The sequence below is a fragment of the Ruditapes philippinarum genome, unplaced genomic scaffold (assembly GCF_026571515.1).
Source record: "Ruditapes philippinarum isolate M1 unplaced genomic scaffold, ASM2657151v2 ctg821_1_1_1_1, whole genome shotgun sequence".
NCBI classification, from domain to species: Eukaryota; Metazoa; Mollusca; class Bivalvia; order Venerida; family Veneridae; genus Ruditapes; species Ruditapes philippinarum.
Genome location: NW_026852645.1, coordinates 167,078 through 228,025, shown reverse-complemented (window position 1 = coordinate 228,025; position 60,948 = coordinate 167,078). Strand labels below are relative to the sequence as shown.

Below are 60,948 nucleotides of genomic sequence, written 5' to 3'. Positions count from 1 at the left end.
TTGTTTCATGCATATTTTATTACATTGCACGGTTTTCACGTGTTTTGTACCAGTGTGTAGGTATATATTCGATGTTTTACTATTGATTCTCACTCGAGGCAGTATTTGACAGCTTTTATAACACGTTCTTTAGAGTTATAGTTATTCCCTCTTCCCGCCCTCCCAGTTTCTAAGAAAGGATGCTATTTAGTGGTTTTCTTTTTGTCGAGACAGAGTATCGTTATAAATAGTTATGTTTTCATTTATCATTATTAATATAGTTTCAGTATTTTTCAGGTTTATCGTTGGACGAATATGCATACTGTATGGCTTTCCGAATTCAGCCATACAAGATACTATCCACAGGATCCAATGGAACTGTTGTATACCTGAAGAGATTTTAACACGATCCAAACTACATGCATTTATTTGTTGAAAGTTGTCAAATACAATGCCTAAATCCTATTCTGTTGTTTTGGTTTCTTTCTAGTAAGATTATAATATGGGATAAGTGAACAATTGTTTTACTCACGACACAGAGTGAGTAAATAGATATTCCCCATTTCCACGCTACCTTACTATAAATTTATACATGCGTTTCTCATAATTATTATATATAATATCAGTGTAAACTTCATCTGCTTTCCTATTGACATAAAAGCATATAAAACATAGAAGAAGCTTTTTGAAGCTGGAGTCATTGAAGTACTTTGATTTTCAATGTCAAATTATGTCCCTTGTTAAAGCTCTCCTTAAAGAAGGTTTTCAATTCCCAATGGAGAAACCGATAAACAAAAATGAAAGGTCCAAAATATAGTTAAATACATATTTGTTGGACATTTTTAACCAAAAGTATGCAATATTTCATAGCTTTTAAGTCAGGTAAACTTTGTTTATTGATATCTTGAATGTTCACTGTGATTCATGGCTAAAAAATTCTAGTTTACTGAAGTCATGCAAATCCTCAAAAACAGTATGTTATGAATAACAAGACTTTATCGGATACTCAAGAAGAATGTGATCTAGGAGTTATTTTTGAAAAAGATCTTAAATTTAGCAAACATATTTCTACAAAGATTAATAAGGCGAATAGTATTTTAGGCCTTATTAACCGGTCTTTTGAATTTTTAGATGAATACACCTTTGTGAAATTGTATACAGCTTTGATTCGTCCTCATGTTGAATTTGCAAATGTTGTGTCGAATCCATATTTAATAAAAGAAATATCAAGTCTAGAAAAACTTCAGCAAAGAGCAACAAAACTAGTTTCATCATTAAAAGATCTGACATACATGTATATTGACCGTCTTAAAAAGCTTAAACTGCCAAGTCTAATACACCGTAGATTAAGAGGGTACATGATTCAGACGTTCAAAATAGTTAAAGGCTAAGATGACTGTAGTTTTGAAAATTTGTTTAGTTGTTCGGCATCAACAAGGGGACATACTTTAAAACTAGAAATGCCTCGTAGTAGAACAACTCATTGCCTACATCAGTTTTCAAGACGTGTAATATAAACATGGAATAATTTGCAAAAAAAATGTGGTAGACTCAAAAGTGTTTATGAATTTAAAATAAAGCTAGACCAACACTGGACCGGAGACACTCCATATAAAGTTTAAAATGTTTATTGAAAAATTATGCTGTTTTAATTGCAGGGCTCATCCTGGGGGGAAATTTTAGGGAGAAGTGACTTCCTCGCGAAAATTAGGGAGAATGGAAACAACCCAATGTGTATGCATTAACATGCATGGCTATACATCCTTTAATTGTAATATAAACACAATTAACATCACATATAATATTTCTCCAGTGTATTAATTAATAGTAGATTAATTAATAGTAGTATTAATTAATAGTAGATTAATTAATAGTAGATCTGGCAATGGCATCTAAATGTTTTTGAGCTGCAAATATGAATAAAAAAAAATTATTTCTGATATCTAGTGTTCATATATTTTCATGTAGATTTGTTGATAATAATGTGTAAGAAAAGATATGATGATAAAATCAATTTTATATTTTTTACTTTCCTCACTGAAGTCACATTGGATATTGATTAATAATATCTGTTCTATTCTGTTCTGGTAACAGAAATTTCTTTCAAATTCCTAACTGTTGTAATGTCACAGTTATATGCATATAATTATGCTTATAAAACAATTTTCAAACATCAAAGAATATGTAAAATATGTACTGCAAACATTTGTGCACATTATATTTGATCACTAAAATTACATACATACATTTCTTATTGAAAAATTGACTGAGAAATTGTAGAAAATTAATTTCTAATTACCTCCCTTTATTTTCATGAAATGTTAAATTCGGTAATATCTTTATAAAAAATGCTTTTTAAAATTTACAATATTGATAAATCTTAATCTGAGCGTCATATTTACGACATTAAAACAAATATATACTGGGATCCTACATATTACCGGACAAAATATGATGTTTTTTTCGCTGTAACTTTTATTTAAAATAATAAAAAAGAATAAAATTTTACCCAAATAATTGTGGGTTCTAAATATACGTAAACATTCCTTTATCAAACATAAAATTTAACATTTGACCGTAGAAACGTGTCTTTAAAGTAGGGCATTAAAAGAGGAAAAAAATCGTGTAGACAACTCAATTTACCGGACATTGTGTTTCAAAATTTTTTTAAAGTCTTAAATTGAAATTAAGCAAGGAAACTACGACTATTTAATGGCAATGTTAAGATACTGGAAAAAAAACAGTATGTCACTAAAATAGACACAGCAGGCTCCATGCTTGTTACGAAGAGGCCAATATAGGGGTGTAATTGAAATAAACACTTTTAACTCAATTAACGTATTGATTCTTCATGATCCTTAAAAGTATGACACATTTTGATATTCAAATGGAATTCTGTTTTTTTTTCATACAGTTTCCTTTTGATCACCATGTAGCATGTTGCAAAAACCATAAAGTCTATTTTTTGTACATTTCATGTAGAGTTTTCTCCCATGGGCATAACCCGTTTCCTTATATGTTTTTAAATTTGCATTTCTTTGTAAAAGACAACAACAAGATATTGTTTGACCGAAATTTAAAATTACTTTTTATCCATAAAATATGTAACGATTGTCTCCTGAGTTAACTTTGAGAAGAATTAAAAGTAAAATCTATCTAAAATAATTTAAATAACCCATTAAGGGGCCTCAATATTCGGGAATGCGAAGAACACATTATTCCCCCGCATGACCAGGTCATGGAATAACTAGTAAACTAAAGGGTATATTAGTAAATAAAAAACTGAATCAACAATATTTGCCTGAGAGTGGTTTTGTTGTTATTTACTTTGCAGTAGAAAGTGTGTGTACGATTCAGACCGGATGAATTTTTAATTGAAGCAAAAAATAAAGCCTTATTTGACTAGAATAGATTTTGTCCGGTAAACTGATTGTCCGGTAAACATGTAGGATCCCAGTATATTGAAACAAAAAGAACACTTCTTTCCTGACAAATTGTTGTTATATACGTTACATGATATACGACCAATATGTAGTGTAGCCGGGATGTCGTGCCCACGTGCGTAAACTGTGTCAAATTTGGCATTTAATGCCAAACACCCCCACTGTCTACAACATACCAATCGCAAGATTTTTGCAAATTGGCTTTCTTAAATTTTCGCGTAGGTGTAACTATCAGAATCAGTAACTTTCTTAAGTTGCTCGGTTTCGGCATTTCGCCTTGTAGCCATGACGTGAGCGACATAACAATTTTACAGTAAAAATTGATGTTAACAGACTGAAATCATTCAAAACTATGATTAAGTTTTTAATCCGGTCGCTGATCATTAATGAAATTGATTATTTTTAATTGACTAACAGTTTTGTGATAGCCGTGAAAAATCCATTGCACATCGCCTTTACTCGGGTTAAAAACCCGCCATCGAAGTGCATCGCGTATATCAATTAGGGAATATTGCACGTGTTTAGATAATCGGGGGAAAAAACAATCTATAATTATCGCCAAATCCCGTATTAAACTCGCAAAACTATCACACAATTATACCGTTTCGGGCCAATGCTCTCATTATTTACTGTTTAGAGTAGGCGGTCTATCGCTTTGCTTACAGGTAGAAGGGTAGTATAAAGCGACGCTCTGATTGGATAATCATAATTAGCGGTCGTCATATGGGCGGATACAATCTCTGCTCTTTACATCGCTAAGTAATTACTATTTGGGAATTAAGATTTTATCGGCGATGTTGACTTCTCTTTGATCAATCGGGAGAGCGAAATTGGAATATACACGGCGAAGTTTTCGCCTGAATCGCCCTTCCGGATGAGCCCAATTATTGTATAGCAGAGTGAACAGAAGTAGATAAAAGTATATATAATTAAACATAGAAGTGGTGAGAGCAATAAGAAGAAGTACTGAAAGATTGTCAAAAGAAGAGGGGCTTAAAAAGGGCTTGGCCCTTCCATCAGAGCCCAGATTCATCCTACAGGTATCCTACAGGTAAACCTGGGTTATGTCCCAGCTGAAACAGTACAACAGTCCTATAAATAAATTTATCAGACTATGAGAATCATGCTTTAATGTGGAATTTGTTGAAGTTTTTCTAGACTTGATATGTCTTTTATTAAATATGGATTCCACACAACATTTGCAAATTCAACATAAGGACGAATCAAAGCTGTACAATTTCACAAAGGTGTATTCATCTTAAAGTTAAAGGAATAAGAATGGATGGATTGATGTCTGTCTAATATAAATATTCATCATTTAAAAAGAGGAACCATGACAGTTTTCCTATTGACATCAACCCTATAAGAGAGAAATTCGTGTTTAAAGACACTATTTTTTACTTGAGAAATAAGTTCATGGGCGCCGCCATTTTGGCGTTCTGTCATTCTCGCGAGACAGACGAGACCGAGATTGTGACGTGTTATACCCACTTCCGGTATAGGTGTACACGCTGGTACAACTGAAATATATCTTGATGAAGAACTTATTAATTTTATTGCGTACATTATATATTATTTATGAAAACATCATATGGAACTGAATTGCTTTAATTAATTAATTGAAGACGCCGGGACATTAATTATCATTTGTTCGATATTCAAGCTTGCTGATGATCCCACCACATGATTTAAGCAATGACTGCTTAATTTTCAAAGATAAACCATAAATTTACTTTTATGCGATTTTCCGCCATTGACGCTAAAAATGAGAAAGGCGCAGGAAATCGGCAGCCAGACTTATATCGTATGAAAACAAAACTGTCCGTAAAGTTATTTAGGCACCCAGTCAAAACTGGTACCAACAGCAACAGGTTGCCCATTCCCCTATAATTACGCATATTCTCGGGTTTATCCAGTTCCCTAAAGCTTTTTTCCACGTTATCTACTTACCAAATTCCTTTCCCCGACAGATACGCATTTTTACTACCGTAAATTTAATCCAATAAAACAAAAAATCTTAAATCTACTTAATATTTAAAATGATTATTGGTAACTGAAAAAAATGTGTTGCTATTTTATGACGTGCTGTAATTTACTACAGTATAATTTGACAGGTGTGGAACCGAATTCCCCCTAAGGTCATTCAGTTCACTGATGAAGCGTAAAAAAATAGATGTCTATTTCGTCATTAGAATATTTGACAAGGGTGATTAACCAATCAGGGCAACATTGTGCATGATCAAAGGAGCAATAAAAATCGTCAGTACACAGTGTGACAGGAGCATTTGGTGCAAATAAGGAACAATTAAAATGGACAATGCGCAGTATTAGACATAAGTAGTAAGAACCAGCAATTGTGTGAATAAATTATCATTTTTATTATGCAAATTAGATTTTTGAGCAGCCAATAAAAATGATTTGCCTGCAGTTAATATTAGGCTACGATTACGATGCGCAGCATCATACGTTGACAGACATGTTAACAATTTACTTTTCAAAAGAGTTGCTTATATTTTTGAAATGTGTACATCAATTATAACATATGTTCACACCTTTAAATTTGAAAGTCAGAATCAAACTGCAAAAAATTAATTATATGTACTATTAAGAACACGTTTTAGTAGGGTTTTTATAATGGAAGTGGCTAGCGTACGGGCCCGTACGGCTAGCCAAAAGTTTTAGCCGTACGTGAGTCACGTACAACTAGCAAGGACACGCTGTATTGGCTAGCCGTACGGCACTTTTCAAAATTTTATGGAAGTCGAAAATGCATATGTTATTTTATGACTTTAAGCCAGGATTTTAACCAAGAAACAGCATTAATTGTCTTTGGATGTTAACTTTTTAGAGATTAATCGCCTTGATCGCTATATATATCGATCTTTGTCATCGCAAGATGTCGAGAAAAAATAGCCTTTGCTTGCATTTACACCAATTGAAATAGTTTACAAATTTTTGATAATAATCCTTTTTTGTTTCATTAAGTTTAATTTTCGACACCTTTTATATGAAAAAAAAACAACAAACACTGAAAATGATTGTTGTTAGGCTCTTGATAATTGCGACAATTACCGACGGTACTGTATCAAGGAAAGTTTGCATGTTCCGTGAAAGGCATTCTAAAATTCTATTGTCAGTCCCTGGATAGGTTTTAATTAAGGCTAATTAATTGATTGACTGTGCTTTTATGTTCGATATTTATCTACTGTTTTAAAAATTATGTAATTATTTTTGTATTTCACCGTTTTTTTTTTTTCATTCAATGTTCTTTTTATTTATTTATTCCACTCCGATAATTTTTTATTCGATCCATGTGCTTAAAATTAACAAAAATGATTTAATAATTCCTACAAATAAAACAACAAATGATAAGCATGAAAATCAACAATTTTATAACGTTCGACTTACATATAATTTTGAAAATTGCCGTACGGCTAGACCTGTGCGTCCTGGCTAGTCGTTCGTGACTCACGTATGGCTAGAACTTTTGGCTAGCCGTACGTTTCTTTATCTTTTATTATTTTTTTTTTTTTTATTGTTACGTATTTTGAACCATAAAAAATCTCCTCTACACCTCCTGTGAAAATTAAATTGTCTGATCAATACTTTATTATATTAATAATTCCTTACGATTCAACTAGATTTATCATGAATCTAAAGATGTGGGGAAATGACATCACGCGCACCTGTTTTTATACGGCCAATACACAAACATGGCCGCGCTTACCGATTTGTAGAAATCGGTGATTTAACGATTTAAATTTTGTTATCATTCGTTTAATATTATTATTTGGCGGCAGAAAATTTGCAGACTTATTATTTATAGTATTCTTTTTCTGAAATCAATTTTTTATTCTAACCTTGTCTTTCCCTTTAAAACTCAAAGGACCTGTTAATAAGACCTAAAATACTATTTGCCTTGTTAATCTTTGTAGAAATATGTTTGCTAAATTTAAGATCTTTTTCAAACATAACTCCTAGATCACATTCTTCTTGAGTATCCAATAAAGTCTTGTTATTCATTACATACTGTTTTTGTGGATTTGCATGACCATAAGGCATTTATAATGCATCACCTTACATTTATCAACATTAAAGTTCATTTCCCATTTTTCTTCTACTTTCAAGTTCCTTTTTCAGTTTAATGCTCTTCAATCTCTCTTCCTTCGTTTGGTCTGGCGTTAAAAACACCTTAAGTACTCCACCCATGCGCATATTCATGATTCCTCTTCTCCCTTAAATATCTTGTTCCACTTAGAAGTTTGTGTTTATCATCTACAGATTCAATGTGAACTTTACTTTTTAACGGTACGTTGCCTTGGCACCAGGTTTTTCCAATCTCACAAAGCTATCAATTTTCACATTTGAACACTGAGCAATTCTAAATATATCCCTAAGACTTTGTTCATCAATTTCCTTTTTTCCAGATTCAGGCACATTATGAACTATAATATATTACATTTCCTTTGTTCTCTTTCCTTGAACTCAACTATAGCATTTTCTACCTTTAATTCAACAATTTTCTCAATATCATCTTTCAAAGCATTAACTTTCTTCTCACAATCAAGTAATTTGATATTTTGTTTACTAAGGGTTGATTCAAATTCAGTTAGTCTTGGTATAACCCGTGTGCAGCCATCACAATTGAAAGGCAAATTTTTTACAGGTTCATGTCTTAACGCCTCATACAATTTATTGGAAATGTGGCTACATTCCAGACAGAACCAAAAGTTACATATTTGACAATTCATTGATTTGTGCGATTTCTTAAATATGGCTTCACACTGCGCACAGCTTTTACTGTTTGGTGATTGGGATACCATTTCACACTAGAAACCTCTTAATATGATAAACAAACGTTTTATCAGTCAAAAACACATGGATCTTTTACACCAAATTCACCACCAGAAAGGATTTAACAAGATAAAAATTATGCTTTCTCTCTCTAGATTTTCCCTCCATCTTAACCGGAACCGGAAGTTTTCCCCACTGACAATTCACCCCAAAACTACCCCCCCCCCCATTTTGTGACCCTTTGCCTCACTTTAGGGACAATCCACCACAGCTTAGTGATTATTCGCGCCATTTTATTATAATCATTTTTTATTCATTTTAATTGAAAAACATATATATTATCATTTGGGATAATTTCTTATTTTTATTATTTTGATCATAACATTTGCTTTGAAGAAAGATATTAAGTACGAAAAATATTTAGTAATCTCATTTGTATATTTTTATTAACTTTCAGAGAAAAGATTATAAATTAGATTGATGTTGGCAACCCAACAGTTAAAATGTCAAATTTCGTTCTTACAGATAGATTACAAAGAACATTTTACTTTACAAGTAATTCAAATATACCAAAAACATACATTTTAATCTTATTATTTCTTACTTTCAGTAATTTAAATTATGTCTTAAATGATTATTAGGAAGTGAGGCGAATCTTCACTAAAGTGGGGCAAGTCATTATGGGGGGGACAGTCAGTTGGGCAAATCAATATCAATTCCAAATAATATATGAGGTGATTAGCCCAATGTTCAGATGAAAATCCTAATAGATATCATATCTGTTATGATAAACAACAAAATATAACAATAATTGATAACTTTCTTATGAAAGTAAATTCTTTTATTCATTAGTATTCTATGCTCTTGAAATTTATGGTTTCATTGTAAACTAGCATGACGTTCTACAGTGTTTGCACTAAAAATAGAACTAGGCCATCTATTTGGACTTTGTGTTTATAAAAAAAGTGTTTGTATAATTTCTCAAATGTAAACAGAATACAAAAACACAAAATTTTATGAACATTTCTTTAAATTTGTTTAATTTATACATTGTAGCCTAAATTTACCTATACATAATACTGTGCCCGTTTAAAGCAGCCAAAATGCAGACATTCTATCGGCTAAACTTACTCCCCTTTTGTCTGCTGCTAAAGGGTCATGTGACCATGCAAGAATTTTAAAGAACCTTAAAATTGTAGATGATAGAATAATAAAATGAAAGTTAAATGATTTTCAGTTTTATAGTTTTATTTAGAAAGATATTCTGTGAATCATTATATTTGTGCCAAGCATTGGTCAAAGCTGAGTGTTGATTAGACCACTATATATAAAGCTCTTTCAGTATATTTCATTGTCTATAATAATAATAATAATGAACTATTAATAATTATTAAACCTGCTGTTCTACATCTTTTGTTTTTGTCACTTTCTGGAATCATGATGTTGTTAAATGCAGATAGCCATTTGGTTAAAATATGTAATTATTAGTATGAAATATGTAATGATAGCAAACAAAAATCAATAGAAATGTATCATTTTCATGTTCCTATATTATACATATATTATATGTATATTTAATTTAAAAAAAAAAAAGTTGAATGAGGTCTAAGAGATTTTAGTATGAACATTTATATGATGAATAATAAGATTTTGTTCAAGAAACTATTTAAAAGCTGCTAAATAAAATCTATGTCATATCTGATAATATCAGATCATTTATCTTGAACTTGCCATTAAAATCCATACATTCTAATTGTTCATTGTTGTATTCTCATATGATACTAAATAGTAATAATGGAAGATCTGTTATATCCTGAATTATTAATATAGTATAATACTATATTATAACAGATCTTCCATTATTGACCTATACACCTTTACTGTAAATACTGTGTACATAAAATTTTCAAGCAATTGTTGCATTTTTGTTGTTGTTCGAATTGACTTAATGCTGAATATACTGAATACATGTAAATGTAAGTTGAACTTGAAGAAAGGCTTTGAAAATAGTTTCTTAGCAACCATACTTGAGAAATATAAAAAATATTTTCAAAACTGTTACAATAAATGTTACTTTTCATAAATATTCTTAAAAAGTAGACTGAATCAAACACTGGTGCTACTTTAAAGTCATTTAAAGTTGATAATACTAATTTAAGTAAGATACATATATACTTAAGTGATAAAATGCCCATACATGTATGCATTACAAACACAAGTTGTCTCATTAACCATAATTCTATGGTGGCACTGAATACCAAGAGCCTATAATCCAAAGGAAACTTTTTCTAGGACAATTCAGAAGGAATCTATAACTTAAGCACTCTATATTTATGACAATACCATGAAGCTTTGGAGGACAGCATGTGCCATGTTATAGTGACTGTGTTTTAAATGCATAGAAAGAGGTCAAGAATTATGTATGTGATTAAATATTGATAAAAGGAATATGTTTTATCTAATGCATATTTTCTCCTAACATTTACAGGAAAGTAATACAGAATGTCATCATTGTCTGGTGAAATAGATGATGAGTCGGTGTGCTCACCTACATTGTTCACCCCACCTCCGGTCGCACCTCTACCACCTCCACCACCATTCTCAAGGAGTGCGGTTCATTCTAACTCTAATGGTATACCAACAGATGTTTCATTTTCCAGTTTTAACAATGATCCAGAGAGTGATGGTCAAAGGGCATATAGATATGCTTGTAGTGCAATTCCGTAAGTCATTTACCTGTTTTTCTATACATATAGTACACCATAATTATGGGAAATAAAAGTAATTTTTGTCATAATAACAGTTTTTCATCATATAAATTAACCTGAATTTAAATAATTATGATGTTGATTTCAGACCAAGTACCTGAAACCTATTTTGTAAAAGTCAGTATACATAAAACAATTACTTGTATAAGAATATTTGTCATGAGCATGTAATATTTCAAGCACTTAGGGCTTGCATGACAAGCCTTTACCACAACTGCCCAACTACCATTGGGCTTATCTGTGCAGAATAACAGGACACTAACCTGTCTGTTAACCCGTATTTTATTTGTGACATCTCAGAACTTGATTTCATATACATACTTTATGTAGTTCAAACTTCAAACGTGGTTATACTGTTTTGAATATCTAAAGCAAAACTTCAGAAGTGGATCTATTTAAACAATATACAAAATGTATTTATGTTGTATTTTTGCAGAGATAGTTTAGAAAACTATGTATGTGTTTCATACCAAAGAAAAGTCGAGCCAGTGATACAGTCAGGTCCACAGTAAGTCATTTTGAATTACTATAGAATAATAGCATTGTTTTATAAATAAGTATATATATGATTTATTGTTTATATAAGCAATATTGACCTGAAACATTTGAATATTAAATGACCTTTTGTAAGTAATTATTGGATTCCAAAGTAAATCATAGAGATTTTAATGTATGGTACAATATACATGTACATGTATATGTAAACATCAAATTGTCTTGCTAGCTTTAGTTGAAAGGTGTTAGTCTTTCAGTTTCAAATTGAATGTTGTAGGTTCAAATATTGATGAAACATGATTTTCTTTGACTTATTTTTGATACCATGTGTATTTGAGGAACTTGACCACTGTAGGTTTTTATGCCCCCACAAAGTGGGGGGCATATAGCGTTGCACTTGTCCGTCCGGCCGTACATCCCGAAATGTTGTGAACGCAACTCCTCTTAAACCGGATGGCAGATTTTGCTTAAACTTCCAGGGATGAACAACCTTAATGTGTAGATGGCAGTAAAGGAATGAATTTTTGCTGCGACCAAATTTAACACAATTATGGCCCTTTGTTGATTTTTTCACTTTATACCATATAGAAATTTTGTGAATGCAACTCCTCTTAAACCGGATGGCGGATTTTGCTTAAACTTCCAGGGATGAACAACCTTAATGTGTAGATGGAAGTAAAGGAAAGAATTTTTGCTGCGACCAAATTTAACAGATTTATGGCCCTTTGTTGATTTTTCACAATATACCATATATATGTTGTCAGTGGGGGCATCCATGTCCTTTGGACACAGTTCTAGTTTTTATTACTAATCACTCCTTGTATGACTTATGACTTTACATAACTATTGAAAATTGTTTGTTGACAAATCAAATTTGAAGCTACACATATGCAGTTTTATCCTACTGATCACTAAGAGTTTTAGCCATGATCAAGGATTGAAGTACATGTATGGAGAACTATATTACCCGATAGCATTAAAAACCAATGTGTTAATCATAATAAATTACAGAAACTAACCCAAAACTTCCTGAAAATTAATCAATATCAGGTCAATATTGCCAAATAATACTCTATATTGTCGGAAATACATGTTGTTTTGAAATGAGATTTTAATCATAAGTGATACAGCTATTATAAAAATCCAGGATATGGTCACCATTTGTGATAACTTGAAAATAATACTTTCTATCTTATGATATTTATATGTAGTTTTCTATCAGTTAATAGTCCTATATGTATCTTAGTTAGAATAATGAAATTTAACATTTGTAAAAAAAGATTATAATATCATAATATTACTAAATTTGTTACAACAGGTGTGGTCTGGTTGCCTTAGCTATGGCAAATTCCATATTAAATAAAGATGTAACATTGGAACAATTGTCAGAGGCCAGTCAAAGTCAGGGATTCTCCAAACAAGGAGAAATATTCTCATGTAAGTTGTTTATGTTTTGTTATCGTTTTTTAGCTCACCTGTCACAAATTGATGGTGAGCTTTTGTGATCGCTTTTCGTCTGGCGTCCAGCCATAAACTTTTACTTAAAATGACATATTCTCATAAACCTCTAAGCTAATTTCATCCAAACTTCACAGGAATGTTTCTTTGGTGGTCACCTTTAAAAATTGTTCAAAGAATTTAATTCCATGCAACACTTGCCATGGCATCCAAAAGAAAACACTTAAAATATCTTCTTTTAAGAAACTCAATGAGCTAGAGCTTAGATATTTGGCATGAAACATCTTCTTATGAGTGTCTACCAAGTTTTGTTATCCCCCGCCGATGGAATCGGGAGGGGGATATAGTTTTGGCGTTGTCCGTCCGTCCATCCGTCCGTCCGAATTTCGTTTCCGGAGTAGTTCTTTGCAACTACTGGCTGGAATTCAACGAAACTTTATGGGAATCATCAATATCAAGAGGAGATGCGCATATCGTCGGCTTGTTCCGGTCAGATCCTTTAACTAAGAGTTATGGCCCTTGATAAGTTATGTAGTATGCATATAGAGTAAAAATTGTTTCCGGAGTAGTTCTCTGCAACTAGTGGCTGGAATTCAACGAAACTTTATGGGAATCATCAATATCAAGAGGAGATGCGCATGTCGTCGGCTTGTTCCGGTCAGTCACTTTAACTCAGAGTTATGGCCCTTGATTAGTTATGTAGTATGCATATAGAGTAAAAATCGTCACACTACTTCTCTGCAACTACTGGCTGGAATTCAACGACAATTTATGGGAACCTTCAATACCAAGAGGAGATGCGCATATCGTCGGCTTGTTCCGGTCAGACACTTTAACTCAAAGTTATGGCCCTTGATTAGTTATGCAGTATCCATATAGAAAAATATTTGTTTCCTCGCTACTTTTCTGCTACTACTGGCTGGAATTCAATGAAACTTTATGGGATACTAAGAGGAGATGTGCATATAGTCACCTTGTTCCAGTCAGATACTTATAACTCAGATTTATGGCCCTTGATTAGTTATATAGTATGCATACATCTCATTGGCATTTCCAGATTTTACTATTTAACACAAAGTTATGGCTCTGTTATTGCCCTGAATATTTATCAAGTTCAAAGAATATAACTGTTTATGCCATGATTAATATATAAATAAAGCCTTATGTCTTCAGTTGTTGATATAAATTCAACGAATTTGCTTGTTCAAATAAAAGCCCTTGGGTCAAAATTGGCCCCGCCCTAGGGGGTCATTGAATTTCCTTATATGTATATAGTAAAAACCATAAAAAAAGCATCTTCTTTTCAAAAACTTAAATAGCTAGAGCTTAGATATTAAACATGAAACATCTTCTAGTGAATGTCTACCAAGTTTGTTTAAATAACAGCCCTGGGGTCAAAATTAGCCCGGCCAAGGGGGGCAAGTCCCCCAGGAAAAGCAGGGACTTTGCTTTTGGGTTTTTAAACCTCCTGGCAAAGCCCCCGCTCTGCAGAGATATTAAGATGATAAAATTTGGGCTAAAAAGCCCAACACTGCAACTTGGACATATCCGTGGCCATTTTGTGCTGAAACAGAACACTAACCTGGCAGTGTAGGGACATTGCCTGACAATGACCAACCCAGTTACCTGATTTACTTATTATGAAAAGAGAAAATTTGCTCTATTGGGTTTGATCAATTGATATAACTTATTTTTCATGACAAGTAACATAAATTTTCTAATGTTGTTCATTCTCTTCTGATATTTTAAACTTTTTTAGCTCACTATTTTGGGGGCGTCCGTGGCCAAGTGGTTAAGGTCGTTGACTTCAAACCACTTGCCCCTCACTGCTGTGGGTTCGAATCCTGACAGGGACTTTGGATTCTTTGATGTGAGAAAGCTATCCAGCTAGCTTACGGAATGTCTGTGGTTCTACTCAGGTGCCCGTTCTTGGTAATGGTCATTTGCCTCTCACCACTTATTCAGAAATCATATGAGCCGCGCCATGACAAAACCAACATAGTGCGTTTGGGACCAGCATGGATCCAGACCAGCCAGCGCATCCGCACAGTCTGATCAGGACAAACTCTATAACAAGTAGAGAAACTGATAGCAAACAGCATGGATCCTGATCAGACTTATCGGATGCGCAGACTGGTCTGGATCCATGCTGGTCGCAAAGGCACTATGTTGGTTTTGCTGTGACGCGGCTCATGTGTTATTTGTAATCAGTCACTTGGAGTGAAATTGGTAATTACTGGTTAAGTTTTCAGGAAAGCTTTTAGGTGGACTATTTGTGGGGATATGACCAAAAATGTGTTGAAAATGATATAAAAACAGCTAAACAATTTCACATAAATCGGGATAAAGTACTGTTAATGATAATACCATAGAAAAATGTACTAGTATCACTACTGACTACTGTGCCTACATGTGAAATGAATTTCATCTATTATGATCGTTCAAAACGTAAATCAGAAATTTTTCCTGTTACTGTAAACATAATTCTAATAATATGATGATAACTATATTTCAGCATTAAATTTAGAAAAGCTAGCATCAGATGCCTATGGATGTAAATCAAGTGTTTTAGATATCAGGGATGTAGGTGGCAAGTGGGAGTTCCTAAACTGTCTTGCTCGAGGAGATATTCTCATTGTTCCTTATGATCCGGATAAAAATTTTGTGCCAGTTCTAAAAAAGGGCCATAAGGCTCATTGGGCTCTAGTCACAGGTATGTTAATTCATGTTAGTATTTTTTATTTCAGGGATATTTTACAATGAAAATGAGCAGTGAGCTTGATTTTGGCAAATTCCTTTTTCTTTTTTGTGGTAACTGTTACCCAGGCAGCCAGTGCAGACCAAGATCAGCCGGTGATCCTTGCCATCTGATCATAGTCAACACTATTGACTATTCAGTTTATACTTATTTTGTAATTTTCCCTAAAATAATATGACAATCAGACATATTGATTTATTCTTAAAATAGCATGTAAACATAACATGTTTATTATGCCATATCTATATGTATGATAATTACACATTATTTTCAATGGCTCACTATTCAATAATTGTATAATATAACACCTTAAGATAATATATTCCTGTCATGTTTCTTTTATTGTATGTTCTGTATATTCACTGTTCCATCAATTATGATCAGTGTCATCTTAGCCTAATTACACATTGAGTCCAATGATCCAAGCATAAAATGTTTCTTCTTCTGATGTTAAACATAATATCCATGTGTAGTCTTAATGCTGATGTATTGTTTTGATAATCTATACATGTATACTATGTAACTAATGCAGCAGCATGGAAAGTTGAGAAAATTGTCACATGTCGTTCACCTACAACCCGCCACCCATCAAGCCCCAGTTCCATCTCATGATCATCATCTGGGATATCCAAGTCAACAAAATGCTGGGATATTGACTGATTAATTTTGAATGTATCATATTCGTATATACAGTCTGACTCTTGTACCATTTGAAAATAGTTATAAGCATCTTTGAAAAGTGGTAAGATAGAAAATATATGTAAATAAAATTTTCCACAATCTGAGAAGGAAGGAGGTTCTTCAAGGTGGAGTATTTTTTCAATCACTTGTAAGAAGCACAAATCAATATCGTCATAGTTATTTTTGCATTCATAGTGATGATATATCATCATAACTTTTATGAAGTAAGAGGGAAAGTCTAAATGATATCCACTCTTAGTTTTGAAATCATCACTTTTGTCATCACCATGCCCATTTACGATATATTTAAGAATCCTGTATATTTTTACATGATTTGCTGACAAAATATTTTTCACAAAATGAACTTCAGTTTCTGTGAAAGAGAAACTCCAATCTACAATGTCTATATGTGTATATGTTACACTTTTTGTTTTTAATACATGCTTAAGAAATGGTTTGAGATCAATCCATTCAGGATTACATGGTACTATCTTTATTGCTGGAACAAGGTCTACATGTATAATGGTTTCACTCCCACCCTCATTTGTGTAAAGAAACTGTAATTTTGTAGCAGGACCATGTTGCTTCAATACTTGATCAAATCTCAGATTTCTTCTACATTTGTGGTGATTTTTAGGTCTTTCATTGTGCTGTAAAACTTGCGCATATTTTTGTGTTAAATGTCTGAAAATGTCCAGAAAATTGTATGTTAGTGTCTTTGACGGAATTGTCTTCAAACAGTATAGATAAATTATAAAGTCAAACTCATTGGGATATTTATTTTTTGTTTCTTCATAGAAACTTCCCACTTTTACTATAGAACTTCTCACAAAAGGAATATTTCCATATAAAAGCTTATCAACATCTCTGTCCATTTTAATAGGGAAATAAACCTCTTTTAATGAATAAACATCTTGCTGTGGACCATGATCCAAACAAAATTTCTCCTCATGTAAAATGTCGACAATCTTTTGAACACAAAACTCTATCCCATTCTGTATAAATTCTACTTCCTCTTCATCTATTGTAAAAACACATTCATTTTTGAAAACATCATTTAAGAACAGTTTAAGGTTGTTTCTACAGTTCTTTGACAAGATATTTCCCATTGTAAAAATTAAAACTTCTTATTAACACTGAAATGAATAAAGGTAAAAAAGTATCCTCTCTCAAATTTCATCACATGAAGTCCTGTTCAATAAAGCTAAAAGCTTAAAGATTTTTAATGGAAATCTATACAGTATGGATTTTACTGTCCAAAGATTTACTAGTTAAAATGTAGAAAAATAATATTCTTTATGCTTTTTCTATTCAACAGAAGTCGTCATATTTATGGAATTTTCTAGATCCTGTTTGACTGCTCCAAGTTTGAACATCAACATTTTTTTTGTGAATTCTGCTATCCGCCAGTTAATGCCATTTGACTGCTTCACCAACATTTCACTTTCTGTGAAAATTATGATTTCTTAAATGACACTAGTTTTTACAAAAAATATTTTTGCTCTAATCCTTCAATTTTCTTCTCATACTGTCCTCAAAATATATCATTTTCCAATTGATGTACCTGTAAATTTCTTGTGTACATCATAGTTATTAAATTTAGTGTCCATGAAACTGAATGATTTTGAAGAAATTAAGCTTTTATCTTACTCAATATTAAAATGTACATGTAGACGTAACAAACTGTCCTATTTTATCTTGAAACTTGATAAATATTAAGATTTTTTATTGTGTTAACCATTGTGAGTTTATTAAAAAGCTGTGTCAATATTTATATATGACACATTATCCTGGCGTCACACCTTGGTTAAGTTTTTCGTACCACCCCACTTTATTTCAGAAGTATTACAAGTATGGCTTTGAAACTTACCATACTTGTTCACCATCATAACCTCCATCTACAGACAAGAGTACATAACTCTGTCAAGGTTTTTGACAGAATTATGGCCCTTTTTTGACTTAGAAAGTGTATTGAGCTTGGTTAAGTTTTTTGTACCACCTCACTTTATTTCAAAACCATTGGAGGTATTGCTTTGAAACTGACCATACTTGTTTACCATCACGACCTGCATCAACAGACAAGAGGACATAACTCTGTCAAGGTTTTTGACAGAATTATGCCCCTTTTTGACTTAGAAAATACATTGAATATGGGTAAAATCCACTTATTGCCTTAACCCTTTGAGATATTGCTTTGAAACTTTTAATGCTATTTCACATCATTACCCCCATCTGTACGCAAGAGAAGGTAACTCTGTCAAGGATTTGTTTTAAAAATTAAGGCCTTTTATCGACTTAGAATCTTGGTTAAGTTTTTAGTACCAGTCCACTTTTTGACTGAACTGTTTGAGATATTAATTTGAAAGTTGGAATACTTGTTTACAATCATGATTCCCAAACATGTCCAGGAGAAGGTAATTCTGTCAAAGATTTTATTTGAATTATGGCCCTTAACTGTCAATGTTTTGTATTATAGGCAAGCACTAAAAAACTTAAAAAATCTAAAAAAATTCATTCCTATCCACTTGTTCACTTTACCATAAATTATGTCATATAAACATTGCTGTAATATTCAAGGGTATCAAACAACTAGTTATTTTTCTCTTTTTGTACTTGAAATTAAAATCAGTAGTATATGCATATTTCACATTTTATCTCGCCTATTTGATTGGTGGACAAGTGACCAGCTACGGACAGAACACATAGGCTCAACTCAGTTTTTTTTTCTTTCTTACCAGCCCTCTTTTGACTTAAACATTTCAAACTTTGCTGCAGTGTTCAAGGGTATCACACAATTCAGTAAAATAATTCTTCACTAAATATCTTAATGCTCATGGCCATTGTTCACTTTAAAAATACAGAGATTCTTGTATTGCCTTTTACTGCCAAAACTTTTTTTATTGGCAAGCAATAAAAAAGTCGAGCGCGCTGTCTTACGGACAGCTCTTGTTGTTAATTATTTTATTTTTGTTAAGTTTAAACATTATTCAAGAAAGCCTAATTGTGCAAAAAGTTTGAAGCTTGGTTGAAACTTTTTGAACCACTATCCAGTTTTGTTTGCTCAGTAATTTAAAGCTTCTTTAATCAACACTCTTCATTTTTCATGGTAGATGAGCCCAATTGTACAGTTAGTCAATTTTTCAAAACCATTCAACAAACAGTGAAAACTTTTGATGTTTATTGACTTTATTCATTCAAGTGACATTTGACTTTAAGACTTTGGGAGACGTGTATAACATTTCTATGCAAACATCATCATGTTAGATTATTACAAATTTTTCTACCAAAAAAAAAAAAAGATTAAGAAAATTATGAAATGTTTAAAGCAAATTTTAACCTGCAAAATTTGTGTACCGGTAATGAACTTGCTTTGCTATAAATTATAAACAGACCTTTGTAAAAGATTTGTTTTAAGATTTTTATCATTAAGATAATAAAATTAAACAGCTTGAAGTATAATCTGATTGTTCTGCAAGGATATGCCAGCTTAAATGTAGCTTGATTCTGGTAGCAAAGTCATGACATTAATGTCAATAACACTGTGAAATGAACATGAACAAAAATATTGACATTTCCATTCTTTCTTTTTGCAGGTTTCTTTGCAGCAATGAATGACACATCAGTGCTAAACAAATTTAGAGATGATTCAATAAAGAAAGATCCAGAATTTTCTAATTTGTATCACTGCGATACAGCACCTTTACCTTCCACAACACATCGGGTTCTTCCGGCTGAGCCAAATGTCACTCCACGGGCATTGTCAGCAAACGTTCCAGCACGGCCTGGAGGTGCCATTCCTAACCGAGCTATTTCAGCGCGAACTCTTCCAGCGGAACCAGGTCATCCTCCAGCGGTAGAGAGTACAAAGTTAACCCATGATGTTGGCAATCTGTCTCATGATAAAGTGACTAAGGCAGGTGCTTGTAGAAACCCTCTAGAGGCCGCCTCCTATATACTGGTGTATGCCAAACAAGGGAAAAGTAAGCATACTGGAATTTGGAATGCAAAAACTCTTGTAGAAAGTTGTTGTAACTTGATAGAGATAGATCCAGGGCGGTTTGAGGATGGTGAAAGTTACATGTTCCCAGAGAAAGGAATTGAAGAGGAGCTGTGTGGGAAAGTGGTAGTACTGCATGTAAAGAAATGAAAATATCAGCATGAATACATTCAGGTCTATAACACTAGAGCTGCCTATTCTTTACAGCATTATATACAATGTAGCTATCAAATTGTGACATCTGTTGAAGTCAGTATATCACCTAAATCAGTAAATTTACTAGTAGCAGTGACATAAAATTGTGATGGTTTCAAAGCAGTACTAAGATAACTTTTTTCTCAGTGCTATTATTGTTTCCTAAAGCCCTCTGGTTAGGTTAATAAATTTTTTTAAAGGTTTAGAACGAATGTAGCAAGGCATTTAATGTGTTGGGCTTGATTTGTTACTCATTTAAGTTGCTTGTATTTAGAATTTGTACTGAAGTATCAAAATAAGAAGATTTTATTGAATACAAATTTAGCTTGAATATATTAATTTAGGACTATGTGATGTAGAAAAAACTATAGTTCAGACTTTCATGTTGAAATTAACTTAGCAAACTGAATTGAAGTTTTCAGAAAAGTTTGAATTTCTAATTACGGAATCAGTTCCAAATCTTCTAGAAATGTGGAGCATATTTTTAGAGTAAATTTTAAGAAAATATTAAAGGGTAGAAATACATTTGTTGTTTCATAATTAAGGCCGATCTGTTAATTTAATTAGTGTTTCTAGCTAGGTGCTGATGTGTACCAGATACAATGCAGTAGATTACAATATATCAACCATCTATAAGTAGCCATTTTAATAAGTAATAGATGTAGTTCCAATCTCAACAATCTAATATAATTGCTTACATTCATGGTAAAAGTCAAGAACAGTATAGCATGTATAAGACCTCTGTTTTCGAGCCTTAATTTCAATGTTATTTTTGCAATTATTTCTGATTTCAAGGAAATATTTGATTTATTTTATTCTTGATAAGTAAGTCATTATTGTCTAGGCAGAATACTTGTATGTATATTTTTGTGGTGGTAATTTGGTTGTATATACATTTACATTACATACAAAGTACAATAAAATGCTTTGACAGATTTGTCAGTAAGAAGTGACAATATAAAATAGGTAGATTTGTGACAAATAAATTGTTTGTTGGTTATTACCTTTGGGAAATGTAGGATTTATTATTGATTCGCTTTATTTATTTGTTCATTTACTTGATCTTAATTGCTTTTTTAAATAGACAAATTTTGAATCAATGATATTCTTTTTTTCTTCTATTTTTACAAATTGATTTTTTTTTGTGAAATTTGTTTGTCAGAACTAATCATGTAAATTTTGTCAGAACTAATTATGTAAATGTGCTCTCTTTTTTCTGTGTATTAATTTTTGTGACAATAACACATTGTAAATGGTTCAAAAAGTTGTGTGAAACTCACACTTAAAACAATGGTGCTTGGTAAATTATATTCATAAACATATTTATAATGATTAAAAAAAATGTTCAATATTTTTAGATATATGTAAATATGTTATGTGTGAAGATACAGAAGTTGTTTTCTATTTATGTTTTGTGCTATATATGTAATTTCAAGCTTTTACACAGTATTTTTGTGTGTTGATATTAAACAGAGGATGACTTGATACATTGTACAAGAATATTGGCTTTGAATTAAAGATTTGTTTTTTTTTATAGCAACAAGATTTTTTTTACAAAAGTTATATTTTTCAGCAAAGATGTTTGATTTCTTGCTCACAGAAACCCCACAAATATTTATATTTTTTAATATCTTAATTAATAGTTTTGCACCATAATTTTAGTGATACTTAAGGATCAGTATAAAACTACATATCAAATGTTTAATATTTCTTGGCAATCTGTGAGATGGCATGTTATCAGTTGATCTAAGATTTAAGTTACGCTCTTTTGATGTCAAAGTGCTTTAGTCAAAGCACCAGCTGTACTTCTACTACTCTGTACTGACGGGACTGTCACAATCTGACTTAAGTTTAGATCTACTTATTTCTTACATGTAGATCTGATAACCATTGTATATGTGTCACTTGCATTGTGATTCGAATTTCCAGAGAAAGCTGTTTTTAGCCATGCAATCAAACCATTCTTTACAGATAAGCATTGGTGGAAGTATCAAAATAACATTGTCCGTGAAAGTAAAACAAATTGTTGAAATCAAATCTATCTTTCTTTCATTGATTGTTAATGATGTCATATTTTCAAAACATTTTCCATATTTAGAAATACTGTATGTGTATTTAAATTCGCGGAAGCAAATTTTCGCGGAAAGGTCCACTTTGGGGGTCTATACAAATATTCGCGCTATTTTGAATTCGCGGAGGTGACTGCCGAAAATCATAAATTCGCGTAGACCACTCAGGTTAAAAAAAGAAAATTACTGAAATCATCATTGGAGTTCACAGTTATTTTCAATACCAGGTGTCAAACAATACTCTATTGTACAGAAAAAAAGACATTATCTAGCGGACAGATTATAGCAAACAAAAGAATGCCCGTTAACGTGCATAATTTTTCACAGTTTGCGTCATATACGTCTTGACATCTGATCAGATCATGTTTTGGTTTTTCTGAACAAACAATTAAAAAACACAAACATAAAGTAAACTATTTTATATGATGAATAACTTGGAAAAAACAAAACACAATTACTCAGTAAAGATTCAAATTAAAAGTGTGAAAGCATATCACACACTGATATAAATTGTTCTATAGAAGCGCGAAAATATGACTATTAAGAAATTATTGGTGTAGATCGAATGTCACCGCGAAGATCGCGAAAATTTGAAGCCTGCGAATATTTCTACACATACAGTATTGCATATTATATGTACATTGTCTCATTAATTATTAAAATAGAATTTTTCATTTTATTATACTCCCAGAAATTTTGACAGAGCTTGTAGTAACTGTTGGCAATTTGTTCATATTCATACATTCACATTTGTTAGCATGTTAACTCATAGAATGAAATTTTAATGGTGCATTATTATTTTCCATTGACTTTTACCCTAGAATGGGAATTCAGGTAGATTTTGTCAGGGTCACTGATGCTAAAAATAGATTTCCTCACTATTTTGCATAATTAGGACACAGTTTTAGCTTTGTATTGTTGAGCATACATCAATGATTCTAATATTCATATTGCAAATTATTCAGGGAAGAAAAATGCTTGCCAGAATAAGTTCACCTATGATTATTGGAATTAAAGTCCCCAGATACAAGGTGAAATTAGATAAAATGAAAAAGGAATATGCAAAATTATGGCTGAATTGGTGTTTTTGTTGTTGTTTTTTTTTGTTTAAAGAGAACCGCAATTAAAAAGATTACAAGATAAATCTCTATGTTGAAAGTGTACTAAGTAATGTTTTACTTTATGTTATAAGCATTTTCTTTGCATTTGCACTCAGATTAACCTTTATATCTTTTCATTACAATAAATTTTCAGGAAAAGCATGCAAAAGCTTGAATGTAGCTAATGTTCTGTATTTATATTGTATTTCTTTAAACACATTTGTATATCAATATTTGTGATGTGATAAATGTACACATATAACATTTGTTACCCTGAGGCACTTTATTTATTTATTTTACATTTTGGCTTTTGATCTTTTGTATGTTGTAGACAATCAATCTACTGCTGTATTTATTTTTAATATTTAATTGAATTGTTACACTCACTAAGTTTCAATTTAAATGTCAAAATGTATTTATTTATACTTGTTTGCTTGATATTTATATGGTATTATAGGGTTACTAACATTACCCCTAAGTTGCGTCCTCTATTATCACTGGTACAGGCATTGTATTGTAGAATATGGCCGTCACCTTTAAAATTTTCTGTCCAAGGTTGCAGAACTTTTTTAACAGTATTACTAGCATTTAAAGGAATATGTTCATCCTTTAGAAATTTTAACATAATTAAGATCCATTTAAAAAAGAATGTGGCTTACTTATCACATCTTGACATATTTATCCAGTGCTGTCAATTAAGTTTAAAGTAGCAAGTTGAAGGTTTGAGATTTTAATTTTTTTAGCTTGACTATCCGAAGAACTGTCGTTAAGTTTTTACGAGCAAGTTGGTGTCTCCAAAACTACTGAAAGGATTGGGTTGAAACTTCACACACTTATATGACTGCATACTACAAGTTCACTTTCCAAAGCCCATAACTCTAAGATGGAGTTTGACAGAATTATGGCCCTTTTTGATTGTAGAAAATTCTACATTATCTTGGTCGTTGTTTTACGGTCAAGTCTGCAGAAATCAGTAATTTTGCAGGCTTCTTGATGCTTACAGAGAAGACTGTTTGTTCTACATTATTGTTAGTTCAATTATAGTGTAAAATGACAGTATGTTTTGAAGGCCAATATGTGTAATCATGGAATTAAGAAAATGATTAAGACTTAATGAAACAACACACCATTGCAATTCAAGGATGTAACAATGACCACTTTTGTCTTTTCATTCTTATTTGTGAACTTAACTTTTTCATATATGTTAGATTTGACATCATTTTTGTTGTGCCAAGATTTTATAGGCAACACAAGAAGTGTTATCTGCAATCATGTTTGACTATGGGCTATTTGTAGAAATGTCAACTAAGGGTGTTTATAGTTATTCTTGACTACAGTTTGCATTGAGATTGACTTAGTTTTTTATAGACCAAAGTCTTTTTAGATAGGTTAGACTAGGTTCTTTATAGACAGAGCTATTGGTAGACTTTTTTGACTCTGGTCTACTTAGTTTTTTATAGACCAAAGTCTTTTTAGATAGGTTAAACTAGGTTCTTTACAGACAGGGCTATTGGTAGACATTTTTGACTCTGGTCTTTATAGTTTCCGTTTGCAATGACCTTGATAATCATTGCTGTCTGTTGACATATTAAACTATGGTCTTTATAGACATAGATTTATATGGTCTACACATACATGGACATCTGTGGCCTTTATAGACATAGATAACTTTGGTCATTATTAGCATAATAGATGATTATGGTCTTTATAGACATGTAGAACTGTGGCCATAATACATATTGAGGACAATGGTCTTAAAGACATGGGACAATTATAATCTTTATAGACATGGACAGCTATGGTCATTATAGACATAGGACAACTATGCTCTGTATAGACATGGACAACTGTGGCCAAAATACATATTGAGGATGATGGTCTTAAAGACATGGACAATTATGGTCATTGTAGACATGGACATCAGTGGTCTTTATAGACATGGACAACTGTGGTCATTATAAGCATATATGACTATGGTCTTTATAGACATAGACAGCTTTGGTAAACTGTGATCTGTCTTTATAGACATTGAATATTAAGCCTTTCTATATAAGGACTTCTATGGTATACAGTTCAATTTGTAGACATTACACGTTAAAGGATGATTTTTGGTAAACCGTCTTAATAGACTGATCTGATAGTGGTCTTCATGAGCATGGCTGGCTATAAAATACATATATCTATGCCCCCACATTATTATTATTGGGAGAAAGATAGATCAATATATATGTTACACAACCTGCATTCATAGACAATGTACTAGTAATATTATTATTTTGAACATTTATCACCTACTCTTGATTAGTGCAATAATCATGTCACCTTGATTATCAGACCACCCCAAACTTCAGCACCTTAATTTAATATACAGTATGTATTTTTGTTGTTTTTCTTACCAGGTTATTCCCCACTTTTTTTGTATCCTGTTTTTGCATTTGTATAGATTTTTTTTAATTTTTGCGATTTTATAGACAGATATTTTCTTATAAATTTGAAAAGTGCTGTATATGTGAAATTGATGTTGACTTTGTTCCTCTGATAATCTCATTATCTGCCTTGGTATATTAAGTGTTAATTTAGACATGGTAAAAACACAACTGACTTGGTAAAAACACAAGAGACATGGTAAAAACATAGTATGTCACTGTGATACTGGAATACCACAAATTCTCCTATCCCTGCTTGTTTTTTAAAGTGCTCTAGTTATATGAAGTCAGTTGCTCTAATTACCATGTAAATTTAGTATCAGTTTATGCAATAAATACTAATATCAAATATGACCGAGGATGCAAATTTAACTCAAATTATTTATACAACCTATTGTGATATAATAGGATGTTACATATTTTACAAATTTACTATTGATATACTCAATAAATATAATCAAAATAGAGCTGTAGAGTTAAAAGAATGTGCACGCGTTTCTCTAAAAGCATAATATGAGAAGATTGAATGTTTTAATATTCTCTTTAATTTTGTGTAGCTATTGAGATCCACCTAAAACTGATGTTTTTTTTCAGCCTTACATGGAACTACAAGTACTTGAAACAAATTATTTTCAATGTTCTATATGGGTTATATACTATTATAAGACTGTAGTATATTGCCCTTATAGAACATTGAAAATAGTTTGTTTCAAGGACCTGAGCATGGAACAATAGCTCTTGTATATTCAATGCAGGTTGATTTTCTAAGCTTACTCCTTGACTACCTCTATATATTATTATTAATGAATACAGTCAAACCTGTGATCAAAGGCCACCCAAACAAGATACAAAACATACACATTAAAGACCAGTGGTTTTTATTAAGAGGTTACTTGGTTCTATTAAGTCAATGAAGGTTTGTTAGAAGGAGTGACCTTTACCCACAGGGTGGTTCTTATTCGGGATGATCTTTTATACAGGTTTGACTGTAAGAAAATATTTTAGTTTCTCTTTTTGAAATAGATTATTTATACATATACATGCAATTTTTTTCTCTACTTTTTATATGGCTTACTTTGTTATCATTATCAATATGATTAGACTGTAGAATTATAATATGATTATAAGATACTTTCACTTTATTTATCTTGATTAGATCTTCCTAAAATAGAAAAAAAAAAAACAACAAAAACAAGTGCTATGTAAGTGTTAATTGCAGCTTAATTGAACTTTACATGGAAATTATATACATTATTACTTGTACAGAGAAAAATTGATTTATTTTTAAGATACAATGACTTGCTATCTACAGTTTTTTACATGTAACCAGATTTCGTTTCTTAATAAATTTCCAGCTGTGTATTTTATAACAGTCCATTATTCATTTAGAAACAAGATACTTCTCGCTTAAAATTTAGAGGGTTAGTTAAGTTGTCTACAAGATCAATGCTTAACCTTTTGACAAAACATGTTTTGAGGATTGTTGATTCCTTTTTTGTTTTGTTTCTTTTGTAACTTACATACATGGATTTATGTTTTATGTTATAAGTGTTAAAGTAATTATATAAGACAAGTAAAATAAAGGCTTACAATCTACTTGAGTTTAGTTATAGCTAGTCCCTCTAGTTTCTTTATTTTTAACTCTGCACAGAAATAATATTTCATGAATTAAAGTCACTATGAAGACTTGGATTAAAGCAAAACAAATCTATTATCTATTGTTATGGTCAGACTAGTAATCTATTAGGATGTCTAGCTGTGTGGATTCAAACCCTGTCAGGTGCAAGTTGTTTCAGTAAGCAAGAAACTATACACTTATTGCTCAGTACTGGTTGGTACCTGGCCTCAAGATTATAAAACTTTCTGTCTCAAATCTCATGATTATCAATTATCAAAACAAATCTATTATTGTTATGGTCAGACAAGTAATCTAAAGGTCTCTAGATGTGTGGGCCGAAATCCCATTGGGGGCAAGCTGTTGTTTCCTAGCAAAAACCTTAATACTTATTGCTCAGTACTGATTGGTACCAGGAATAGACTCAATATGTGTGTCAATATGTATAAGCATATAGCTTCATACACGAACTAAAATAAATTCTGTATGAACTAAAAATAATTGAAATGTTGAAATTTCCTCATGAGGAATAATGGAAAACAATTCCAAATTTTCTGGTAACTACCACTTTGGAACATTTATGTCCAAAATACTTAAACATTTTACATAAAGATTTTACCTAAAGATATCCTTTGAAGAATTGCTGGAGACATTTGTAGCATTCTTCAATATATGAGTCACAAGAAAATTCTAAACAATGTAGAATTTCAACTTTACAGTTTTACTGGTGGACGAAGACCTCAGGTGTCCTTCCTTCTCTATTTTTAAAGTAAAATATAGAATGTTCTATATTGATCCTAATAATGATACAATGAAAGAAGCATAATAATTTGAAAGAAATTCAAAAAGAAACAATAGGGAAAATTAAGGTAAAAAGCATAACACTATTAAAGGAACTCCACTGGAACTCCACTGAGGTCCAATAGCCTAATATAATAAATTTGAAATTCTTTCTGAAATCAACTGGCATATTTAAATTTGAAACCAAGCAATGAATGATAAATACATACACACAGCATTAAATTTGTTAAAAAAAATTGTCCCCTTTCTCCCATGAATGTAATTTACTCCTTAAGTCCTGTTAAAATACCTCTATGAAATAAAGCATTTCAAATCAGAATGGGGAAAAAGGAATACATGTAACTACTAATCAAAGCAAGTCCTAAAAGTTCTTGTTAAGTATTTCATAAAATATGACCAGAAACATCTAAATAACACTTAGATTTTGAAGTATTACAATTTATATGTAATGAAGAGGAGAGGGATAGATATATTTGAATCAGCTTGTCTATCTGTTTAATTTTGTTTCTTTGTTTGATTTAACGGCGCACCAACACAGTATACATCATATGGTGCCCAAACAGGAAAGATGATTTTGGCTAACCTCTGGTGTTACAAACTTCAAAGCAACACAAGGGATCTGCTGGAATTATGATGCATATACTCCAGTAATTCGGACCCATTAGCACACCTCGTATGATCATGCAGGGATAAACAGTGGCTGCAATTCTTTTGCCTAAACCATTAAGTACAGTGTAAGAACCATAATTCCCTTTTGTGTAATTTTGGAGTTATTACCATTTGTAAATTTTCATAATGTCCAGCATCTGATGAAACTTTAATATACAGGAAGATCAGTCAGAGTCAAAATAGTAGGCGTTAATACATTCTCTTCAGATCTTAATTGGTTACTACATCAACCATATCACCACAAAAGCAACACACTTCCTTCGCTTCAAACTGACAATAAACAGGCGAAAACACCTATATGTATTTCCCAAACTGGAATACTGATCCACATTTAACATTTACTACATGTGTGCAGAAGATACAGTATTCCAGTTTGGGATACTATAACAGTACACGTATTCCAGTTTGGGGATACTAAAACAGTATTTCAGTTTGGGGTTACTATTGTTAGTTGCTACGTTGTTTTAACGATTTCTAGCTAAAAAAAAAAACAGTCGGGCATTCTTCATGTTTTGGAAACAATGAGATTTCCCTTCAGTGTTTCTCAGTAAGCCCGACCAGGAATTTAGGCTCCTCAGGAGAAAACGGCCTGCACAATAACGTATTCAGCATATATTCCTCAACTTCCCACTGCTCACTGTAACGTTAAAAAAAACTTATTCTATTAAATCAGAGAGAACAAGCAATTGCAGTGAAAATAACCGCGTAACCCAAATTAGAAACTCGGAAATCCAGTGTTGGATTGTACCTTTGTATGTCGATTACCTTGGACTCGATTATTATGTTCACCTTCAATATCTTAAACATTTTGAATAGGCAGTAGGTTTATAATGAGAATGCCGTCTTGAATTCAAAGCATACTTACTATTGAAAGTAATGTTACCTGCAATTTTGTGATAAACCAATTTAATTCCATTACATTTAAATGAACGAAATGATTGGTACACACTAGTTTCGTGATTTCCGTGCAAAATTCAAACTTCATTACAAAATCACCAGCCTATACGTATTATTTATGGCCAACACGAGACAACCAGTACTCAAGAACTGTATGATTTGGCTTTTTACAGATATTTTTTTTTTATTTTATGACATTTTTTGGTAAAGTACTAATATAGGAGTACAACTAGAATAACGGAACGAATCTTGTTATGCAGTTTCTTTGGAGAGTTTCAGAAAATACAAGACAGGACAGCATGACCAGTTGTTCTACATTGTTTTTCGTACTTTTTGGTGTGTTTGGGTTTTCTGTTTTATTTTTTATACAAATCGTATTTGTTTATATAAGTTCTTTTTTAAAACAGGGCTTGCAGTTTAGGACTGCCGCTCCGTGTATAACAGTCAAACAATTGAAGTATATCAATCAACAATGATTCAAACTTTGTAAGATGAGCAATAACATTATAAAATATGAGAACAAAGATCAAGAACCAGCCACAACAGAGGACCACTGGTATAACAAAAACATGTAGTGGTCTGAGAGTAGTGGAATGGTGGTGTTGGGGGGGATGCAAAATGATGTACACCGATCAATCTCTTAGGCAATACGGAGCGACTTATACGGTCGCCACTCAGCTCAAATGGTTGTTAAATCAGAATATGATAACAAAATGTTTCGACGCTGTTCAAGGATTTATCCGCTTAACTCAGACAATATTTTGGATATGTGCATACCTTGTACAGACTGTCATAATTATTGTAGATACACAAATTCAAATTTAAATTTGTTTTACACTATAAATAAAATACCTTTGTGATGTTTGCTTAAAGCTTTTAAACAGTACTTCGCCCGGGTCTTGAATCAGATGTTATGTTGCTTATATGCTTGGTTTGTGAAAGGTCTTAACTAGATACATAATTAATTTATAAACATGGCATTTTCAGTTTAAATTCGGTTATAATTATAGATGTCCGGTATTGAGAGAAAGCATGTTTAGTTCGACCTATTCTTATCGGATGTTATCTCCATAACTATGTATTTTGATGCTATTGAAATGTGAAGCTTACTAACAGTATGATGCGACTCTCATTTTGCCAAAGATGTTCTTTTCCTTTTTCAGTTAATTGGCGGGAATTAGCCACCGTAACTATAGCCTAATTAATTCGGCGTGAACGGTTTGACCCATTTTACAGACTTTTTTTTTTACTGTCAAACCGTTGGAAAAAAGACAGCGCCCGTCCAAAATTATCTCGGTGTCTCTTTGACAAGTCTAATTAGTTGGACTACCGTAACTATGTTCAGACTGTGAAGAGTGAAATGTATTATTTGCTTTTTTATCTTTTATGTGGACTTTTAGTTTATATATTGAGAAATAAACTTGACAAAAACTCCCAGCATTAAATTACTTTTTGTTTACATGCTTTAATAGTTTCTTAGCGTAGGTTAGACCAAATTACCGTATCCGTTCTATTGTGTCCAAAGACTGACGGAAAGGGCCGAAAAGTTGCGACCCAACAAAGGAAGTTCCAACACTAAGTTAATCTGTTGTTGTTTCAATAATGAAAAGGTCAGAGTTGACCGAAGTACGGCGAAAAAAGCCGGACAATATTCCCGCTTCACACATTACAGGTCACGTGATCATTTGAGCACAATAAAAACAGTTTAGCAGGGAACGTCGCACGGCGAAGATGGAAAATGGCGCTCTCTGTTGATATTGCAGGTGTGTTAATATTTTACAACTTTATTGTGTCATTTGATTTTTTCAGGTATGTACAGTACTGGAAGAAGAAGAAGAAAAAAGAAGAAGAGCCTGTTTAGGACGGAGAGTTGCACGGCGAAGATGGAAGAAATGGCGTGCAGGTGTGTTGATATTTTACAACTTTATTGTGTCATTTGATTTTTTCATTAGCCTATGTATTGAATGCCTTTGTTATATGCCTGTTTATTTTTATTTTGATGAATTTTATACATACTTGCTCCTGATAATTGAAATACCTGGCCGTTTTATTACCCCCCCCCCCACATGACTTGCTATTTATCGTGTTGATGAAATATGGTTGATGTTGAATTTGACGATCTCGATTGACCAGTCTGACCAGCCGCGCGACATAACATACTTCGCGCGACATAACATACGGGCGTTTATTGTTTATATTTTTTATTGTTTATTGACAAACTCTCCCGCCGCATTCCGATTATCAATACATGTATTTTGTGCATGTCAAACAGGTTTATTTATAAATATGTAAAAGGATGTATATTTAAAAAAATGTGTATGAAAAATTTGTATGAAAATTGGTATAAAAAATGGATATAAAAATGTTTCTGGTCGGCTCGGTGATATATATGTTGTGTGGAAAAAATCGCAAACAATAGTTAAACTGTAAACATGTCAAAGAAGGTTTTTTAAATACCTACTGGTATGTAAAATGATGAGTTTTAAAAAATGTGTATAAGACTGTGTATGAAAATGTGTTTTAAAAATAGTATAAAGATTAGGTATAAATAATGGGTATAAAAATTGTGTATAAAAATGGGTATAAAATTGTTTCTAGTCGACGGTTTCAAGTATGAGTGGAAAAAAGTGGTAATTCTATAGGAGAAATCCTATTAAACTTAATTGTCAAAGGTTTTCTAGATATGCAAAAAAAAATGTTTAAAAAATGTGTATGAATAATTTGTATGAATAATTTGTATGAACTGGGCATCATAAAAGAGTATTAAAATGTATCTGGTCTCTCAGCCTCAGGTTGACTGCTTCTAAAAAACAGGAGAAATCCAGTTTAACATGTCAAAGAATGTTTTTTTAATATGAAAAATAAAGAGTTTCAAAAAATATGTGTAAAAATGTGTATAAAAATGGGTATCATAAAAAGGTATAAAAATCTGGTCTCTCTGCCACAGGTTGGCTGGGGGTCTGTACTCTCAACGTAAAAACATGTAAAAAAAAAAATAGGTATCATAATAAGTATAAAAAAATCTGGTCTCTCAGCCACAGTATAATTGGCTGGGGGTCCACTACTCTCAACATAAAAACATGTATAAAAAATGAGTATTAAAAAAAGGTATAAGAAAATCTGGTCTCTAAGCCACAGTATAATTGGCCAGGGGTCCGTACTCTCAACTTAAAAACATGTATATAAAAAGGGTATCATAAAATGGTATAAAAAATCTGGTCTCTCGGCCACAGTATAATTGGCTAGGGGTTCTTACTCTCAACTTAAAAACATGTATAAAAAAATGGGTATCATAAAAAGGTATAAAAAAATCTGGTCTCTCAGCCACAGTATAATTGGCTGGGGGTCCGTACTCTGAACGTAAAAACATGTACATGTATAAAAAATGGGTATTATAAAAAGGTATAAAAAATCTGGTCTCTCAGCCACAGTATAATTGGCTGGGGGTCCGTACTCCCAATGATGGGTAGCATTAAAAGTTATAAAAAAGTCTGTTCTTTCAGCCACAGTATAATTTACTATGAAAGTAAAAATATGTATAAAAAATGGATATCATAGAAAGGTATAAAAATTTCTGGTCTCTCAGCCACAGTATAATTGGCTGGGGGTTTGTACTCTCAATGATGGGTATCATAAAAAGGGAGTCCAGAAAGTGGTAATAGGAGAAATATGTAAAATAATGTTTTTCAAAAAAATATGTATTGATAAGTGTATGCAAATGTGTATAAAAAATGTGTATAAAAATTATTTCTGTGTTTTATATATTTTAGTGTTGAGGGATGTGGAGTTTCATAGTATGGAAGTGGCCTGGATCATGACTGTAATTGGTAAATATCTTTTGGTAAGCAAACAGACACAAATATTTTCATTTTGTGTCTGAAGTGGCGATGCGGAATTTCCTAGTTTTTTGCCTTCATATCCTTACTTTACATCATAAATTGTTTTGTCATTTACTTATAAATTGTATGTATTTTCTCCCTCTGATACAGATATTTTCGTTTTGTTCCCGCCCGGCACAAATATTTTCGTTTCGTGCCTGACTAGGCAATGCGGAATTTTCGTGGATATTTCGTTTCTTTATGGATTTGTAAAAAAAAACTTGTGTATCAAAATAATTTGTATGAATAATTTGTATAAAAAGGGTATTATAAAAGGGTATTAAATTGTATCAGGTTTCTGGTTGGCTGTTTCTCAAATAGGAGAATTTCAGCTAAACTTGTCAAATGTGTTTTTTAAAGATTTGTAAAAAAAAGTGTGTATTAAAATAATTTGTAATAATAATTTATATGAAAAGGGTTTCATAAAAAGAGTATTATGTATCTGGTTTCTGGTTGGCTGCTTCAAAAAGGGTAAACAGGAAAAATCCTGTTAAAAATGTCAAAGGTTTTTTTTATAAATAGTAAAAAAAAAAATCGGTTTTCAGAAAACTGTATAAAAAAAATTGTATGAAAGTACTTGTGTGAATCAAGAATATGTATAAAAGTTGTTTCTGGTCGGCTGTATGGAGTATGCTCCATATTATTCCCCATGAAATCAAAAGATGATATGAATTGTGTGGTAAAAAAATATCGATAAATTATAATTTAAAAAAGGGTATTAGTTTAAAAGTGTGCATTTTTGATGTTGGTATAACACATACTAATTTTGGGTTCTGAGCTCCGCGTGCGACTTTATGCGATTTCTTCTTTATAGTTAGAAATTTTAAACGCAAAGATGGTCAAAGGGTTAACACATATGTTAACATTGGTATGATATGCTATGAATGGTCTTTATAAGGTGCAATACACGGTATGGTGCAGTAATAAAAAATGGTATAAAGAATTTTAAAAATATACCGGTATGTAAAAAGAATGTGTTACAAAAATATGCTTGAAAAATGTGTATCAAAAAAGGGTATAAAATTAAAAATGTTTCTGGTCAGCTCTTAAAGAGCTATATGTACGTTGTGTAAAAGTATGTTCTGGGTATGAAATGTAAATTTATTTTTTTTAAACTTTAATTTCAATCAATGTGACAGTAATAAAAAATGGTATAAATTGTCATGTTGTTGTGTTCATGAAAAATAATAATAGATGCTATATGTAATAAAATGAAAAATAGAAAAATAAAACATATCAAAAACATAAAAGCTATATTATTATAAAAATAACAATATTTGCCTAAAAGTAATAATAATTATAATAATAAACAAATTATTATATTAATAATAATAACATAAAAGTAATAATAAAATTTTTTTATAAAAGTAATAATTTTTTTTATAAAAGTAATAATAATAAAAATAATAATAATAAAAATAAAAATAATAATAATTCACATACCAACAACGTCACAAGAATCGTTAACTGAATGGTGGGAGAAGTGTAGGGCGTTTTAAAAATAATAATAGAAAAATAATAATAAAACGTCCATTCAGTCACGCGTTTATAAACGGTTCGACGTATACTATGACTACACTTCTTCCAATGCTGCCTAGTTTTGATAACTAGCATGTCCCAAGCCATGATAAAAGCAGAGGGGAAGAAATGAAGTTAATAAATTTTATACTGTGATATCAACAAAAATTGTCTTATCACTGTTCACAATTCAGTCAGTATAATTATTTTGAAATTTTCGCTAAAATAATAAGATTGAAAGATAGGCAAGTCCATTTAATATACAGCTCGATTTCATTAGTTCTCTCATTATCTGTTTTTCATTTTTTGCTCAGTTATGCTCCTTTTTCCACAGAAGCTATTACCGTATATATATTCACTTTAAACTTACGACATACTAGTTCAGTATCCAATTGGCATGCATTTCTAATGGGCAAATAACCTTGACAGAATTGTTTTCAATGGGCAAATAACCTTGACAGAATTGTTTTCTTAATTATCTCCCTTTAAGTTAAAGACATTTTTCTTATTTTCATAAAAAAGCATCATGCATATTCACTACAAACTTGAAGAACTTGTTTACTATCAAGGGCATGTAGGTGTGTCCGTGGCTGAGTGGTTAAGGTTGTTGACTTTAAACGACTTGTCTCTCAACACTGTAGGTTCGATTCCTGGCAGGAATTCTGAATCTTTTCATGTCAGGTATCTACCAGTAAAGCTGAAAAGTCACCATATGACCTAAACTGTGTTGGTGTGACGTAAAACCCGTAACAAACAAACAAGCACAATCAAGGGCATGTAATTCTGCCAAGTGCTTGCAGAATCATGCCCCCTTTTTACTTTGCATTTATCATACTACTCAGCACTGAGTAAAATAAGAGTGTGCTGTTCATTGACGGGTCTTGTAATTCTCATAATTTGTCTAATTTATGCCATTTGTACTCTTTTTATTCTTCAATTGGTGAATTTACATTTTTATGTATCTAACATATGTTAACCAATTCTTCTGTATATACTTGTAGGAGATGGGATGGTTCAATGGAAAATGTTGCAGTGTGTGTTGATATCACGGCATAAACAAGGGAGAAAATTTCAATAATTTACATAATTATATTTATAAGTAACAGGTCAAATAACTGATTTTTCTGTCACCTTGAAAAAGTGGACATATAGGGGTTACTTTTGTCGGCAGAATCCCGTTAGGCTTGTCCGGTAAGAATATCTTACTCATTATAGGTTGGATTGACTCCAAACTTGGTATGCTTGCTTCTTTCAATGACTCAAAGTGCAGTGCACAAGAATCATTACTCTGCACTTCCTTTTTTTTAGTCTAATTGCCCTTTGACCAGACCATGTCTCCTAAATATAAAAGCTATGGACTTGGAACTTCGTCGGATGATAGATCTCATTAAGAAAAAGTGCAGCACACTAAAACTGGTACTCTGTATTTCATGATTTTTGAGTTATTGCCTTTTGTAAATTTTCATAATTAAAATGTCTGGGCCAATTCTCCTACTCTTTAAAAGCAATTGACTTGAAACTTCATAGGATGATGTATCTCATTGAGAAGTGCAGTGCACAAGAACTTGTACTCTGCACTTACTGATTTTTTAGCTCGACTATTCGAAGAATATGAGAGCTATTGTAGTCACCCCGGCGTCGGCGTCCGCGGCGTCTGCGTTGGTTAAAGTTTTTTGTAAAGTCAAATATCTCAATTATTACTTGAGATATTCAATTGAAACTTACAATACTTATTTATAGTAACAAGGTACATCAGATTGACAAGTTGGATAACTCTGCCAACAATATTGACAGAATTATGCCCCTTTTTAACTTAGAAATTTTGGTTAAAGTTTTTTGTAAAGTCAAATATCTCAATTATTGCTTGAGATATTCAATTGAAACTTAGAATACTTATTTATAGTATCAAGGTACATCAGATTGACAAGTTGGATAACTCTGGCTACAATATTGACAGAATTATGCCCCTTTTTAACTTAGAAATTTTGGTTAAAGATTTTTTGTAAAGTCAAATATCTCAATTATTGCTTGAGATATTCAATTGAAATTTAAAATACTTTTTTATAGTAACAATGTACATCAGTTTGCAAAATTGCATAACTCTGCCTGCAATATTTGCAGAATTATTTGCCCCTTTGAAACTTAGAAATTTTGGTTAAAAGTTAAAGGTCTTCAAAGATATTTACTTGAAACTTTACACATGCACTTAGGGTCATAATTGGAGGGTCATAATTGTATGTCACTGACCAAGTTCCATAACTCTATCTTGCATAAAGGCTGATTCATATCCCCTTTTCCACTTAGTCTCTTGGTTAATGTTTACATGCAAGTTTTACATATCTGAATAACTATTAAAGATATTTATTTTAAACTTCACATAATTATGCATTTAGGGTCATAATTGTAGGTCACTGACAAAGATCCATAATTCTATCATGCATTTAGGCTGATTTTTCTCCCCTTTTCAACTTAGAAATTCATGGTAGGGTTTTGCTTGTAAGCTGTTATCTCAATAACTACTGAAGGGTTTGTGCCTTTTTTTTGGGACACTTTTATGCATTCATAATAATATAATAAATCAGTGATTTACTTGATAAAACATCTTAATAACAAGCCTTTGTACCTTTTCTGTCAAATTTATGTATTCATAGGTAATTAGTATTATTTTACTCAATTAAACAGGTAACTTGTGACATTACCTTCCGAATAGTCAAGCCAATACTGTAGACTCTCTCTAAGGCCTATAACATGAATTTATAAAAAAAAATAGCCCTTTTGTGAACTTAAAAAATTTAACATTATCAAGGCTCCTTTACTATCAAGCACTAAGAATAGTCGAGCGTGCTGTCCTACCGACAGCTCTTGTTAGTTGTTGCCCTTTGTTAATTTTGGCATCCCCTTAGGCTTGTCTGGAGCATAACTCACTGACTATCGGTCAGATTGACACCAAACTTGGTATGCATGCTTCATTCAATGACTCAAAGTGCAGTGCACAAGAATTGCTATTCGTTGCACTTCTTATTTGTCGAGATATTGACAGGCTGTCAACTGATTCCTATATCCCTATAAAACTGCTATATTTTGGGTCCGAATTCTATATTTTAAAAAACCTCCTATTTTTCCTATATTCTCCTATATTTTGAATATTTTTCCTATATTTTTTTAAAATATATTTCCGATAAATTTAAAGAGATTTAAATTTTGGTACTGCTTCTGGCCTATTGTATTTTACAGGTAAGAGAATGTCTATGCCTGCATCAGCATCACGTTACTATGCTCAAGGCTGCTGTGCTCCTCATAGCCATCTGCATGGTCACCATGAAAAGCAGTGCATCAGTATGTCAACTTTATTTTAGGTAAGCCAATATCTTGTTCATTTTTTTCACATACTCCCCAGTGATGAAATACAAGGCACATGTTTTACAGTTTTATGTTTCTTCTACTTTGTGAAGTGCATATTGCTATACATTATTTTAGCAATAAGGATTGAACTTTGTTACTTGAAATGTTATTCATATTATGTGATCTCACAGGAATGAGATGTATTTCTTTTAAACATGTTTTACTGTTGTATGTTTCTACTGCTATGTGAAGTGCATATTGCTATACATTTAGCAATAAGGATTGAACTTTGTTAATTGAAATGTTATTTATATTATGTGATCTCATTTATTTTGGTCAAGTCCACAGGAAGTGTGATTTATGCTTTTTAAATGTGTTTATAATTTTATGTGCATATCTATTCAATTCTTGTACTGGGGTCCTACATATTTACCGGACAATCAGTTTACCGGACAAAAAATGTTACTGTTGAAAAGTGCTTGATTTTTGCTTCGATTCAAAAATCATACATTCTGAATTGTACACACACTTTCTATTTCAAAGTAAATAACAACAAAACCACTCTCAGGTAAATATTGTTGATTCAGTTCTTTATCTACTAACATGCCCTTTTGTTTACTAGTTATTTCATGACCTGGTCATGCGGGGGAATAATCTGTTCTGCGCAGGACCGAATATGGAGACCCTTAATGGGTTTTTTTAGAAAGGTTTTACTTTTAATTCTTTTCAACGTTACCTCAAGAGACAATCGTAACATATTTAAATGATTAAAGTATTTTTAAATTTAGTCTAAACAGTATCTCGTTGTTGTCTTTTACAAAGAAGTGCCAATTAAAAAACATATAAGGAAATGGGTTACGCCCATGGGAGGAAACTCTACATGAAATATAAATAAAATTAATTTTATAGCTTTTGTAACATGCTACATGATGACCAAAAGGAATCTGTATGACAAAGAACAGAATTCCATTTGAATATCAAAATGTGTCGTACGTTTAAGGATCATGAAGGATCAATACGTTTATTGGGTTAATATTGTTAATTTCAGTTACACCCTTTATATTGGCCTCTTCATAACAGGCATGGCTGACGTGTCTATTTCTAGTGACATACTAGGTTTTTCAAATATCTAAACCTTACCATTCAATAATGGTAGTTTCCTTGCTGGTTATTCAAAGATTAATTTCAATTTACGACTTCAAAAACTTTTGAAACACAATGTCCGGTAAATTGAGTTGTTTACACGATTTTTTTCTTCTTATAATGCCCTACTTTAAAACACATTTCTACGGTCAAATGTTTAATTTCATGTTTGATAAAGGAATGTTTACGTGCATTAAGAACCCAAAATTATTTGGGTAAAATAACATTCTTTTGTATTATTTTAAATAAAAGTTACAGATAAAAAACTTCATATTTTGTCCGGTAATATGTAGGACCCCAGTATGTACCTGAGATGTTAAGATTTCAACTTCTCAATAACTATTTTGTTGTCGAAGGATTCACTGTTGTATTTCCAATACAACTTCATAATAACGTTATGTAAATTTGGGCCAATGATTCATGTTCTGGTTTACATTTGATTTTACTTTTTATTATTCTGCCAAATCATCATTTTTTTTCATTTTTGGTAATAACAATGTGAACAGTAATAGTAAGGATATAAGATTGTGACAAAGTGTGAGATATTTGCTGGTCTAAGAGTCAGTAAACTAAAACATTAATCAAGTCCCTGTCATTTACAGCACAAAATTTTTTTCAATACTTCTGGTAGCATTCTTGTTAAGATATTGTTTATTAGTCCCCTACCGGTTTACCGGAGGGGACTTTAGGTTTACCCTCCGTCCGTCTGTCTGTCCGTCCGTCAGTCCACAAAACTGGATCCCGCGATAACGCAAAAAGTACTGAAAATATTTTAATGAAACTTGATATATGGATAGATGGCAGTATGGAGATTATGCACGTCTTTTTCTTTTCTTCCTATGTTGAAAATTCTGGTTGCTATGGCAACAAATAGACTGAAAATATGGCAAATTTTACACATAACCTGGATCCCGCGATAACGCAAGAAGTACTGAAAATATTTTTACGAAACTTGATATATGGATAGATGGCAGTATGGAGATTATGCACGTCTTTTTCTTTTCTTCCTATGTTGAAAATTCTGGTTGCTATGGCAACAAATAGACTGAAAATATGGCAAATTTTACACATAACCTGGATCCAGTGATAACACAAAAAGTACTGAAAATATGTTTATGAAACTTGACATATGGGTAGATGGCAGTATGGAAATTATGCACATCCTTTTTTATCTTCCTATGTTGAAAATTCTGGTTGCTATGGCAACAAATAGACTGAATTTCAAGATTTCTGATTCTAGCTTTTAAGTTTTTTCACTATAAGTTCTTTATTTCTTAAGGTATTTTCTTCAAACTTTAAGTTGCTTGTCATCAACCACATCATATGTGACAAGGTTTACAACTCTAGCACAAAATTTATCAGAATTACCTCCCTTGAACTTAAAATTTTCATGAAAAAAACATTGTTTTTTTTTTAATAACCTCTTTTTCTGAATGTATCTACTTCAAACTTCATATAAATGTTTCTTATTGTCACTCAACATTTGTGAGTGTTCAATACTCTAGCAAGACTATTTCCAGAATTATGCCCCTTTTGAACTTAGACTTTTTATGCCCCCATTTCGAAGAAAAGGGGGTATATTGCTTTGCACTTGTCGGTCCGTCGGTCCGTCGGTCTGTCGGTCCGTCGGTCCGTCGGTCCGTAGACCAAATGGTTTCCGAGTGATAACTAAAGAACCCTTAGGCCTAGGAACTTCAAACTTGGTATGGTGATTGGTCATGACCAGTAGATGACCCCTATTGATTTTGGGGTCAAGGGGTCAAAGGTCAAGGTCACATTGACCTTGTAAGCAAAAACGGTTTCCGATCAATAACTAAAGAACCTTAAGGCCTAGGAACTTCAAACTTGGTATGGTGATTGGTCATGATCAGTAGATGACCCCTATTGATTTTGGGGTCAAAGGTCAAGGTAACATTGACCTTGTAAGCAAAAACGATTTCCGATCAATAACTAAAGAACCTTAAGGCCTAGGAACTTCAAACTTGGTATGGTGATTTGTCATGATCAGTAGATGACCCCTATTGATTTTAGGGTCAAGGGGTCAAAGGTCAAGGTCACATTGACCTTGTAAGCAAAAACGGTTTCTGATCAATAACTAAAGAACTTTAAGGCCTAGGAACTTCAAACTTGGTATGGTGATTGGTCATGATCAGTAGATGACCCCTATTGATTTTGGGGTCAAGGGGTCAAAGGTCAAGGTCACATTGACCTCTTGGGTAAAAATGGTTTCTGACCAATAACAAAAGAACCCTTAGGCCTAGGAACTTCAAACTTGGTATGGTGATTGGTTATGACCAGCAGATGACCCCTTTTGATTTTGGGGTTAAGGGGAAAAGGTCAAGGTCACATTGACCTTGTAGGTAAAAACGGTTTCCGATCAATAACGAAAGAACCCTTAGGCCTAGGAACTTCAAACTTGATATGGTGATTGGTCATGATCAGTAGATGACCCCTATTGATTTTGGGGTCAAGGGGTCAAAGGTCAAGGTCACATTGACCTCTTAGGTTAAAAACGGTTTCCGATCAATAACTAAAGAACCCTTAGGCCAAGGGACTTCAAACTTGGTATGGTGATTGGTCATGACCAGCAGATGACCCCTATTGATATTGGGGTTAAGGGGTCAATGGGCAAGGTCACATTGACCTTGTAGGTAAAAATGCTTTAAGATCAATAACTTAAGAACCCTTAGGCTTAGGAACTTCAAACTTGGTATGGTGATTGGTCATGACCAGCAGATGACCTATTGATTTTGGGGTCAAGGGGTCAAAGGTCAAGGTCACATTGACCTTGTAGGTAAAAATGGTTTCCGATCAATTAACTAAAAACGCTTAGGCCTAGGAACTTCAAACTTTGTATGATGATTGGTCATGACCAGCAGATGACCCCTTTTGAGTTTTGGGTCAAGGGGTCAAAGGTCAAGGTCACATTGACCTTGTAAGTAAAAACGGTTTCAGATCAAAAACTTAAGAACGCTTAGGCCTAGGAACTTCAAACTTGGTATGGTGATTTGTCATGACCAGCAGATGACCCCTATTGATTTTGGGATCAAGGGGTCAAAAGTCAAGGTCACATTGACATTGTAAGTAAAAACGGTTTCTGATCAATAACTAAAGAACGCTTCGGCCTAGGAACTTCAAATTTGGCATGGTGATTGGTCATGACCAGCAGATGACCCTATTGATTTTGGGGTCAAAGGTCAAGGTCACATTGACCTTGTATGTTAAAACGGTTTCCGATCAATAACTAAAGAACCCTTAGGCCTAGGAACTTCAAACTTGGTATGGTGATTGGTCATGATCAGTAGATGACCCCTATTGAGTTTTGGGTCAAGGGGTCAAAGGTTAAGGTCATGACCAGTAGATACTTGATAACCCTTATTAATTGTTTGATCACTGGGTCAGAAGTCATGCATAATAACCTTATCACATGACTAATTGGCTGCAGATAGGGGGCATACATGTTTAACAAACATATCTTGTTTTTGAGAAATTGGTAATTTTTACTCCAACTTCTTCAATCATGATAGGATTTTAAAAATGTTATATTTTGATAACAGGGATGTTTAAAAAATAACTTTAGATTGTCCTTCAGTCTGTCTGTCTGTACATAAAAACTGTTTCCTGTGATCACTTTTCAAGAACTTTTTCAACAAATTTACTTAAAATAGGAACCTAAGTGAATGGCCAATGGCCCTTCAGAATGTTGCTTTTGCTCTTACCGGTAGGGGACTTATGGATTGCTTGCAATACTATGATAATTGCTTGTTCTGTTATGTTTTGTGTTATCTTTTGATGAAGGTTTGTTAAATTGTATGCCTTATTTTAAATAAAAAAATACATTTCAGGTGACCATTTAGATGATGGTGATGATCATTGCTGTAGCCTTCTGCTGGGATGCTGATGCTGTGGTTCAAAATTAATGTTTTCCCTCACTTTTGGGTAGAAATTTTATTTTTGAAACAGTATGTGTAAAGGTAAGAATAATTTACATTTATATAAGAAACAATTTAAGTTGAAAACTCCTATTTTTTGCCTCAAAATGATCCAAAAGCTCCTATATTTCCTGCAAAAATATTCCTATATTCCTCCTTTATTTTGTATAAGACCTGGTTGACAGCCTAATATTGCCCTTTGTAAATTTTCACACAAGTATTTCAATTTTGCAAAACAGTTAAATATCAATTTTATTTCACAATTTCAAAACTTGTAATGCTTACATGATACACAACTCATAATGCTTTGTGGAAGGAAAATGATGTAACATCAAAGTATATGCAAGGCAATGCAATATCAAGTTGCAAATTTGTAATGTGATTATGTGAGTTTAAACAGTTGTTATCAATGTCCATTCTCTTCATGGACTTTAACGTTGGACGATTTCCTTGCTCTCAATGACCAATGATGGTTTCTATTTATGCTATAAATGAGATTATGAATTATATCAGTTATACTCGTAATCAACCATCAGTATCCAAAAATGCATGGTATAGATTTTTCAATTTTCTTTGTAGTTATAACTCAGATTTTGTTGAAAATAAGTAACAAAATAGAATGCATCTATATTTTATTGTTGTTGTTGTGTTTTTTTATCATCAGAACAGAACATGCCTTATAATTGTAAAATAAGAACCGTAAGGAATAGAAAATTGTTAATATTTTACAAAATCTTTTAGAACTTTATATTCAGATGATAAAAAACACTTTTAAAAAAAATAAATTCTTAAACATGTAATTAAAATGATTCTTGTAGTTGAAATGAATCTGAGACATTCTTTTAACAAAAAAAAAAAGAAAAGAAATTTCAGGATAAAATAGTTTTTTATTTAGAATAGACCAAAGATATTTGGCACTTACCTATATTTGGCTGTTTAAAAACTATAGATGCAAAAAAGTAGGAAGAATGTTAATCTTTTAAATGAATTACAAGCCATGGCTAGTAAGTTTTAAGCTCTTGTAGTTTAATTGTCAAAATGCCTCTTTATTGTATCATATACATAAGAGGAGTTCTGAGTTCAAATCTCAGCAGGAGCACTTATTTGCTGATTCATGGTTTGTAAAATTAAAACATGGCTGTGAATGTTATGTCTACATTAAAGTCATTGTTTTTATTTGACATTTATTAAAATTAAGGTTTTTTTTTAAACTTAATTAGATTTTTGACAGTATGATTTTTAAAAACTGTATCACTTTAAAATTGTAAAACTACATTTTCTTCTGTGCCTCAAATCATTTTCTATACATTGCTTGCAGTTATACAGTTATAGCTACTTTTTCGACATTTGCTATAGGAACATCACTTCCGGAACCCACTTCCTGAAAAAAAAATGTGATAAAATTGATAGTTAATTGATAAAAGCATGGTATATGCCTACGCATCCACAAATGCCCATGTAAGCATGAATGAATTATGGCTACACATCGTAATTATAGAAAAAAGTTGTTGAACTGTATAAAAATATGTCCAAACATCCAAATATAATTAGTTAACCTGATTTACAATTGGGCAATAAATTTTCCTATTTTCAAAATATTTTTAAAAATGAGCATGGAGCTCTGTAACAAAAATGAAGCTGTGTATACCACAGGTTAGTCTTGTCATTATAAAGGTCAAATTATCATAGAATAATCTCCCTTTGATCAACAAGAACAAAATTACTATCCAGTATTCATTTACCGGTATACACCTGGAAATAAGTTGAGCACACCCGGCATTTTTGCCTCAATTCTGACATGACAACAACTGAAATTTTAAATTTTATTTGGGCAATGGTACGAACCACCTGTAGTCAGCCTGCAACAACTAAAACAAGCTCAGCACCAAGAATGGCAAAATTTACCCCAATATCGCATTAGACGTCTTCCGGTAGTATGAGGAGAAGAATTGAGGCTTTCATTCGGGCACATGGCGGTTACACACATTATTAAATTTGGCTACATAATGTCATTTTAAGTTATGTAATCCTCAAAATTTATCAAAAAAATCCACCAGTAAATGTTTTGTTAACGCTCCAACATTGTGCTTATAAACACTTACATTTTTGGTAAAAAAACCCAACACATTTGCTTATGCTTCAATAATTTGGTTAAGAATAAACTAACTCATAAATTTACTGGTTTATGATTACTATAACTCATAAATTTACTGGTTTATGATTACTATAACTCATAAATTTACTGGTTTATGATTACTATAACTCATAAATTTACTGGTTTATGATTACTATATTGGTATTTACTGTTTCCTAGCTCAATTAAGCTGTCATCTCAAATCACAACCAATTACAATTTTCTGGGGTGTGCTTAACTTATTTCCAGGTGTATATACACATTATCTCCCCGAAATAGTGAACAGGTAACATACTTCTTCATTACATAGAAATTCATCTTTGTCTTACTCAGGGTTACAGAGCAATGTGAAATAAATCTCGGTTACATGCAGTCAAAGGCTGGGAGAAATGTGCAGTCTGACCAGGACTTTAACACATGACTCTTCAAATACCATACAGCGACTCTACCGATCGAGCTGTTATATAGATTATATATTCTTGCATATCAGACTGGCGTTTCCGTGAGTTTTACCCATGCCGGAAATTTCATCTGGCATGGGGGGTGCCAGATGAGTCGCGTGCCAAACAACAACGTCATTTTAGCGCGCTTTATGAATGAACCGCGTTAAAATGACGTCGTTTTAGAGGGGAAATATGTGCTAAGGATGACGTCATTTCGCCGTTGTTATTTAAGTTGTAAGTTCATACGCTATTGTTAGAAAATAGTTATGGATTAAATGATTTTAATTTCCATGAACCTATATCATATTGAGGTAAACCATTTTTAATATGAAATAATATGGCAGAATATGCAAGAAAAAATATCTAACATATGTTTGCGGTTCGGATCGGAATATCCGTTCCTTTGGGAACCCGCCCATGGGCGGTAACTCGGCAAGCCTCGTTACCGCCCAATGGGCGGGTCCCCTCGGGACGGATATTCCGGTCCGAACCGCAACATATGACAGATATTATTAATGAACTTTAAAAAATCTTCTTGTGTAAAAGCACTAGTCCAATTTCAATCAATCTTTGCAGGATTGTTCCTTGGGTGAAGGGCTTCCAAACTTGTTCCCATGCAGAAATCTGGTTGCCATGGCAGCCAAAAGAATTGATAAGAATAAATTTAAAAAAACCTTCTTTGTAAAGACCCACACATCATGAAGATGTTAAAAGGCACTGATTATTGGACTGATCAGAATAGCCTTTTACTCCTATATAAATCCTTAATACGTTCAAAAATAGATTATGGTGCTCAAATCTATTAGTTTTGTGCTAAAAGATGTCATTTAACAAGCAATTAACAAGCAATTATCATAGTATTGCAAGCAATCCATAAGTCCCCTACCGGTTAGAACCCCAGCAACATTCTGATGGGCCATTGGCCATTCAATTATACCATTGAATGAATGAATGACATCAATGAACTTCAATCTTTTGAGTTCTAAGTTTGTATATAACATAGTAATGTGTTAGTTTCCCTGCCAAGTAAGGAAATTATGTTTATACAACAGATAATCAAAAGGTCCAATTTTCTCAGGATGAATAAGTATAACAAATGATTCAACTTTTCTCTATTTTAAGTAAATTTGTTGGAAAAAATCTTGTCATATTATTATGATGTGGGAGTTTGAAGTAAATCCTAAAAGGAACGAAGAAGTTGGGAGTAAAAATACCAATTTCTCGAAAAAGTTCAAAAGGGGCATCATTCTGAAAATAGTTTTGCTAGAGTATTGAACCTTCTCACATATGTTGAGCGATAATAAGAAACATACAAATGGAGCTTGAGGCAGATTCATTAAGAAATAAAGAAGTTATTTACAAAAAACAGATTTTTTTCATGAAAATTGTAAGTTCAAGGGAGGTAATTCTGATAATTTTTGTGCTAGAGTTGTTAACCTTGTCACATATGATGTGGTTGATGACCAGAAATTTATATTTAAAGTTTGAAGTAAATACCTTAAGAAATAAAGAAGTTATAGTGAAAAAGCGTAAAAATCAGAACCAGAAATCTTGAAATTGTATTTGTTGCCATAGCAACCAGAATTTTCAAAATAGGAAGTAAAGAAAAAAATGTGCATAATTTCCAGACTGCCATCTACCAATATTTCAAGTTTCATAAAAATATTTACATCACTGGATCCAGTTTATGTGTTAAATTTGCCATATTTTCAGACTATTTGTTGCCATAGCAACCAGAATTTTCAACATAGGAAGAAAAGAAAAAGACGTGCATAATCTCCATACTGCCATCTATCCATATATCAAGTTTCATAAAAATACTTTCAGTACTTTTGGCGTTATCACTGGATCCAGTTTATGTGTAAAATTTGCCATATTTACAGTCTATTTGTTGCCATAACAACCAGAATATTCAACATAGGAAGAAAAGAAAAAGACGTGCATATTATTACATGCTTTTCGGTGGTTTATAGAAATATATCAGTGATTTAAAACTGGTAATTTCACTGTTTGAAACAGTGAAATTACCACTTTGATAATTTCACTGTTTTGAATTTAAGCCCCTTACGTTGTTTCAGTGAAATACCAGCGTGCACAGTACTTGGTACCAACTTAATGACGTGACGTCGTAAATGACGTCACGTTGTATTATTATTTGGCGCGCTTTTCATTCAGTATTAGGTTTAATGTCTTTTTAAAACGTTTCTTTGCATATGATAAAAAGAAAATTTGTTTAGTTTAGTGTAAGATCGAAATATATTTCACCTTGTTAACACCAAAAGTTCATATTTCACTCGTGGCTGCGCCACTCGTGAAATATACCTTTTGGTGCTCACTCAGTGAAATATATTTCGATCTTACACTGAACTAAACAAATATCCTCTATATCTCCATACTGCCATCTATCCATATATCAAGTTTCATAAAAATATTTTCAGTACTTTTTGCGTTATCGCGGGATCCAGTTTTGTGGACGTACGGACTGACGGACGAAATGACAGACGGACAGAGGGTAAACCTAAAGTCCCCTCCGGTAAACCGGTAGGGGACTAATAAAACTCTATACCATTCAAAACACTGCCCTCCAGTTGGCCCTGGCGGCCCTTTGTCCCACATCAGCTATGGCTGGAGATGGAGACCGGTATTTTACCCCTATCAATTAGGAGAAAGTCAGATATTCTAAATTACTAAACCTGGGTTTGACTTTAAGTGCAGACAATATTAACCTGATGTTCAGGAATACAAGGGTAAATATCTCCCATTCAAAATTATTCTACATTTTATAACCTTTAATTTTATTTGTAATAGTAGTGCCATTAAGTTCTTAAATTGTTAATAAAATATAATTTTGGTAAAGATCCCAGTAGTACCTATATTATTAAAAGTCATGACAGGTCTTTAAAGTAGCATGCATTTCCTACTGACATTAAACTGAAGATATCATCAAACCTCTATTTTATAGCAATGTTTCACCACCATATCTCTATCTATTGGTGTTTATGGGGACCCAGTTTGTTTCCTTTATTTTAGTCCTTTTTTTACTTTTTGACACCTGTTTATTTCATATAATTTGTAAGTTGTATCTTTAGTAAAGTCCATACCAGATTAGTTTTTTGCATTAACCCTTTCGCTGCCAGAGGGTTATTGTTTTATTGATCACCTATTTGCCAGAGGGTTTTCTAAGAAATTACTATATCATTAATTAATATAATTATTATTATTTGTTATTAGTATTATAATAATTATTTATGTTTCCAGATCTGTTAGTTTAATAATAATTATTGTTGATGCTATAATTTTCTTTATATTTATTATTATTTTTATTCTTATTAATTTATTATTATTATTATCATAATTATAGAAACGGCAAAAGCCGTCCATATGGCAAATACGCCAAAAATAACAGGGACGGCTACTATGCCGTCCCTATGGCAGTGAAAGGGTTAAATATCACCTAATAACCTAAACTATAGAAGAGCCAAATTAATCTATAGATATTCCCCATAAATTAAATCAATAAGGATCATATTTTAACTTAAATAATCGAAATCATTAAGATTCTCCTGAAAATAGAAAATTTTTAGTGAAATAACCCTAATTTAATAAGATTAGGCTTAAAAAATCCCAAAAATAACCAAAACAGTTATAAAAAAAATCCATACAATTGTATGATAATTATTAACAAACAACTTTAAGGGTCCAAACCAAACCAAAAAATCCGTATGAAATTCTATGAACTTGTATAAAATTTATAGTGATTCTCCTATTATAGCCTAACAATTTCAAGATAAGCAGTCAATCCAACAATAAATGAGGTAATTTTACAATAATTTAACTTCTCCTACAGTAATACGTCAATTGTTAATAATATCTATTAACAACAATATTAAACTGACTTGGAGAAGAAAACCCCATCAAATTCCATTGGGAGACATGATCAATTATAATGGCCATTTACAGTCCAATGGAGGGAACTGTGAAAACCTTGCACTGATTTTTCAGCATGCAGATTAAATTAACTGAATAAGTAGTTCTATACACACAAGATATATCCAATATAATTGAATACAACTTATTGAGAGTTAATCTTACCAATTACAACATATTTAGATTCTTTAATAATATATGAAAAAAGAAACTTTTATAACCAATAAATGAAAATATCACTAAATAGCAGGAGTTATCTGCTCTCCCCTTTATAACAAATACATAATTATATGACTTAAATGACACTTTGATATGTTTTAAACTTAGTTTGTGTAAATATAATCATATGAAAAGTGCTGTGATAGGTCTACAATGTTAATAAACTCTAGAAAATGTCCTTAAACTACTTAATTTAATGATTATTCACTCCTTAAATAACACTCAATATAACATCTCAGAAGAGAAATTAAACATAATATGATAAATGTTGAACCCTGATATAAATTATTTGTTTACCTTGGTGCCAGACCATACTTTTAACCTTAAATATATGTTAATAATCTTATTATTTTCTATATTTTGTATATCTCAATAAACTAGATAATTTAAAGTCATTTTACTCCCTACAGTACGTGCCTCCTCCATGAAAAATAATAAGTTTAATATGTTGAATCTTCTTTTACTTTAATTATTAGAAATTGTTTATTTAAGCTTAAATCTACCTTCTTTTGATATATCAAAGACATGTTCAGATATAGATAACATGTTGTACTTTATGTAGTTATACAAATATATGTATGTGTATGGCAATCTAATGCTAAATATATATTGTTGATTTATATCAGTTAATGGGAGACAGCTCCTCTAGGTTAAGCTACATGTACATAGTACTTAGCTATAAGTGTTTATTTCCTTTCAATCGTTAAAGTGTGTTGCTATTCTAACTTTTTGTTGTTTTTGTAATTTTAATCATGTGTTCCATCATATGTAGTATTTCAATGGTTGTAAGAGTGCACAGTTCACATGTATTTTATTGTAAATACTTTGTTTCTTTTATCAATTGTTATTAAGTTTTAATTTTGCTGTGAAACGGTGAGATACTATAATTTATTGTTTTTTTTGTTTTGTTTTTTTCATTTTTAAAGTTTAAATAGAATCTAGTCTCTAGCATGTAAACTATATCATTGAGTAATTCAAGTTGTCCTTCTGAAGGCTACATTTCCTTAGATTGTCATGTAAAACTATGTTATTTATTCATGGGTCTGATTTATACTTAATTCCAACACGACCCGCATTTTTCACTATTGAATATAGAATCAAAGCACAGAAGGCGCTGAATTTGTTTGGGTCTCAGAATGTCAGAAAGGTGAAGGTTGTGAGATTATAAACCTATTTGTTTTTATATAGTGCCACCAATGCTTTCCTGTATTTAAACTGTAGTAAATTGGCTATAAGACTAATTGCAACACTGATAGTCAATTCAATGTTTATTTGACTTAAAAAAAAAATGAGTAGCCTCAACTGGGTCTCCATTCATAAGGGTGCATCCAAACCCCTCGGCCACGGTGAAGTTGACAGTCTGAAGAAAACCACATTATACTAAATTAGGGTTTGTAACTCTTATTATTTCGACGCTAAATGTGTTGTTTAAAAAACAGATGTAAATAATCATGGAGCTTACTGTAAGCATGTATATCTATAAAGAATGAAACAATATTAGAAATCTTCGACCATTCGGGAACTACTTTGCTTGAACATTAATGCGCCTGTCATTTGACAATCTTTACGCATTGATCTCCCATGAATTTTTCGGCATTAGTGTACATATAAAGGGAAGTAGCCGCTTCAAAAAAGTGGACTACTTTAGGCATTTGCAATTAACAGCATTTGGCTCTGAAATTTCGCTACCATTATTTGTTTGGTCTGACGACCCAAACAAATAAAATATCTGATTGCCAAAAGAAAATGTCCATTTGAGTGTGGACAAAAAGTATTACTATTAGTAATATTTGAGAAAGGTTGTAATAGGAGCAAAAAAACAACAAAAAAAACACACACACAAGAGGGCCAAGATAGTCCTATATTGCTCACTGGATTATAAATTCTTTAAATGACAAAAATAAACAGAAATGATAATTTCTGCATAAAAACTAGTCATCTATTATAATTGGCCCATAGCTGAACTTGAGCTATAGAAATCATTGAAACAATCTTTCTAACAAATTTCCAGGATTTTTGGACTGTAAAAGTAGCCTCCAGTTAATAAGATATTTTCTATATTTTGGTCACATGACTTACTTTTTTCATCCAAGATGACACATTAAAATCGCCAGCACCCATTGAGGCAAAAATGTGACAACTAGAGTGATAACAAACTAAGACTGGACGGACGGATGGATGACAGACATTCGTAGATCCTACTAGCTCAGCTAAGCTGAGCTAAAAAGTCCAATAAAAGAGATTCAAAGATTTTTTTGTTATTTTATTTATAAACATAAATTCTAAATACTGTTACAAAACTATGTTAATTTACAGGTATAAATTGTGAAAAACTAAAACATACATCACTGTACTGTTGAAATCAGAAATAAAAATTTTTAATGTTTCTTTTGAAAATATAGAAGAGTAATGAAAAGGATATTATGCTGTTACACTGTTAACAACTATAATCATTTTCAAAACTGCCTTGCATGGGGGGAGGGGGCGCATGCTCGACTTTTCTTCTTTCAAAAGTCAAACACATGTGGAAGATTATTATAGTAAAGACCATACACCTACAAAACATATTTTTGGGGGTAAAAATTCAAATTTCAAATTTTGATAGTCAAGGTCATTCAAAGGTACCAGTCACATTTGAATGAGTCATCATGTAAGTTATGTCATAAGTGTTTTTATTTTGTCAAATAATGAATTGAATCCATAAATAAAGTTATGACAATTAAATCAAATTTCAATAGCTAGACCTTCACAGTCTATGTCAATTAAAGTTCAAGGTCATATCAGAATAATTAATTATGTATTCTTTTGTTCAAGTATGAATCAAATCTGTGAATAAATAATAAAGTTATTAGAATTTGTGCAAATTTCTATAATTTGACCTTGATGGTCAAGGTAAATTACAGGTCAAGGTCATATTAAAACTAGAACTCTGCGAGTCAGATGTGTCGCCTTGTGAACAATAAAGTTTAGGAGAAATGGCCAGGACAAAAATGAAATTTGAAAATCAACAAAGGGCAATAACTAAAAAAATAAGAAATGCAGAGCAGCAGTTTCTGTGCACTGCACTTCTCATCATTAAGATAATAAGTTTCAAGTCTAAAGCTTTTATAATTTATGAGAAATGGCCCGGACAAAAATAAAGTATGACTAGAAATGTGTCCATAGGACACGGGTGCCCCCACCGCGCCACTGTTCTGTCAATCTTTTTACTAAGTCAAGGGAAATAACTATACAAATACTGGATAAATCCACAAGCGAAACCCCAGGTGCAAATCCAAATATGCTGAGCAACCTGCCCATAAGGTTTAATGACTATGTCAAATCCTTTTTGAGTAACTTGCGACACAAGTTGAAAATTGCAAAAATTTTCTAAGTGAAGGGCAATAACTCTAAAAATACTAAATAAATCCAGACGAAAATACCTGGTGCATAACTGCACATGCTGATCAATATTCCTGTAAAGTAACATGACTCTAGGTCAAATACTTTTTGAGTTACATGCGACACATGTTGAAAATTGCAAAATCTTACTAAGTCAAGGGCAACAACTCAGAAAATACTAAAAATATCCACACGAAAATACCCAGGTGCGCAACTACACATGCTGATCAACATTCCTGTTAAGTTTCATGACTCTCAGTTAAATACTTTTTGAGTTACGTGCGACACAAGTTGAAAATTGCAAAAATTTTACTAAGTCAAGGGCAATAACTCTGAAAAATACTAAAAATATCCACACGAAAATACCCAGGTGCACAATTTCACATGCTGAGCAACATTCCTATTGGGTTTTACGACGACTCTAGGTCAAATACTTTTGTAGTTACATGCAACACAATTTGAAAATAGGAAATTTTTACTTTGTCAAGGGCATTTACTCTAAATAATACAAAATCCACACAAAATACCCAGATGCACAACAACACATGCTGATCAACATTCCTGTAAAGTTTCATGACTCTAGGTCAAATACTTTTTGAGTTACATGCGACACAAAGTTGAAAATTGCAAAATTTTACTAAGTCAAGGGCAATAACTCTGAAAAATACTAAAAATATCCACACGAAAAATACCCAGGTGCACAACAACACATGCTGATCAACATTCCCGTAAAGTTTCATGACCCTAGGTCAAATACTTTTTGAGTTACATGCGACACAAGTTGAAAATTGCAAAATTTTACTGAGTCAAGGGCAATAACTCCGAAAATGCTTAAAATATCCAGACGAAAATACCCAGGTGCACAACTACACATGCTGATCAACATTCCTGTAAAGTTTCATGACTCTAGGTCAAATACTTTTTGAGTTACGTGCGACACAAAAGTGATCGGACGGACGGATGGACAGACGGAAGGACGGACAGAAGGACGGACGGACAAGGGTAAATCTAAATGCCCGCCACTAATGTGGGGGCACAAAAATTAACAAAGGGCAATAACTCAAAAAATAAACTAGAAATGTGTCCATAGGACACGGGTGCCCCCACCGCGACACTGTTCTGTCAATCTTTTTACTAAGTCAAGGGAAATAACTCTACAAATACTGGATAAATCCACAGCCAAACCCAGGTGCAAATCTAAAATATGCTGAGCAACCTGCCTATAAGGTTTATTGACTATGTCAAATCCTTTTTTGAGAGAACTTGCGACACAAGTTGAAAATTGCAAAATTTTCTACGTGAAGGGCAATAACTCTAAAAAACTACTAAATAAATCCAGACGAAAATACCTGGTGCACAACTGCACATGCTGATCAATATTCCTGTAAAGTTACATGACTCTACGTCAAATACTTTTTGAGTTATGTGCGACACATGTTGAAAATTGCAAAATTTTACTAAGTCAAGGGCAATAACTCTGAAAATACTAAAAATATCCAGACGAAAATACGCAGGTGCACAACTACACATGCTGATCAACATTCCTGTAAAGTTTCATGACTCTAGGTCAAATACTTTTTGAGTTACATGCGACACAAGTTGAAAATTGCAAAATTTTACTAAATCAAGGGCAATAACTCTGAAAATACTAAAAATATCCAGACAAAAATACCCAGGTGCACAACTACACATGCTGATCAACATTCCTGTAAAGTTTCATAACTCTAGGTCAAATACTTTTTGAGTTACATGCGACACAAGTTGAAAATTGCAAAATTTTACTAAGTCAAGGGCAATAACTCTGAAAACATTCAAAATATCCAGACCAAAATACCTAGGTGCACAACTACACATGCTGATCAACATTCCTGTAAAGTTTCATGACTGTAGGTCAAATACTTTTTGGAGTTACATGCGACACAAGTTGAAAATTGCCAAATTTTACTAAGTCAAGGGCAATAACTCTGAAAATACTAAAAATATCCAGACGAAAATCCCCAGGTGCACAACTACACATGCTGATCAAATATTCCTGTAAAGTTTCATGACTCTAGGTCAATACTTTTGGGTTACATGCGACACAAGTTGAAAATTGCCCAAATTTTACTAAGTTCAAGGGCAATAACTCTAAAAATACTAAAAATATCCAGACCAAAATACCCAGGTGCACAACTACACATGCTGATCAACATTCCTGTAAAGTTTCATGACTCTAGGTCAAATACTTTTTGAGTTACGTGCGACACAAAAGTGAACGGACGGACGGACGGAAGGACGGACGGAAGGACAGACGGACGGACGGACGGAAGGACGGACGGACAAGGGTAAATCTAAATGCCCGCCACTAACGTGGGGGCACAAAAATGCAGAGTACCAGTTCTTGGGCACTGCACTTCTTTTTAATGAGATCTATCATCCTATGAAGTTTCATGTCCATAGCTTTTATACTTTAGGAGAAATGGCTCGGACAAAAATAAAGTATGAAAATTAACAATGGGCAACTACTCAAAAATAAGAACTGCAGAGTACCAGTTCTTATGCACTGCACTTCTTCTTAATGAGATCTATCATCCTATAAAGTTTCAAGTCCATAGCTTTTATACTGTAGGAGAAATGGCCTGGACAAAAATAAAGTTATGAAAATTAGCAAAGGGCAATAACTCAAAAAATAAGAAATGCAGAGTACCAGTTCTTGTGCACTGCATTTCCTTTTCTTTTTAAAGATCTATAAATCCTATGAATTTTTTCAAGTCCTAAAATTTTTATCCCTTTTAGGAAAAAATGGCCCAGACAAAAAAAAATTTTAAAAATTAATAAAGGTTAATAAGTAAAAAAATAAAAATGCAGATTTAACCGGTTTTTTTGGGTGCACTGCACTTAAAAGCCCATTATAAAAAGGCATCCCTTTCCCAAATTTTTAAAGGCCCAAATCCAACATTTTAATGACTGCCCTAATTTTGCAAAACAAACCCCCCTTAAAAATTTAAATTTTTCCAACTACTTGTAATTTTTAAACCCCAATGGGTTTGAAAACTTTTGGAAATACGCCTTAAGTTATGCAAAATTTTTAAGGGTTAAAAATTTCCCTTTACCTTAGTGAAAGAAAATTTGGAAACCCCCCTTTTATTAAATTTCACTGGGAAAAGGTTAAAACCCCATTACCTGCACTAAGATAAATAAAACGGGCCCAGAAGAAAAATTTTAAATATTGTGAAACTTTTCATCCTTTAGGGTGTATAGGGGCCAAAAGGGTTTAAGGTTTTTTGACTTGCAATGGCTGTTTTTTTAGGTTCAAAATCCACCGGGGAATTTCCCTTTAAATGTAAAGGAACCCAAAACAGAAAGTTTAAAAAACCCAAATTTGGGGGGGTTTTGTTTTTTTTTTTTCTATCATTTTTAAGGGCGGGAAAAATTGGGCCAAATTAGGTTATGTATCAGTTTTTGCTTCAAAAAGGGGGAGGGGCCCAACCCAAATTTAAACAATTTTTTTTTGTTTTTCAACCCTTTCACTTCTTTTTGTTTTATTTCCCTTCTTTTTTAAAAAAATTTAAAATTGTTTTAGCCCGGGGGCTAGATTTAAAGAAAGACCCCCAAATTAAAATAATTTAAAAACAATTAAATTTTTTGGGGAAGTTTTCCCATTTTACTGGCCCCCATAAACAAACAAAATTTTTTTTAAAATTTTTTTCCTTTTTAAATCAATTTTCTAATGATAAATAATAAAAAAGATTTTCTATGAAATTGATTTTGAAAAAAAATTCTCAAAAGGGGAAAAAAGGGGGTATAAGTAACTGCCCAAATTTTTTGAAGAAAATTTTTGGCAATTTTAATTTTGCAAAAGAAAACCAAACTTTAGTTTACTGTTAAAACAAAAAGGTATAAAATTTAAAAGTTTTAAACCCCATAACATTTGAATCAGCCCGGGGACATAAATAAACTGTGTTCTTTTATGTAGGACTCCAGCGCGACTTCTGGCAGAATATTTCTCACACACACAAAGAAATCACTACAAATTAACGAATGCCCCCTAAAAGTTTTCTAAGTATTGCAGAAGAAAAGAGAATAAAAGTAACTAAGTGTTTAATATTGTTCTTGTGAAATGAAGTGCTATTCATTGCAAACTTACCACACAACAATAATCCAGGGTGGTATATTGTCTGCCCATACATATAATTCAAACTATCATACAAGGGACATAATGTGAACTTAACTCTGGTGAAACAGACCACACAAGCATTTCAAGGTTGGGAACAGCCTTAATTTTTCATAAACAAGAGCACAGAGCCTATTGTTTCCTGTACAAAGCCTGAATAGAACCATTAGATCTGTGAAGCAGTTATTAACTGAAAGAAATCTTCGCATTTTAAACTGCCTGTTCTTGTTAATTCTCTACACACGATTGTTTTCAGATGATATGTGAGTCACACGACATGGGTCTGAATGCGATACATTGTTTTGATGTGGTAGACATTTGTGCCATGTTATTTTAAAATCCTTCATTGCATGACAGTTACTGTCCTGACATGAATACCTACCTATATACCTCTTTAAATGTACTTTCACCTTGTATGTATCTATTACTATATTCACACACTCTAGAACAGTAAGCATTTATGCCATTACATTTACACTAAAACTATAAAATAATATCTCTATTATCTATATCCTCTTCTTGTGAGAGAGTGAGTGAGCTTCACACACACACGTATCCTATATATAAGGCAATGGGGTTGCCACATACCACTCTGATGTCCGAAGACCGTGATATGCGTGAGTAGTGTGAGAGAGAAGCCGGTGCGAGAGAGCGATGACACACTGAAGCAGCCCGTACAAGTGTTAACTTTCAATCCTGTAATTGTGAAACATTGTGAACTTCACTAATTTATGTCACCTTAATCTCTATAGTGTGTGAGAGAGCGTGTGTAAAAACATGTGTTATATCACACGCACCACACACACACACCCAATCACACACACACACGGATGTGCAACTTTAACTGTAATGTGAGAATGTAAACTACAAATTAAAAGGGTAAAACTTAACAATTGAGTAGGACATCGTCTTAGAGATGCAACAAATCATCATACTTTAGTAGTGTCTATACCATATTTAATTTTTTAGAACAATCCTTATGTCCAAAACACAAATGTGTCAGTGCACACTTTGTTGTGCACAGACAGACAGACAGTTGCACACACACTGGGATTGAGTGGGCACGTAAAAAAAATAAATGAGATAAATCAACTTTAACCTAAAATCTTGAAATACACACGCTGAACAAGTTGAAACACATATATTTTATCACTACCTCATAAGTCAAGCGCAATAAACTACTACCAAAACTGAAATAAAATTCTCTATATCAATATGTACCCAGGTCATAGCTCACAGTAGTGATAGGCATGTATTCCTGTCTAATGTTAGTTAGATGTTGCATTATATGTCCTGTAAAGTTGGTATTCCTAAACTAAGACTCAAAGGAAACAAATAACAAAATAATGAAACGGTTTTAAGTAGAGTGTAAAGAGATATATATTAAATCTACACACACTACTGAATAAATCCACCAAGCGAAAACCCCAGTGCAAAACTTAATCACTTGTCACCTCCCGTTAGAGAGTGTGTAAATTGAAACAAATCCTTATTTGCAGTTACATGCGCACCACAAGCCTATAAATTCAAAATATATTTTCCTTAGTCAAGACGGCATAACTTAAAAAAATCTAAATAAAAGTCTATGACAAAAACCCAGGTGCCCACCACACACATGCTATCAAATTCCTGTAAAGTTTCATGAGCTCTATGTCAAATATCCTTTTTGAGTTACATGTGACACAAAGTTGAAAATTGCAAAATTACTAGTCTAAGACAACTAGAAAATGTCCTATAGACACGGGTGCCACCACCCCGCCACTCTTTCAATCTTTTACCTAAGTCAAGAAATAAACACAAATACTGGATAAAATTCACAAGCCAAACCCCAGTGCAAATTCCTAACAAATATGCTGCTGACACCATGCCTTATAAGGTTTATTGACTATGCAAATCCATTTTTGAGAACTTTCGACACAAGTTGAAAATGAAAAAATTTCTACTGTTGAAGCAATAACTCTTAAAAATACTAAATAAATCCAGACGAAAAAATACCACTGGTGCCACAACTGCACAAGCTGATCAATATTCCTGTAAAGTTACATGACTCTACGTCAAAACTTTTGAGTTTATGTGCACACATGTTGGAAAATTGCAAAATTTACTAAGTCAAGGCAATAACTGAAAAATACTAAAAATATCCAGACGAAACATACCCAGGGCACAACTACACATGCTGATCAACATTCCTGATATATATATGGGGGGGGGAGGGGTGTGGTCTCTCAGTTCACCTCTACACACGAGTATAGTGCACCACAAAGTTAAAAATTGCAATTTACTAAGTCAAGGTCAATAACTCGGTAAAAATACTAAAAATATGCACACGAAAATACCCAGTGCACAACTACACATGTGCATCAACATTCCTGTAAAGTTCAGACTCTAGGTCAAATACTTGTGATATACATGCGACACAAGTTGAAAATTGCAAAATTTTACTAAATCAAGCAATAAACTCTGAAATACTAAAACTATCCAGAACGAAAAATACCCAGGTGCACAACACACATGCTGATTCAACATCCTGGTAAAGTTTCATACTCTAGTCAAATACTTTTGACTTACATGCGGACACAAGTTTGAAAAATTGCAAAATTTTACTAATCAAGGCCAATAACTCTGAAAAATACCTAAAAATGATCCAGACGAAAATACCCAGTGCACAACTACACATGCCTGATCAACATTCCTGTAAAGTTCATGACTCTAGTCAAATACTTTTGAAGTTAC

General features: G+C 32.5%; 1 protein-coding gene and 2 long non-coding RNA genes across 5 annotated transcripts; all 3 read left to right on the top strand.

Moving 5' to 3' along the window:
• The first annotated feature begins 727 nt into the window (after positions 1 to 727).
• On the top strand, positions 728 to 22,120 carry LOC132719833 (actin maturation protease-like). 3 transcript variants are annotated; one of them, XM_060703770.1, is made up of 6 exons: positions 728 to 831; positions 10,705 to 10,939; positions 11,421 to 11,492; positions 12,798 to 12,916; positions 15,453 to 15,650; positions 19,970 to 22,120. In XM_060703770.1, exons 2-6 carry the CDS (start codon positions 10,719 to 10,721, stop codon positions 20,521 to 20,523), a joined length of 1,164 nt encoding a protein of 387 aa, XP_060559753.1. In that variant the 5' UTR covers positions 728 to 831; positions 10,705 to 10,718; the 3' UTR covers positions 20,524 to 22,120. The 3 variants fall into 3 exon arrangements, with proteins under 3 accessions (XP_060559753.1, XP_060559747.1, XP_060559761.1); XM_060703764.1 differs by having other exon boundaries at positions 728 to 861; XM_060703778.1 differs by having other exon boundaries at positions 742 to 783.
• A 1,082-nt stretch (positions 22,121 to 23,202) lies between these two features.
• Positions 23,203 to 27,759, top strand: LOC132719853 (uncharacterized). The gene is made up of 2 exons (XR_009624276.1): positions 23,203 to 25,125; positions 25,218 to 27,759. It is a non-coding gene; the product is annotated as an uncharacterized LOC132719853 (long non-coding RNA).
• Positions 27,760 to 40,675: 12,916 nt separating this feature from the next.
• On the top strand, positions 40,676 to 42,841 carry LOC132719828 (uncharacterized). The gene is made up of 2 exons (XR_009624274.1): positions 40,676 to 41,639; positions 41,672 to 42,841. It is a non-coding gene; the product is annotated as an uncharacterized LOC132719828 (long non-coding RNA).
• Positions 42,842 to 60,948: the final 18,107 nt, after the last annotated feature.

Excerpts from the sequence above, each read along its gene's own strand:
- LOC132719833 (XM_060703770.1), top strand. The coding sequence starts at position 10,719 with ATGTCATCATTGTCTGGTGAAATAGATGATGAGTCGGTGTGCTCACCT. Across the intron at positions 12,917-15,452 it reads ACAAGGAGAAATATTCTCAT|CATTAAATTTAGAAAAGCTA; the intron begins GTAAGTTGTTTA and ends ACTATATTTCAG. Across the intron at positions 15,651-19,969 it reads TCATTGGGCTCTAGTCACAG|GTTTCTTTGCAGCAATGAAT; the intron begins GTATGTTAATTC and ends TTCTTTTTGCAG.